At 37.5% G+C, this 72,089-nt stretch overlaps 1 protein-coding gene across 1 annotated transcript; it reads right to left on the bottom strand.

The window, feature by feature from the left end:
* Positions 1-12,099: 12,099 nt before the first annotated feature.
* Positions 12,100-61,648, bottom strand: gbe1 (glucan (1,4-alpha-), branching enzyme 1). Its single transcript, XM_012957959.3, has 16 exons — positions 61,427-61,648; positions 47,659-47,828; positions 46,263-46,378; positions 43,856-43,981; positions 42,195-42,330; positions 41,165-41,255; positions 39,973-40,182; positions 37,713-37,828; positions 36,907-37,034; positions 35,732-35,830; positions 32,498-32,608; positions 31,322-31,493; positions 23,196-23,380; positions 22,419-22,549; positions 12,612-12,729; positions 12,100-12,164 (listed from the first exon to the last, which is right to left on the bottom strand). The coding sequence occupies exons 1-16, from the start codon at positions 61,522-61,524 to the stop codon at positions 12,111-12,113; spliced, it is 2,061 nt and encodes a 686-aa protein (XP_012813413.2). The 5' UTR covers positions 61,525-61,648; the 3' UTR covers positions 12,100-12,110.
* Positions 61,649-72,089: the final 10,441 nt, after the last annotated feature.

Below are 72,089 nucleotides of genomic sequence, written 5' to 3'. Positions count from 1 at the left end.
TTGAAAACCCCAGGTCCCGAGCATTCTGGATAACAGGTCCCATACCTGTATATAAAACTATTATTTTGGGGATCCTGGATATATCAGCTTCTACAGTATTTCCAGTTAGGGAGCTGTTTATAGCAAACACTGAGCACCAGTGCATAAGGAAAGCCGCTACAACTGTGGGACCATAGCATGTTGCAATCTCATGATTTGTAAACAAACTTTTAATTAAACCAACTCTCGAGCACTCAGAAAATTAGATATGAAACAAATAAGCTTTTCTTGATAGGAATGCAGTATAAGCAAAATACATAATTACTTCCTATGGGAAAACTAAATTAGACAATCTCATAAGCTTGTCATGTCTTTCTATGGAAGAGTTGTGAGCATTGCCATCTTGATTAAAAAAATATATAGCATGAACACACACTGTACTATTAAAGCTTTTAAATATTTTAGGCTGCCATTATGTAGCTGAGTGTGGCAATCTTCTGCTTTTTAAGCTTATAAATAAAAATGAAGCACAACAGATTAGTGTTCCCTTGTTGGCACAGTAGGATATGTCTAACAAGAAGTTTTGAATATTTCATTTTCCATTCAAGGAAAAATACAGTTTTTGTTGTTTTAAACTTGATTTTTTTAGGGCGAGACGGCCTGATGTTAAAATTTAATTTTTAGTCTTAAGTCTATTCTAGTTTGTAGTTTTTATCAGTTCCAGAAAAAACATAAATATACTCAAATCTCAACTATTTGAGGTTCCAAATAATATTTTTATCAAAGAAAACATTGCATGAAAAATGACAATGAAGATTTTCATTCATCCAGGTCATGGTATATCTAGTATAAATAGTATAATCAACTGGACTTGCTAAGTAATCATTGAAGACGTTTCACTACTCATCCGAGCAGCTTCTTCAGTTCAACTGACTGGTATGGGAAGTCCTCAGCATATGAACTCTTCCACTAATCGAAAAATATCTTTACCCCAGCAGTTTCAGAACTCTTCACACATCCATTCATGCAACTCTAACAAGTAACACTATGGGGCACATTTATTAATGCACGATGTGTCCGAATCAGATTTTTTCTTACTGTGCGTATTTTCTGCGACAATTTTGTATCTTGCACAAAATTAGTATCTTGACAAAATTAGTGCGACAAAATCGTTTTGACGCGCCAAGTACGAATCATTCAAGCTTCGTTATCGTGACTTTCCTTGGGCCAGGTTGGACCTGCAGAGTGCCATTGAGCCCTATGGGAGACTTTCCTTGGGCCGGGTTGGAGCTGCAGAGTGCCATTGAGCCCTATGGGAGGCTTCCAAAAACATGCACAGAAGGATCAAAGTCGGAAAGGTTTTCCCGCCGTTTACGATCGTTCGATACGTTAATTTTGTGACTTTTGGATCACAAATACGATATTATTGTGACTATTCCGATTTTTTCGTAAGCATTTTCATGTTTTTTGTGATCCAGCCGTATCCAATCCGAATTTTACCCATTTCAGGATTCAAACTCGTGATTTGATGAATGTGGCCCTATGAGTTGCAAGATACTTTGGTAATCCTTTCAAAGTAACTCCACAGAATTCACACCTCTCTGAAGAGTTACAAAGTGCCATTGTGATTGGATTAGTGGAAGAGTATATATGCTGAGGACTTCCCATACCAGTCAGTTGAACTGAAGAAGCTGCTCGGATGTAGTGAAACGTCTTCAATGATTACTTAGCAAGTCCAGTTGCTTTAGATTTACTTATACTAGACATTTCATGAAAAGAGGTAGGAAGTAACAGCTAGCAAGTTTCTATAGAAATCAATTGGAATAGTCTGCAACAATTTTATTTCCTAGTTTATAAAAATATTTGAAATTTAATTTTTTTTAAATGACTGGAACAATGTGATTTTCACTTGTGTGTGAGTTTTCCTTTTAAACTAATTCTTAAGTTAAAAAAAAAAAAGTTTGTGAAGATTCTCATTCATCCAAGTCACGGTATATCTGTAGTAATAAGTCATATCAACTGGACTTGCTGTGTTATTTCTTGAAGACGTTTAGCCAGTCATCTAACTGGCTTTCTCAATTTGAACTGAGAAAACCAGTTAGATGACTGGCGAAACGTATTCGAGTAAAAACACAACAAGTCCAGTTGATTTGACTTATTACTACAGATTTTGTTTTTTAATACCCTGTACCAGTGCTGTCCAACTGGCGGCCCGCGGGCCCCTCTGTGTGGCCCCCCACCTGTCTGGCTGCTTTGATGGCTTACCTTTGAGTAAGCATTAAATGGTATCAGTACTGTGATTACCTGGCCCCCTGCATGGTTCTCACCTCAGATTCAGGCTGTAATCCCCCTGTATTGTTTAAAAATGTAATCCCCTGTGTTTTTCACACCTTTTAATACCTGCATTGTTCACCCCCTGCAGTGTTCACACCTCAGGCTCAGACTGTAATCACTCCCATTGTTCACTTCTTCACACCTCAGACATAGGTACTGTAGGCAGAGTATGGCACATACAGCCAGCATAGGGCAGGTAGAGTATGGCACACACAGGCAGCATAGGTCAGTATGGCACACACAGGAAGGGTAGGGCAGGCAGAGTATGGCACACGCAGGAAGGGTAGGGCAGGCAGAGTATGGCACACACAGTCAGGGTAGGGCAGGCAGAGTATGGCACACACAGGCAGGGTAGGGCAGGCAGAGTATGGCACACAGAGGCAGCATAGGGAAGGCAGAGTATGGCACACACAGACAGCATAGGACAGGCAGAGTGCTGCCTGCGTGTGCCATACTCTGCTTGCCCTATGCTGCTTGTGGGAGGTGAACCTGGCAGGGGTTTGTTGTGGGAGTTTGTTAGCAGTTGGAAATAGCCATTAAATGGTCCCTAAGGTGTGTAATTATGTACTGGGGGTTGCTCTGCTATCCACAGGGGAGGAGGAGGCATATGGAATTTAAGGGTATATCTTAATATGACATAATTCTTTCACATATGAATGATGGTTGATATCCCCACAGTAAGGACCAAGCATTTGGGATTTTGCTGTGCTACCACCATTGTGATAAAATAGGTGTGGTTTGAAGTGAGTGTGGTTTCAAAAAGGGGAGTGGTCAAACTGGCTTCCATTAGCGGCCCTCCACCATGTATGCTAGAGAAATTCCGGCCCTCGGCACCATAGAAGTTGGACAGCACTGCCCTGTACAATCCACAGCAAACTCGACAGCTAGGAGGTTATAGGACTTCTGGTTTAGCACTAGAATGTCAAAGGTTGGACATCCGTGATGTAGTGAATACTACAATTTCTAATAATTATGAAATGATATGTAATTTGTACATTTCCCAGGGCCATGCCGAGTGGGCCTCTGGGGCTGAGCGTCTAGAAAAAATGTACTTCCTGTCATGCTCTAAAACCTACTTTGATCTCTATAATTAATCATAATCAATGTTGAATAAACATTGAATACATCAATAGCCACTGTAAATGTTCAAGACTGCTTGTATTAGATTATATTCATTTATAGCATGAACCAGAGTTAAAGCATAAGCCTTTCCCCCCCAGATGTTTCTAGCTCCCAAGAGTAATTCAATTATAACAGAATCACTTATTAACTTGCTCATAAAAGTTCAAGATCCTCTTTAACCTCATCTCTCACTTAAACAAAAATCCCCAGTGGGTTCAACCAAGAACAAGAGCTTATTTATTTGTACTGTGTATGTGGAAGGTAAAATACATGGGGGATATTAAAGGGGGAAGTCACCCAAATACATCCCCAGCTTTTTAAAAAGTAAATATAATTTCAAGCAACTTTTCAATATACATTTAAAAATATGCAGGAAACCTCCTTTTCAGTTACCTAAGCCTAGACCCTTGTTCTTCTGCTGATCTGGCTGAATACTTTGAGACTCTAACCCCCCCCCCCCCCAAAAAAAAAAAAAAAAAAATTACTATCTTCAGCCTGCATCCTCCAAATCCCACAATTCCCTGCACACTTGGGGGCACATTCATCAAAGTACAAGTTCGAATGCCGAAATGGAAAAGATTCGGATTAGATACGATAATTTTTGATGATCACAAATATCACGAAAATGCTTACGAAAAAATTAGAATAGTCACAATAATATCGTATTTGTGATCCAAAAGTCACAAAATTTACGCATCGAACGATCGTAAACGGCGGGAAAACCTTTCCGACTTTGATCCTTCTGTGCATGTTTTTGGAAGCCTCCCATAGGGCTCAATGGCACTCTGCAGCTCCAACCCGGCCCAAGGAAAGTCTCCCATAGGGCTCAATGGCACTCTGCAGCTCCAACCCGGCCCAAGGAAAGTCTCCCATAGGGCTCAATGGCACTCTGCAGCTCCAACCCGGCCCAAGGAAAGTCTCCCATAGGGCTCAATGGCACTCGAAAGCTCCAACCTGGCCCAAGGAAAGTCTCCCATAGGGCTCAATGGCACTCTGCAGCTCCAACCCGGCCCAAGGAAAGTCTCCCATAGGGCTCAATGGCACTCTGCAGCTCCAACCTGGCCCAAGGAAAGTCTCCCATAGGGCTCAATGGCACTGTGCAGCTCATACCCGGCCCAAGGAAAGTCTCCCATAGGGCTCAATGGCACTCTGCAGCTCCAACCCGGCCCAAGGAAAGTCTCCCATAGGGCTCAATGGCACTGTGCAGCTCATACCCGGCCCAAGGAAAGTCTCCCATAGGGCTCAATGGCACTCTGCACCTCCAACCTGGCCCAAGGAAAGTCACGATACCGAAGCTTGAATGAATCCGAAACTTTCATAATCAGCGCGGCAATACGATTTTGTCACGTAATTTTTGACACACAGTACGTAAAAGTCACGCAAATTAGCAAAAAAAATACGTCGAAAATACACAAGGTACTTTAATAAATAGGCCCCTTGATGTCAATAAGGAAAGTAACATCATAGTGCAATTCATTGTGGGTTTTGTAATTCCTGCATGCTGTCTGTAAACTGTGGAGAAGTTGTTTCAATTTGTAACATCAGTGTTTTAGTCCCTCCTCCCCTTCCATGATTTCAAATGATGTAGAAAGAGAAGAACGGTTTTGCAGCTGGATTTCAGCATATAAAAATGGTATTTATTCATACTTTTTGAAGAAACAGATTACAGTGATAGGTATATTAGAGGTTTCTGTGTTGTGTGGGATCTTAAACAAATTTCATTTTGGAATGAAATGGATTCATGTAAGAACTGCAGTTAAATGCAAAAGGTAAGGGCATAAGATGTAAAATATGAATACAGGTATGGGACCGGTTATTCAGAATGCTCAGGACCTGGGATTTTCTGGATAAGGAATCTTTCCGTAATTTGAAGCTCCATACTGTAAGTCTACTAAAAAATTATTTAAACATTAAATAAATCCAATAGGATTGTTTTGCCTCAATAAGGAATGTTTATATCTTAGTCGGGATCAAGTACAAGGTACTGTCTTATTACAGAGAAAATCATTTTTAAAAATCAGAATTATTTGTTTATAATGGAGTCTATGGGAGATGGCCTTCCCGTAATGAAAAACCTTCTGGATAATGGGTTGCCAGATAACAGATCCCATACCTGTAGTAGCATAAATTAAATGGGATTAAATCATTATTCAAGATATAGACCTGCATTAGCTCAGAAATATGGTGATTCACAGTAGACATTAGAAGAACAAAATACCAGATTCTGGTAAAAATCGGTTCTCTTTATAATTATGGGACATTCCATAACATTTTGTGACATTTTATGAACGATACTGGATCAAAATGCAGCTTAATACAGACTATAACTCCCTTTAGAAAGGGTGAAACCTGTAAAAGTCCTTCACACAAAACCATCTTTCCTTTAAACGTTATCTTCCCTTAATATAAGTTCTATTTTGTAATGTGTGGGATTTTATCTGTCACAAAATAGAGGACAGCAGTTTTAATGAACTGAACAATGAACTCTAAACGGAGAGATTAAGTCGAGGAAGAAAATGACCTTGGACATATTTTTTTTTCAATATTTTGGAGGTAAATATTTACTCTGTATTTTCAGTTTTTTTTTTTTTTTAAACAATACCATTTCCAAGATTATAGATATCAAGCAGGTAAGCTTTATAAGTGCTTACTGACCTTTCGGAAAAGTAATGATTTTTTTTTTCTTGGGATTTAGATGGATGCTGCCTTAGTCTTGATCAATAAAATCATAGCAATTTCAAGCCCTCGTTGATTATTTTGTGTGAATAGCAATGAAGCTCTGCCGGGCGAAGACAACAACATTTGCATCTCAAAAGCAATCTGAAAAATTTGTAATATCAAAGAACGTACTTTAAATTGTTCTGCCCTGCATTTTCTCATACAAGAGAAATGTTTGTCGGAAAACAATGTGATCAGAAAACGGTCTAATCAGCCTCAAGAACACGATAGTTATTGGGAACTAGGGATTATATACCTAGGCTTTTCTAAACTGCCGAAAGAAACCAGTGCGCTCCGGCTCCACAAGCAAGGAGGAAAAATATATACAAATAGAGCAGTGAAGGAATGCTGTAGCTTGACAGTATATAGAAACTACTGATCCGCGTGTCACAGATGAATACTGAAGCTTCTGCAAGCAGCAGATAATACATAGTAAGCAATGCTTCCCAAGTGCAGCATGTGGGAAAGCTAATGGGAAAAATGAACATGGTGTTGAAGCACCATTTCAGAATGATTTGGGGTTGAATCATCTTATTCCTGTCAAAACCAACACTTGTGGATCTGTATTCTACACGGAATAGCCTCAGACTGCATGGTTTGTAAGCAGAATGTTGGGCATCTGAAGAATGATTTGGGGTTGACTGATCTTATTCTTGTTGTCAAAACCAACACTTGTGGATCAGTAACTGGCATGACAGATTTTTTTTTCATACCTTTTACTCCTTTTTAATATTTCTCTTTACAAACCTGTGTTCTATATTAGGATTTTTTTCATTTTTATTTTTTTTGCAGTTTTTACATAACCCACTCCACCTTGGTAAAGGTGCAGGAAATAGTGTACCTAGTATGTTGAACCCCAGTTAGTACTGAAACCTGAGCTATATGCCAACCATTAAATAATGCAGGACCATCCTAGCACCACTGTACTTCCTACTTGGTCAGTGGAGGACAGGGACTACATAATTACACTAAAACTTGCCATACTAGCAACATAATGAGGCATATCCCCTTGATTCAGATTCACATGAAGATGAGTGCTATAAAACACTCACAAGGACATTTTCAGTGCTCTCTTACAGAGTCAATCAGTATGTCAATATACAGTATGCTGTACGTATTTAAACTTTTCCTTCTGCCACTAGGAGGAGGTGAAACCATGGAAAAATAGAACTGAACGCAGTTGAAAAGAACCAAAATTCAGCATTGTAATCTAACATACTTCCCCCGAAGCAAAATGGAGAAGCTTGAAATAATGGCTAATAAGGAGGGATAGAAAAATAAACAAGGAGTAGTTGAATCTGTGTTTTTGGCAAAAATTGCTAAAAAAAAAAAAAAAAAAAGGCTGAAGACAAATAAAAGGAGCAATACTCTCAAAAGCTCACCATCTCCCATCATTTCATCGGATCTATATCATGGTGTTCAACTGAAATACAGTATATTGCAAGCTGTGCATCACAATGCCTGCTCCATCTGTACAGCTAGAAAATGCTAGTAAATCCGAGTGCTACACACTGGGTAATATTCAATAAGAGAGATAGGTTTAGTTCCTATTCCAAATAGAAATGTTCTCAGTCGAGGGAAAAGTTTAAATTGTGTGCGTGAGGGTTAAAATACCCGAGAAATTACTTGAGTGGAGTAACTGCCAACATATCAAAGATAAGTGTTTTTCAGCACCAGTTTTCCTTAATGAAAACAGTTAATACATAAAATGAACAAAATGAAATTGTTCTACAAATCTGGGATGCCTGCACTAAAAATACATCTCCATCTTATTTTAGAACTATTATTTGTAACTTAGAAATGTTAGGTGAATATAACAAAATGGCATACCTGCTGACTACAGAAACAGGATCTTCTATTATTAATGACAGTTCAACACAGTGCAAAGCTTTTTTTTCCTTTTTTAATTTGGAAAGAAAAATATTTGTAATTTGTATAATACATTTTCTGCAATAACAAATGAACCCCAAAATGATACAAGTACCTTCTATCCAGTACATTTTTACATGTGACAACAGCATTTCACAACAAAGACACAAAAATACAGCTATGAGAGAGGACTTTGGTATTAGCGTCTACAATATTGCAGCCTACTAATCTAAAATGTTTTGCTTGACATCGACTCACATATGAATACATTTTCATGGTTATTCAATTAGAAACATGTAGGAAAAGTGTGTGTTTGGAATACAATGCTTGTTGTAAATCTTCTCAGCAGGAAAACAAAATATTTGTGTAATTTTAATGATAAGAATACTTTTTGTTGTTATACATAGATAATAGAAGTAACTAAAACATGATAAAAACTAAACAGCACAGTATCTAAGCACATCACTAAGGCTGATGCCACACGGGGCCCATTCTCATCCTTCAGAAAAATGCAGGCCGTAAATCAGCCTGTACTTTGTCTATACCTGGAACCACTGTCTGCTAATATCCACCACGTGTGGCTGGACCTGAGCTAAGAAACACAAAACTTCGCATTTCAGAGCCGATATCTGCCGACACAATGGTTCTGGGTGCAGGCAAAGTAGAAGGTTGTGGACAGCATAGGGGCTAATTCTCAGGTAATGTTATACTGGGTGAATTTCCAATGTCAACATCAATGTGTCCTTCATGGTAAAAGCAGAAGTGCTTCTGAAAGCCTCTGAAGAAACTCAAAATAATATTAGCAGTGGAACAGGCTATCTTTTGGGGAGGTGTTCCAAACTAAACAACTACACTAACCACAAGGCAAAAGGGATTATAATGGGCACACAATAATGATAGGATAGGGGATATTAATTTAATGCAAATTATTTGAAAATTACTCTATAACAATTACCACATCCAGAAATACAACTAAATCCTGCATTAAAGTGTTATGGAGTCCTCAAAGGAGTCACTTTATTACCATGGCCAATAAAAACAATGCATGATAGAACTAGAATTAGTTCCTAAAATGTCCAGAACATCTTTGAAGGAAATCTTAATTCAATTCCTCTAAGTACACACATCATGTAAGGTGGAATGCCATGTTTTACTACAGATTTTTAATAGTGGAGAGGAAGACACCCATCTTAGGGATGTGGTAATTGCAAGATAAGGATTTACGCTCCTCTACAGATGTGTGCGCGAGTACTTCACTTGCTTCTTCCAAACTCTCCACTTTGCTATATGAGTAATAGTAATAAACCATTGTGCTGCCCTGCTTGGATAATAAAAGCAAAACTGATAAAATAAAACAGGAATTCGTGAAAAGAAAATCTTTATTTCTTCTCCAACGTGTGTTCTGAAATGATTTATCTTTGTCTCATTTTTGTACAACACAGGAACCTGACATTTTACCAGGGGTGTGTAGACTTTTTATATCGTGTGTGTGTGTATATTATATAATATATACATACACCCATACAGTTGAGACACAGGATGGAGGGCACTCGAGTATTCTTGTATCAGCCCAAATGCCAAATCAATACGTAATTCAAAAGGATGATGAGATAAGAGAATCTCTAGATGAAAAGTCCTTGAATTATTAAAAATAAACACTATTTAGTAACATTAAAGAGTGTCAAAACATAAAATAGACTTCTGCGGTACATGAGCAATAAGCCAATATAATAACTCTTGCTTTGGAATAGGGACCGAACCGCTCCATAACAAAGAACACAAATGGTTTCCCTGGAGACTTTAGTGTGGCCCAGTGGAGACAAGAGTGAATTGAAAAAAAAAAAAAAAAAAAGTAAAAAAGTCTAGAGTGCTTCTGACTGCTTTGTTCGGCAGTCTCATTAGAAAGAGTGAAATATAGGGCTGAGCATTTTATTGATTTCTTGTCAAAGTATGATAAACTGTTTAATTGGGACAATTTTAAATTAACACCCCAACATTGATCACTCTTGCAGCATATTTTGTGTGTCCTGGTTAAGCAGATGTTATGGCAACCCTACAACAATCTAAAATTTTATTCAAATAAAAGCAACCAAAAATATTAAGTGACCGATTTATAAACAAAAAAAAATATTGATTGTGTTTTTCACAACTTTGAGATTTATAAAAAAAAAATAAAAACGAAAAAAAACTCCCAAAAACACACTTTCAATTTTCAAGAACTTGTTGAAATGCCGCAAATGTAAATGTATATTTGTAAAGCCAATTGGGAATTATTTAGAATATAAACATGTTAATGAGTGCCCTAGTTTCTATGCTTCTAATATGCCTAGGATGAATTATCAGCTAATTAGCCATATGTAGAGGTGCCACTATTTACCTTTAATCTGATTTATGAAATATGTATATTTGGTTGCATATAATTCAAAACTGCTCTCTAAGAATCTCTTGCCCTCTGCATTGGGCACCCATGAGCTGTATGTTGACTAACTTGTAATCCAGCTAGAAGACAAGCCTGATGCAGAATATTCTATATACTCCATACTAACAGGTCTCATGTAATGACAACCCTGATTTCCCAGCTTTAATATAGAATGATATGCTGTTATAGCTACTATTTGTGCATCTGCAGAAAAAAAATATATATATTAAATGTAATTTACAAGATCCTTTCAATAGGCAACACATTGTGACACTATAACAGGTTCCGCTTATAATAGCCCTACTAACAGTGTTATATCTTCATAAGTCCATAAATTGATTAAGGTGTGCTACACAATGGACAAACCAGCTAATTGTAGCCCCAGGTGCAAGCTGAACCCTCAGCCAGGGTAAAACAATATCCAGGATAAAATGAAAAAACAGCAGCACTCCGGAAATGTTGTAGAAAAAAGTGACTTTACTCAAGTGCACACAGCAACGTTTCGGGCATAAAGCCTTATCAAGGCTTGATAAAGGGCTGGTTTATGCCCGAAACGTTGCTGTGTGCACTTGAGTAAAGTCACTTTTTTCTACAACATTTCCGGAGTGCTGCTGTTTTTTCATTTTATCCTGGATATCTTCATAAGTCCATGTTACTGATTATTTTTCTCCTTTATAACTCATTTAGGAAACCCAGACTAATGGCAGTGGCATCATCATTGGAAAACTACTTCCAATAATAAATACAGGTATGGGATTCCTTATCCGGAAACCCGTTATCCAGAAAGTTCCGAATTACGGAAAGGTCATCTCCCATAGACTCCATTATAAGCAAATAATTCTAATTTTTAAAAATTATTTCCTTTTTCTCTGTAATAATAAAACAGTACCTTGTACTTGATCCCAACTACGATAAAATTAATCCTTATTGGAGGCAAAACAATCCTATTGGGTTTATTCAGTATTTTAATAATTTTTAGCAGACTTAAGGTCCATTCTAAATTAAGGAAAGATTCATTATCCGGAAAACCCCAGGTCCCAAGCATTCTGGATAACAGGTCCCATACTTGTAGTGGGAATTATGGTTGTTGCAGAAAACATGTGCAAAGATTGCCCAAAACTGTAGCATTTTGAAGGAAAAACTATGTCTGGCCAACAAGTGTATATAATACACAATTTATAGTTTAAGCCTGAGGGCCTCCAGTATAAAATACTTTTGGAGAGGGGTTTAAGACGTGTAGGATTCAGTTTCATTGAACAAATAAAGATATACATCAGTATTACTTGTGACAATGAAGACAAATTCACAATAACATTCCAGTTAAAAAGGGCAAAGAGCCATTACAATCCCTTACATGTATTATCTATGTACTTTTCTTACAGTAACACACAGCGCTATTGTAATCTTCATTTAGAGAAGAACAAAGGAATAACTGAAAATACTTTCAATTTTAGTAAAAAGGCTTACAACAAGCAAACATATGTTTTCATTTTTCAATTTGTTTCTTTGTAATTGCATTTAGTTAGTGGGATGATGGCATTCAAGTTTTTTTTTTTATAGACTGGAGGGCTTTGAATAACCTTTGAGATATCGTAAAACAACATATTGCGTATAAAATACTGTATCTCTTTTCTTCATTAAATAAAGAAGCAGCTTCATTTTTTTTTTTTTAGGAGTTGTCAACGTTGGAAAGAACAAGAGCAACCCTGCATGGAATGTAGACCTGAAAAACAAAATAGAGAAAGGAAAAAGTAGTTTTTAGATAACCTGGCCAACTAATCAGAATACATGATTTATGGTTTCTGCAAATGTATAAATGTAGGTTATGGTACCCACTTATCAGAACTATCAGTATATTTTTGGCAATCTCTATAGTGACATGGCCTGCATACATCCTGGGAATTAACATTAAACAATTCAAATGTACAATATTCAAGTTTGTACTGTATATTATGTATGCTATATTTGTATGTATATTACAATTTTTCAATGGCATATCTGTACATGTTATTTCTCTTGAAAGCAGTATCTGTCTGGCTGTTTACTCTCTCTGCACTGCTATTTCTATAGCACATGCGTATGCCATAAAAACACACAGAAAAATTACATTAGATTCAAATAAAGAACTTTTCCATTGTATTCACCAAAATAACTTTCCTACTGTACTTACCAAAAGTGAATGTGAACAACCATTGTAAGGTGAATGCTCTGTGAAAAATTCTGTTTTATGGTTTATTCTTTCATGCCCACCATATTCCGAAGCATCAGTATCCAGAGCGATCATAAACTTAAGAATCTATTAATTAAGGAGCATATCAATTTGACACAGAATTCTAAAAAAAAAATGAAGCCGTCTAAAGTTTAAAGATTACACATGCCCTTTCAATTCAGTTGTGTCCCCATTTAAAGCTTTCTACCTAAAAAATGTAAGCTCCATCATACTGAAATAAGACATTTTCTAAACATAAACAATAAGAAATACTCTACCATTTGTGAAATAAATCAAGTTACTCTTCGCTTTTCTCCTCTCAGCATCTTTCTCTCTTCATGTGGGTGTAAGGAAACTAATTTGGTTAGGCAGGTCTAAAACAGTCTTTGGGAGGGGTGCTTCTTTTAGCTAGAATGAGGGTCCCCAACAATTTTTTTACCTATAAGCCACCTTTAAAAACATAAAAAAAAGATGGAGAGCAACACAATCACGCAAAAAGCTCCTATGGATGCCAAATACTAGCTGTAATTGGCTATTGGTAGCCCCTATGTGAACTGGCAGCTAACAGGAGGCTCTGTTTGGCAATACATATGGTTTTTATGCAACCAAAACTTGCCAGCAATTAAAAAATAAGTACCTGCTTTGAAGCCACTGGGAGCAACATCTAAGGGGTTGGGAAGCTCTCTTTCAAAATCACCAGAAATCTCATCTCTCTATATGCAGGATTTGCCAGTTAATTTTGTTAGATTTTGTTTGTGCTGGAATCAGTTATTCAAGTTAGCTCTTATACATCTGCTAGAAAAGCAAACCCACCACCAAAAGATATATTAGGTCTAACTGTAAATAAAAATCATACTCCTAACAAAAGACAGATTGCTGTGAGAGGGATAGTGACAAATAACTTGGTTATTTCAGAAATGCTACAGAATTTGTAATTGATTGTACAGGTATGGGATCCTTTATCCGGAACCCAGTTATCCAGAAAGCTCATCTCCCATAGACTCCATCAAATAATTCAGAATTTTAAAACTGATTTCCTTTATCTATGTAGAAATAAAACAGTACCTAGTAATTGATCCCAACTAAGATATAAATAATCCTTATTGGATGCAAAACAATCCTGTTGGGTTTAATTAATGTTTTATTACGGAAAGACCCCTTATCCGGAATAAACTTGGTCCCGAGCATTTCGGAGGATAACGGGTCCTATACCTGTATTTAGAAATGTCTTTTTTCCCATATAGTGAAGCTTGTATTAAAATTTCATTTTCACAAGTTTCCTTGTAAGAATGCAAACAAAATAAATAAAATCACATGTGAATGAATTAAAAAGGGAAAAAAAGCCAAACAACAAAAAAAGCTCAAAAACTAAAAGCACAGAGCTTCCAGTCAAAAGCAGGCATATATATTTTAATTGCTGGCAATAGCAGCTTGCAGCCCTGAAGCACATTAATTTTATTCCAATTTAGAAATATCGCCCATCTGCTGTTCTCTGTTTTTATAATTGTCAATATAATATAACGGTTATGATCCTCCTGCTTTGTTCTAAAATCTATCTAGTCTCAAAATATTACTGGTCACAGATTACGTATACAGTTACATACCCTGGTTTTACGTTTTCCCACATTTTAATTTTTTTGGGACTCCCACCAATTTATAATGCATTTCAATGTGAATTCTTAATGATAATTTTACATAGTTTCCCTGGATTTTTCATAAAATTGTCCTTATGTTCCCAAAAATGGCTGTTTGCCCTCTATGATTGTTATTTGTCAGTAAGTTTCACTTCTAATTAGTCTGCACCTCATACATTCATGCAGATATCTTATTGCTATAGCTTTTTTAAACCACAAAAAAATCATATCAACTAAAACCACAAATGCCACGTAATGTATTAAAACAGCTTAATATAAAAAGCATGAAAAAAAAAAAAAAACCCCCACAAAAAAATAAATAATCGGAATATGTAAAAACCTTGAAATGCTTGTAAGAATTTTCTTGCTCATACAACCCGCCCCCCCCCCCCCCAACCTCTAAGGGCGAAGACACATGGGGCGATTAGTTGCCGCAACTTACTTAAAAGTAACAAACTGAATAAAGATTGTTCCAATTTGCCTAGGACAGCTCCCACTAACTTATACATCACCTCAACAGCTTTAAGGCTGATGCCACACGTGGCGTTTTTACTCTGCATATTTTCTAATTCTCTCAGCGGCTGAAAAACGCACTAAATCATCATCCATAGAAATAACTTGAAAAGACTCGAAGGAAACCACACAATGCGTAAATACGCTAGAAAACGCCTTACAACGGATTTTTCAAGTGTTTGCCGAAATACGCCGTTATTTGCATAGCAACCTATTCCTAGGTATACACAAAGGCAGCTGCCAGACCTAGCGGAAATACGTGGCGTTTTTTACTATTTCGCACTATTAGCACCATGGAAACGGGATTTGCTACGTCACCAGTACTAGGCTGAAAAACACCATAGTGAGGGGCTGTGTGGCTTGTGCAGCGTTTTTAGGCTGAGAAAATACGCAGCGTAAAAACGCCACGTGTGGCATCAGCCTAAGATGCTGAACCTTGTTTTATTTCCACTTCATAAATTACACACATTTCCCTATTTTCAAGTAATTTGCATAATAAGCAATTTTGATATTAAAAATACGATTCGTGAAAACAAACAAAATACAAAAGTTAGTAAATGAGCCCCATAGTGTCAAAGCATGCGTTCAGTTTTGCGTCTAATCTTTTTTTTGCCGGGTAACAGCACATTATGGTTGTAACGGCAAACATGCTGTAGTCTAAAATGAAGAAGCACCAAGAAGTACTGCATGCAGTTTTTGTTTTAAACGTTTGTAAAATAATGTGCGACTTTGACTAGTAGGAATAAATATTACATCTTAATTTCTCTCTCTACTTTGTAGTAATATGCATTAACAGATGGGAAGGTTGAAAGTATAGGTGAGGTGCACCGGCCTTCCCCACTGATTATATTGTAAAAAGTACAGTTTTGCAGACAGCCAAAGCTACATAGCTGTCTTGGCTAGGTCCACCCTTGCTAAATGCTGCCAACCTGATACAGCAGCTATGCTCCCTCTTCCTATAGGGCAAACAATTATTTAAATCCTAACTTGTTATACCAGATCTGCCCCCAATTGAACATTATACACTGTACATTTACAATTAGTACAAAAAGCATATCAGTTATCCATACGTCTGCATATCATTGACTCGTATATGGGGTGGCTGGTAGAATGTTATAGATAATGGCATAAATTATTGCTAAGGATTGAGGATTTATAATTTGCATTTCAATCATCTATTATTAATAGCATGAGATTTTCATTCTACTAATTTTAAAGGGATTGCTAATGAAGATGCCTCTTTCGTTGGCATTTGTAAATAATTGAAGTAATTGTACATCTTAGGAATAAGAGGGGGAAAAAATGATGTCAAGTGCCTGTGAACAGCTTTCAGGATATTAATAAAATATAGATTTCAAGGTCAGAAGATAGTCCTTTAACCAAAGCAACATCCCAATTCAAAGATATACCTGTACAGACAGCTTCTTCTTAAAAGTTTATATTTAGTTGTAACCACTGAAATTGTGCAGTGATGTTAATTTCTTTAATATACAGCCAGTTAAAGATATACAGTCATGGCCAAAATTGTTGGCACCCCAGAAGTTTTTCCAGAAATTCAAGTATTGCAAAAAGTATTGCAGTAACACATGTTTTCATACACATGTTTTTTCCCTTGTGTGTATTGGAACAGAATATTTGGTTGCACACCCTTTGCAAAAAATAACTGAAATCAGTCGCTTCCTATAACCATCAATAAGCTTCTTACACCTCTTACCGGGAATATTGGACCACTCTTCCTTTGCAAACTGCTCCAGGTCTCTCTTATTGGAAGGGTGCCTTTTCCCAACAGCAATTCTAAAATCTCTCCACAGATGCTCAATGGGATTTAGATCTGGACTCATTGCTGGCCACTTCAGAACTCTCCAGCGCTTTGTTGCCATCCATTTCTGGGTGCTTTTTGACGTATGTTTGGGGTCATTGTCCTGCTGAAGAGCCAAAATCTCGGATGCAAACCCAGCTTTGACACTGGGCTCTACAGTGCGACCCAAAATCCTTTGGTAATCCTCAGATTTCATGATGCCTTGCACACTCAAGGCACCCAGTGCCAGAGGCAGAATGATGTGTTTTACCATCTTGGTCTCATCTGTCCACAAGACGTTTTCCCAGAAGGATTGTGGCTTACTCAAGTACATTTTGGCAAACTGTAGTCTTGCTTTATGTCTGTGTGTCAGCAGTGGGGTCCTCCTGGGTCTCCTGCCATAGCGTTTCATTTAATTTAAATGTCGACGGATAGTTCTCGCTGACACTGATGCTCCCTGAGCCTGCAGGACAGCTTGAATTTCTTTGGAACTTGTTTGGGGCTGCTTATCCACCATCCTGACTATCCTGCGTTGCAACCTTTCCGCCCAGGAAGATTAGCTACAGTGCCATGCAAACTTCTTGATAATATTGCGCACTGTTGACAAAAGGCAAATCTAGATCTCTGGAGATGGACTTGTAACATTGAGATTGTTGATCCACAGTTTTGGTTCTCAAGTCCTCAGACCGTTATCTTCTCCTCTTTCTGTTGTCCATGCTTAGTGTGGCACACACAGACACACAATGCAAAGAATAAGTGAACTTCTCTCCTTTTTATCTGCTTTCAGGTGCGATATATATATTGCCCACACCTGTTACTTGCCCCATATTTGAAACAATCTTATTTATCCGCAATTTTGAAAGGGTGCCAATAATTTTGTCCAGCCCATTTTTGGAGTTTTGTGTGACATTATGTCCAATTTGCTTTTTTGTTCTGTTCCAATACACACAAAGGGAATAAACATGTGTATTGCAAAACATGTGTTACTGCAATACTTTTCTGTGAGAAATACTTGATTTTCTGGAAAAATTTCTGGGGTGCCAACAATTTTGGCCATGACTGTATGTCTAGGTATCTATTATTCAGAAGGCTTGGAATCTGGGGGTTTCCAGTTAAGGGGTCTTTTAGAAATTCCACTCTTCATTTGCAACTGGAACTTGGCTGCAACAACAAGAATCTGCACTAATGTTTTAAAACAAATTTATATGGTTACCTTCTTGACAAAGCCTATTATAGAATCTCTCCGTACAAATGGTCTAAGAGAACAATGCACTGTATACCATTCTTGCTTAATGAAACAGAAAACATCACTTTAACAGAATGCAATGATAGTTAGCAGATCAATTTGCTTTTTAACTCAATTAAAAAAAAGAACCATTGAATATTTAGAAGAGTCTTTATGTTCGTTATTAACGGACATACTTAAAATGCTATTTGCTTCTTTGCTAACAAAGTCTGCAATGTAATGCAGAAAGATGCATCATGGTTCTACCCCACAATAATAGGATGACCTTGCCGGCTAATGACAGACTTTGCGTACGTTTTCTAAAACAGGACAAAATTGCCTTTGCAAACGTTAAACCTTGCCTGACCTGTAATCCAATCTGTCCATAAATTATATATTTTAACTTTAGTTAAGCATATATCAAACATTTCTCTATATAGCGGGTGAATGCAGTTTAACCCCACATATTCTACCCTTTTTGTTTTTATTTTCTCTGTTTCAAAAGAAAAAAAAATATGCCCTGTGAGATTTTTTCAAAGCTTTAGATAAAAGAACTCTGGAAAATCAAACCTTGTAAAACAAGCATCAAATCGAATCTTCGAACCAGTTCATTTGCAAAATATATATAAAATCAGAACTCTGCTCATGAATATATGAAGTAATGTGTGCACATATTACAAAGGCAATTATGCATTTTGTGGTAAGTGAATTTGCCTACTTTATTTAATTTAGATTAAATGCTGCATTCCTGTACACCGACAGCTTGCCAGATAAGGGGTTCTCCAAAAATTCAGAGCACTAAGCTAAGATATATTTGAGAGCAAAACAGATCCATTGGCATGAGTTTAAGGGTTGGTACTCACTAGCAACACAGGTGGAACACAGCATGTTGCATTCCACACTTACATGCGCCCGAGTTAGTACAGCCCCATTAGAAAGAATGGGATAAGTTTCTTCCTGCGCTCCCCTGTTGTGGAATGCAGGAGAATGCCACCACAGGGAAGTACAGGAAGAAAGACTTGTGAGTACAAGCTCTAAAAGTTAAAGCTCCCACCTCTTTTCATTATTTCTGGACTAGGGAGAAAGCCTATAAACATTGGAGAAAAAAAATACAGTACATGCGCCGATACTTTCTACTATTACATATAATTAGATTGCATTTTAGACAAAAAAAAAAAAAAAAAGAAGTTTGTATTATTTCAAATATAAATAATCCAGTTCTAGGCTTTTAAAAATGTATAGGAAAGGTACATGTAAGAATGTTGCCTTGGTGATCTTTTTGCAACAATGCACAAATCCTGATGTGGAAGGCAACTTTCTTTTCCATGAATATATATACACATTTCAACAGTAAGTCAACAAATTTACAGTTGCATGTCTTTGTCACAAAATAATAATAATTTAGAGTCTGCTTTGTGCACGCCGACATTGCAGCATTATTATATAAAAGCTGCTGTAAAAATAGTTAAGTTGTCTACATTATTAACCATTGATTAAAACCATGGAAAACACAAGTTTTTGCAAAACCATTGGTGTCGAATTGGGTCCTTATCTACCCTTTATTTAAATACCGTCAACTAAAAAGATAACATTCATTCAGAAATGAGAATCCAGGGCTGTAAAAATATAGTTCAGTGCCTTCCCAATAAATAAAACATGCTAATAACTTTTTAATGCCGTCCTGTGCTTTCAGGCTATAGTCTACATGTCTGTCAGGAAATCCCTGGTCTAGAACCAGTGACGAGCTGTACTGGCTGCTGTCCCTTCAGTTTTAGCCAAAAAAGGCAGTGTTTGTGCTTGGCAGGTTATTTGAATTACTTTTTCCTCTTGTCTGTATTCCCTAGCACCACCTATGATCCAGCTGTAGGCAATAGTCTAATAAAGGGACTATTTAAGCCTGATTTCTTCCGTTACCTGCGCTGTCATTAGCCTTTCTGCTGTGACTAAGCCTCTAGTTCCTGCATCCTGAAGCCATTGACCCAGTTTCCTGCCCAAACCCACTATATTCCGACTCCCCAGTTTTGATCCTTGGCCTGATATTTATATTCTGCCACCTACCCTGACTTTCTGCCTGTCACGAACTGTGTTTTGCTTCCCGTCTGGCCAGACCACTTCCTGTACTTTGTTTTGCAGTCTTTTTTTTTTTAATTTACACTTTCTGCTAAGGTTCAGTTTTTTGGTTTATTAATTTCTTCGTTTAAATATGCAGTTTGTGCCAAGCCTCAAAATGTTTGCTAGTAGATACATTGGCTTGTCACAGTCATTTTCTGTCATTCTGACAACGTCTATACAACATAACCTGCCATCATATATTGCCTAAACTGCAAAGTGGGTAAAAGATGTCATTCTAAAGGGTTAGTTCCTAAAATATACTGCAAGCTAATCCCTCCATTATATAGAAAACCGGACATATTATTAACAGTAAGGTGGGCCAACTCCTTACCAACGCTATAGGTTATTACAGCTACAGATGTACAGTAAAACAAAATCACCCTTAATATGTTTATATATAATATCAACTTTTTTGTAATTTCAAAAACAAAAGTAAAACATTGCCTGGGAACACTCCCAACATGATACCTATATAGAGAGAACCCAAGTGAGTAAGTCGACTACTCAAAACAGCAACAAATAGGTGGATTAAGATACTAAAGGGCAGATTCTCAGGCATAGAGTTTTAAACTACCACCAGAGATACAACCAAATGGATTTAATCAATTTGATTAGCTCAGAATAGTCTGAGCAGAACATGAAATACAAGGGGAAGGGAAGAGACAAAAACAAACATGAGTGGAGCTGGAAGAACAGAAAATGGAGGAGGGCATACAAAAAAAAAAAAAAAAAAAAAAAAAAAAAGGTATGGTCAGGACACTGCAATGAGGTGCAGTGGAGGTACAGCCCAGCCTGTGTGTCTGTGTATCTACTAGTTTAGCAAGAGTAAATTTACTTAGCTTAATACAAGACTGATATGGTAAAAAAGTAAAATGCATGCACCACATCAGAGTTTTACAATATAAATGATATGCATTGATTGAATATGGCATGTTAATAGATGTAAGTTTTTTTGTCCTGTCGCGTTGAAAATAAAAAAATAAGAGAGTCTATAATGGGCTAAGGCAGTTACATAACTGCACTTCAAAGCCATCCACAAGTCTAGCCACTACAAAGCAACATCTATGCCTTCAGCAATCATGCTCGGGTGACTCGCTCAGATAACCTTATTTGCTCATTAGAAGAGCTTGGGCCAATTTGAAAATGTCAAAGAGACCAAATCTACATTTAAAATGCACATTTTACAACTTTATTAACATGTTTAAAATACCAGGTTGCACCATTCTAATTATGAAAATGTGTGTTTATATTTTTGATATATGGGCCAAGCAAATTCATGAAAAATATATATGCAAATAACTTCTATTTAGAAAATGTCTACTTTAACATATTTACTGCTAACTTGTACATGCTTGGGGTATTCCAGTTTATGCCACACTCTACCCCTAGCTTACATTCCTTTAAATCCCAGTGTGGTCATGGGTTTATTGCCAAGGGCATCCAACATAAGGAAGATTTTATAAAGGTCCCTCTTTTAGCCTCAAGAGCTCCCAAAACTCTTAAAATAGATCACCAAGTTACTACTAATCTTAGAGAGCCTAAAATACATACCTTATTTATTTTATACTTCCCCATTTATTCTCTTTTTTAACACAATATGTTATTTATATAAAATGACTCCATTGCATAGGATGCATTTACTAAAAAAAAAAAAGTTTTCAATCTACGTGGGAAATGTAGTGTACTTTTGTACACTGTGCAGCTGTTCATGTACATTCCAGATTATATTAAGATGTATAACTGTACCCTAAATACCCCCTTGTAACTGCCCAATATGCATCACATACAGTACATCAACAAATGTATTTCCAAACATAAGCCGAAAAGACCCATTTATTGCTGAAATGATCTAACACCGTCCCACTCTCTATTATGTATTTGAGAGGCCTTAAAAAGGTTACACAAGATCAGAAAGAGAAATCTCCAAAACATGGTTCAATGTCTGTATCACAAACCACACTTTCCTGCAGGATTCTTCTCCTAAATTCAACTTTATACATCCATGCTGAAATAGACCCTTGCTGTGGTTGGTTCAACCATACCTTCATCAAAATCCCCCCCAATGGTTAAGGTTGTAGAAACATTTAATGAATGACTAAAGACTTTTCCTTTCCTTTATAAGGAACATGCTTGAATGTTCCACGTGCATTCGATACAGTAGCATTAACAAATGATCCTGCTAAATAACATCAACAAAAACTTCAGAGAACTTGGCCATCATGTTTTGGATGACATTTTCTGCATACCAGAATGACTAATCAATATACACTATATATCAGCTGTGAGCAGGGCCCTCTTACTTACTGTATCAATTGATTTTTGTACATAATCTGTTTGATGTATACATGCACCTACTTTACAGCTCAGTGGAATATGTTGCCTTTATAAGAGTACTAAAAATATATATATCAATAAAAACAACGATAAAATCCCATATAAAAATCCATTAAAATATATATATAAAATTGATATTTAGAAAAGGATATTTCCCATGTGTGTTCACACCAACTCTGTAACCAGTAAAGCTTTTGTATGGATGGAAATTAAAAATGAAAAGAAGATTTGCCCTTTCAAATGCAATGATCTTATCATCCTCATGCTTTGCACTGATATAGGCCTAAAAAGAAAATAAAACAATTGTTAGCAAAACTTATTTTCTTTGTTACAACCAGAATTATATAAAAAAAAAGCTATTTTCAGCCTTTTCAACTAAAGCAATGTTGATATCGAGATAATGTACAATTCAGAAGAACAGGTAACCAATACATATTTTTTGTAACACATTTTATTAAAGAAATAATTGGGTAATAACAGGCACTAAGTTTGCCCAGGAACAGTAACCCATAGCAACCAATCAGTAGGCATTTACTGGTCACCTGTTTGAAACCAAAACATCTTATTGTTTGCTATGGGTTACAGCACCTAGGCAAACTTAGAGCAGGTAACTGTTTATCTGTAATCCATTGAAGGGTTATACTTATAATCAAACTGAACAGGAGTTCGATTTATACGTTTTTTTTTTTTTTTTTTTTTAGATTTACTTTCCCTACAGTTTAATTTCCAGCATTCACGTCCTTTCCTATAACGCAATATAACGTAATACAGTATATAGGCCAACATGCAGTTATTGAGTACCTTGTTAAGTATATTTCTTTGAATAAGATGGCCTTTCACACAATGTCTCATAATATCAACAGGTACCATTTGTGATTTTAAAAGATAAATGTGCAGTAAAAACCTTGTCAATAATATCTGTATCGTACCTGTGGTGCAGCAAGCCATCCAAACTTTTCTTCTAGTTTATTCATATCTCTATCAAAAGCATAGAGGAATCTATAGCGTAGCTGATTATCATCAATTAGATGAAACTGCCTCCTGGCATAATGGTAGCTTTCCCCATTTCCTTTCCTTGGGAAATCTAGCCATTCTGGATGCCCAAATTCATTACCTAAATGTGAACAGAAACACTGCTTAGCCTTTATTTTTTACAAAGCTAATGAAAACAAAAGCAGACTGAAACAATTGATGGCTTACAAGAATGACATAGAAGTTCTACACTAAAGGTGGCCATTTACCAAAGATTCAGATCTTTAGTGCTAAAAGTCATAGAAAAAAAGGTTGAGATTAACTATGCAACAAAAAGGCAAAAAATCCGAATCAGACAATTCACCAGCTAAAACTTGCTGAGATCATGTAGAAGTCAATGGCAGATTCCCTTCCCTGGATGCTTCAAAACTAGAGGTTTCAGATTTGACGCTTTTTGTTTTGTGCAACAATTTGAAAAAGTAGGGTTTTAGGTACAATAAGTCAAAAAAAGTCAGTTTCGCAAATTTTTTTCGTGAATGTTAGAGAAATGTTAGTTTGCCACAAATTATGCTTTTTTTTTTATTCCAATAGAGTATTAGTATATCTGCCCCTAAGGAATAGATTTACCAATGATCGTATGTTTTAATCAAAATGATGATGAATGGGCCTCGCCATAACTACAATTACCACGCATACAATTGAGATTAATGAAGCCCGCTTTATCGGTAGTTTCTATATATTTAGGTTGTGTTTAGTTGACACGCCGGTGGAGTTAGTAAACTACTTAAACCTTTGATTGGCAAGTCTACTACTATGGCAAGATTTTAAATAAATTCAAACTGTATCTACTTAAAAAAAAAAAAAAAAGTTTTGCGGTCAACAAGCTCATAAAAATACTTAAGTTTCCGGACAAGGGTTCCTATACAGACACTGGATATCAAGAAAGCTCTTGTGGGAAGGCCTTCTTCAAAAAAGACCATTTTAAATAAATCCAGTATCTTTTATGTTGGTAACTAAGCTGCATGAATCCATATTGGAGGTCTATTTATAGTTTAAATAATTTTTAAGAAGGCATAGTACGAAGACCGGAATTTCATTAAGATCCCTTATCTGGGAAGTCCCAAGCATTTTGGATAATATATTCTATACAAAACAATTTTAATACAATGTTACAAAATATCCTAAAATGGCAAATTTGCATTGAATCCAAATCTGCTTGATCTTAAGTCTAAGCACAGCTCTATCAGGCTGCTCCGATCCAAGGTGGGGAAAGGGAATGTGGACATCAGACTGTTGGTAGTGGTGTTGGGAAATACACTAACATGCTGGACTATTTTCAAATAACAAATGGAACAAAAAAAACAAAACAAAAACCATTGTCCAGATGTAGCAGCTTTTTATAGTACATCTAGCGCCCATGGCACAGTAGTCATTTCAGTGCAATATAGAGCATACTGTATCTACATATTTGTGTATTTGCTTTATTAATTAATCATGTTACAGGTCACATTCTCTGTTCTTTTAGATAATATCTAATACCATGTGTGTAAGCCTCTGTTTCTTTAAATCCTATATAATATCAGCATAAATATCAGAGGCTGGAAGCAATGCTTAAGATAAGCGAGTTAGGAACTCCATGGAGAAATGAGTATGTTTTAGCCTTACATTTCCTCAATAAATAGCAACAGTGAAGCATGGATAATTGAGGAAATATCTAAGCAGACACACCACTGAGATTTTCTTTCCTGTAATTAATTTTAAGTTGCTTTTTGTAAAACTCTAAGCTATATAATGATAAAGAAACTCGATTGAACAAGTGATGCAAGGTAAAACAATAGGGTGCTAATAGGAAAAAGAACAATGTTATTACCAGAACATTTGCTCATCTGAAGACCACAGATAAGTTTGCCTGACACTTTAAAAGGGGTTGTTAATATTAAGTATGGCGTATTCAGCAGAATTCTTAAGGGCATATTTACTAAAACTAAATTTGTATATATTTTTTAAAAATTTTTATTTTATTTTAAAATCCGAATAAACTCATTTCCACAAATGTCGTACATTTACTAAAATGAAAGTCTGTGCAGGAAAAGTCGTGAAAATTCCAAATCCAAAAATCCAGTGACAAAAAAAAAAAAAAAATTCAAAGCAAAAGGATCCTTCAGGGAAGGGATGGGGCATCTGCTATTGACTTGGCTTTAGCTGGCGAATTGTCGGATTCGGATTTTTAGCAGTTTTGATGCACAGTAAATCTCAGAAAAAGCCGCAACATCTAAATATCTTTAAATACTCTTTTTTACAGTATTTTCACTACAATCAGCTGTAATTTTCATGATTTGAATAAAATGAAACCGTAAAGGCTAACTCCATCTCAAAAGGTTCTGCCAATCATTTAAGCTGGGGGAGGATTTAGGAGAAGCGTTGACATAGGTATAATTTTTTTTACAAGAACAAAACTGAATGGAGATGTACTTACTGAATAATTTACGTTAAAAATAATAGAGCAAAAGTAACAAAAAATCTAGGGGCAGATTTATAAATTTTTGCCATTATTCTTTTTTTTCTCTTCATTGCATAAAAATCTGTCCATCAAATCCCACATTAATCCTGGAAATGGAGTTTCCCAGTGTTGGTAAATGAGCACCATTTAACTCCGTGTGATCATGTGTCACCAAAGAATGGGGGACATGTACAAGCTGTAGGCTTAAAACAAAAACATATGCAAAACCTTGGGCATATTCATAGGGCAAGATCCGGAAAGAGCCGAAGCCACCCTAGTTAAGAAGATAAAACGTGCACCAATTAAAGAGGTCTAGAAAAGGAGCAGAACAATATAAGTGTGTGGTTTTGGGGATACAAGTAAAGGCTCTTATGGAGAACAACTATGAGTAGACTTTCAGGGCAAGCACTTCTTGTGCAAAAAGCAAATTAAAGCAATCACTGGATGATGCTTATTTTTAGCCATTATGTAGGATAGTCTAATTATTTATATTATGTGCCAAGTGAACTTAAAGATCCACAACATTTTCACTTTTTCTTTGTCCCTTTGTATGGTAGAATGGAAATACTAATAGTGTAAAAGAATTACAATCCCTTTCCGATTCCCTCCAAACCTGCTGGCTCATCTTGCAAATTTAGCCACACCGCAATTTACACTCACTAATAAAATCATAAAAGGTTTTACGTGTGCTTCAAATTGTTGGGTGTGCATAGCTTAAAGGAACAAAGGGGATGGGGGTGATGATGTGATGGTGACCCATTACATTGGGTGTGGAAATGTGATGTCAATGGGTCTGAGAGGGCAGACCTATGACATTGACTGAGCGATGAGGTCACATTCACATGAATGATTTTTTAATTATATATACACATTCTTTTCAAAATGGTACTTTTAAAGCAGAAAAAATTCCTATTCCTAAAGCTTTCAACCAAAACTCAAGCACTATGAACAGTGTAATCAGCAGTACTCTTTTAAATTGATGCTGTAGTGACATTGGTCTGAAATGCAGAACTGTATATGAATATTACAAAAGGTCACTATGCTCAGAAAAACAATAATTACCCTTAGAAATATTATTTTATCATCGGACAAACAAAGAAAATGTAAAGCACCAAAAAAAAAACAAACAATTGTAACACGCTTTTTCCTTTGTAGATTGTCACCTTTACACTCAATTTTAGGCTTGAAAAGAGACTGTATTGCAAGAACATACAGACATAAATCATTCGAGACCAGGCTAAAAACCCCTGCCACAGCTATGAGCTTGTATGTTAAGCAAGCAACAGTCTTTGACAACTCATGCATTTCCTTCGATATGCACTTACATAACCATACTTCATTGTAGGTATGTTTTCTATGTTGTGAGACTTGCACCAAGTGTTATATTGTTAACTTTGCAATAAAAAACATGACAAGGTATTGTGGTCAGATTAGGCCAATGTCCAGACTGGTTTTCATATGGATCTTGTTGAATATGGGCTTTATTTTTGTTGCCCACCCATACAGGCTAGTGATAGACTTCATAAGAACTTGCAGTGAAGTTTGAGGGTGGTAGCACCATACTGTGAATCAGCAGACATATGGCACATGAATAGATCAGAAAGAGTTTTGTACCTGCAATTATGAGTAGAATTTTGAGGAGCTAAACATGCGCTAATTTACCAGCAACACACTTTACAAGCTTACTTGCAATTGACTGCCATACAAGTGAATCATGAGATGGTTATTCAAGTCACCTGCCCACTTTAGCAACTAATTCCTGTAGGGACACAATATTTGGCATTGTTTCACATGCCATTACCCTACCAGGGCAAGTGCAGAATGGGTCTACATATAGTATTACCAAAACAACTTTTACAAATATAAATAAGTGCAATGTTCAGTGTATGCTCCTCACTTCAGATACCTTGTGTCCCAGGTCAAATAAAGTTCAATAAATTACTCCAAAGTGGTCGCTCAGGAGGAAGCCGGAAGTGGCGAAACGCGTCAGCGGTGAGAGAGGACACAGAGGAGGAGCACTATACAGGGCAGGACTGCTGAACCCAGGAACGACACTGCAGGTCGTGGACAGGGAAAGAAAAAGGAGCAGCCACCTGATCCATACCAGTGACTCCTGACACGCGCATCCTATACTCTGTGAGTGTATTGGGAAGTTTTATTTCTATTAAAAGTATTTACGTTTTTACACATATGGCGTATGCATTTATCCCACAGTAAATGCACAGAAGAGGAGGGGAAACGGAAAGGTCGTGGAATTAACCTAAAGTTGCTAAAGTTGGAAATTTACCTATGTGAAGTGGTTCCTAACACTGCCTGAAATTAAGAGGTGGGAAAGCAGAGAGTTGTGAGCTACAAGCGAACCAATTGGATGCCATATAAACCCAAGGGGGCCTGTAAGTAGATTGGCAATCGGAAAGGGATATCACAACTGGGCACAAATAAGTAAAAGTCATCACTGGTGTTAAAAAGCACATGAGAGTGCACATTGTGAAGTAATAACAGTATTATACTATATTTGTATATATATATATATATATATATATATATATATATATATATATATATATATTTGTATATATATATATATATATATATATATATATATATATATATATATATATATATATATATTATATATATATATATATATATTTTTTTTTTTTTTTTTTATATTTATTGAACTCTACCTATAGTATACCTATACAATGTCACAACTGGAGCCCATATTGCACCACAAATTAACATCTTCCAGCAAATTTATAACAAAAACACACATGGGTAGCGTCACTCTGTCACCCACTCTTATTGTTCCGGCAAGGGAAGAGAATTGGCAAAAATCACTTTTTGCCAATATATAGCATTAAATATGTGTGCACAGTTTACATCCTGGGAAGGCAGGGATGTAAAGGTCTTAAAGGTGCAGTAACAGTTATTTTTTTTTTATACAATTCATAAATACATCTGTCCATCCGTTGATCACAGAGATCAATACCGTTTCCCAAGAGACAGTGGAAGTAATTTATCATTTCACTTCTAATTTTCTTGTCAGTGGGAACTATACCAGAATAATAGGAAGTGTTGAGGACATATTAAATTGCTTTCTTCCAGGCTACGGAATCAGTTAACATTTCCTCTGTTCACATTTGTGTTATCCTTGGTAAACTGGGGATTACTGCTTTTGATTACACGTTAGATACATATTTTATTTTATTAAAAAAAAAATGTTTCGTGGCTTCACAATCTAAGAGTTTACAAGGGTCTACTTGCATAATAAAGATCCACTCTAGAAGACAAGACAATGTTAGATTTACTGGATTCAGGATCAGAAGAAATATGAAACAAAGCCTATAAAAATCCTGGGAAGCATATAAATGTTGAGTTTAAGATGAAAAAATGGGTACATTGCTCTAAAAATATTTGAATTGTATTTTGTTGTCCTAAAATTTGGCAGGAAATGTACCAATATTCAGCAACTGACACTAGCCATTTTTAAATGGACTTCCTTTATCACCCCAGTGCTTTAAACTATTGTCTACAAGGCTCTCTTATAGCTTACACAAGTGTACAATTACTGTATTTCTTTAAAGGGTATCACAGATGCATTTGCTCAAAGATTATTTTGACTTACAGATATATCTCAGCACCATGGCATAAATATGCTAATACAGATATGGGTTTTATTATCTAGAATGTTTTTTTCACAACACAGAACACCATGCCTTAAAGCTGCTAAAAAAGTAAACTGTAAAAGAAAAAAAAAAAAATCTTAATAGGATTATTTTGCTATCAACATGGATCCATGTCAGTTAACACCAAGTCAAAGGGGGGCATTTACAAATGCACAATTTTTTTTTAGGTTCTGGTTTTGTGTTGCCGAAAATCCGATTTTGTTGCAGGGAAAAAAAAAAAAAAAAACCATCCCACAAAACCATGCAAAAATTATGCCAGCTAAAACTTGTTGAGATCACGTAGAAGTCAATGGCAGATCTCCCGCAAACAATTGGAATGCCTTTCTATGTTTTGTGGTTTCAGGTTCTTTTGACAATGGCTTTTATTCATCAATACAAAAAAATTGCAGTTTGTGTGACTTTTGTTCGTGCTTTTTTAATTCAGATTTTTTGTGGAAATGAGTCTAGGCATGGTTTTAAAGCAATATAAAAAAAAAAAAAAAAAAAGCAATGAAAAAATCTGAATGTTAACAAATTCCCACTAAATAACAAATAACAAAAAAGCAAGTCAGTCAAAAACAAAATTGTTTATTTAAATTGAACCATATAGGAAATATAGAGACTAATGGCCACAAATTTTGGCACTGTCGGCTATACCTTACAGAGCAGGGGTAGGATACCTGTACCTTATGGAGCAAGGAATGCAAGCCTTACTGTATGTATAAAATGGCCACTAATCAAAGAAGGGTTAGGTTATCAGGGCTGACAGATTTAGACACTTCTTGAATCTTTTAAAGAAATCCATACTTGAGCTCTGGCCACACTTCATTTCTCAATTTAATTAAGCAGACAAGCACCAGAATTCCAAAATTGTCTCTTCTTAGAAGTAGATATATATATAAAAAAAAAAAATTATTAAAAAAACTAAACTTCACATACCTGACATCTTGTTAGGAGCTAGACATGTTTAAGGGAAACTTATTATAGAAAGGACTACCCAAAATGTTAAACTTTTGTCAGTTCTAATTAACATTTTTGTAGTACTGTTCCTACCTACGTCCTTCTGAGCATTTTATATGGAGCATCTATATTAGACAGATTTTGCTGATGGATTTAACTCATGGAGGCATCTGCTGTGTACATATTTATTTGAAAATGGCAGATATGAATTACATTTAAGAAATAGTTCAGAGACCCCTATGAAAAAGAATTAGGACCAACGCTTATGAATAAATAAAAACATTTGCTTTTGTGAAGGTCTGATGTTAAAGTGTGTTTTATCCCAAATACTGAATATCATTTAGATTTAAGAGTTGTCCACCTTTGAGACAATTTGCAATTAGTCCTCATTTTTTATTATTTGTTTTCCACATGGACATGAAAATCATTCAAGCTCAGAAAAAAAAGTCTGAATCCTTATTCCTTGCAATTTACAGGAGGGATTCATGATTTTCAGAACTTCTGGTAAGCTCTAACACCCCAGAATGCAAAATAGCATTTGACTGCTCAAAAAATGTTATGTAGCAGAAGCCCTCTGATTAAAAGACCTGTTAAAAAAAGTATGCAAGGCATTGTAGAAAAGGGAGTATTAGCTGAAGAAGAGTAAATTTCAAGTCAGAACTAGCAGCACAGCCAGCTGCAGGAAAAATAATGAATGCAACAATTTGATTGGTTGCCATGGGTTACTGCCCATGGGCAAATTTGCCCAGTGTTGATCTATGACCCCCAATGGTTTTTTTTGTAAATTACAGTTACAAATACAGTAACTTGAAACTTTTGAAAATGGGTTATAAAAATATTGAAAAGTTGTGTAGAAATGCATTTTATTCACTATGCAGAAACCAATTTTGCGTGCATTTCAACAAATATGGCTATCGTAACTGAAATGGCCAATCTTGCTTAGAACAGTACCCACCTATGAAATTGAGATAGCCTTCACCTCCAAGACCATGAGTAATCAGGCGTAGCATTTTATGGAGCTGAATTCCACGATCAATAACAGGAGTTAAGGGCGACATTACACTCATGTTTGTGTACATCTCTGCATCCATTAACCAAAATGCTAAAGTCTTATCTCCAACAAGTGCCTACAAATATAAATGTTTGAGAAAATATCTGCTGCAACATTTGTAAACAAAAATCAATCACACACATACATCAGATAAAGACTGAACATTTTTCTTCTTGTCCCTAATAAATAAACCTGTTTCTGGTTTGAATCCAGTCTTTAATGTGAGTTGAAACTAACGGGACAAAAAAATGTTGGCAAATTTTAACCCACAATAACCAGAAACTCTAGAGGAAACCTAGGGCTATAAGCTACTTCCTCCTAAATATAAGTTCCTACCAGTTTACTACAAGGTAGAAAATAAAAGCGATAATATGACTGGTTGCTATAAGCAATCAAACTAGTGTAATTTAGTATGACTACCTCTTGTGTGCTCTATTTAAAAGAATCATGCTTTATTAGCCTGTTATGAACTATACACTGTTCATTACATTTGAATGGTCACCTACAAGTCAGAAAACAAAACGCAAAAATCTGATTGGTTGCTATGGGCAACATCAATGGTGATGTTTGTCTCCTAAGTTAATAAATAAACCTCTGTATGTACTGTTTGTGTGTGTCTGGGTCCGCCTATGTGTCTATGTCTGTCTGAGAGGACGTACAGTATATAAACAGCAAATAGTTACAGAATGTATCTCTACAGTTCTGATAAGTATCTAATGGTCCCATAAAGCAAATTTGTCCCTGCATTCTACACCTCACAACAAAAGATTCTCTATTAGAGGAAAAGGTGGAATTAAGCAATTTGCTGAAGGTTATAAGAAATTGACACAACAATGAACTCTAGGGGAGCTGTGCCTCTTCTGACATTACAAAGCCGAGTTACAATACCAATTTTGTACAAAATGACTAATGATCAACAATTCGGTAAACTAGGTTCACTGAATTACAAAGGGTATACTAATTCATAAGAAATACAAGGAAAAATAGTTAAATAAAACACTTTTATTTAACCTAAAACATAGCAAAATGAAGTCTAACGCTGTGCTACTAAGAAAGGAAGAGCAACAACAATAGCTTTACCTGATCATGGCTTTCTGCATAGGCAATACATTTCTCATTATATCGTCTGTTGGTTAGGGTGTGCACTATATTACCCATGTCCCATTCTTCATCCTTCAGCTCTTTTAAGATCTGAGATAATAGAAATAAATATCAGTCATTGGCCTGAACAAAAAATAAATAAATACATTTATAATATATATATTATAGATACAAACCGGATTTAAAAAAAGTTGGGACACTAAACAAATTGTGAATAAAAACTGAACGCAATGATGTGGAGGTGCCAACTTCTAATATTTTCTTCAGAATAGAACATAAATCACGGAACAAAAGTTTAAACTGAGAAAATGTACCATTTTAAGGGAAAAATATGTTGATTCAGAATTTCATGGTGTCAACAAATCCCAAAAAAGTTGGGACAAGTAGCAATAAGAGGCTGGAAAAAGTAAATTTGAGCATAACGAAGAGCTGGAAGACCAAATAACACTAATTAGGTCAATTGGCAACATGATTGGGTATAAAAAGAGCTTCTCAGAGTGGCAGTGTCTCTCAGAAGCCAAGATGGGTAGAGGATCACCAATTCCCACAATGTTGCGCAGAAAGATAGTGGAGCAATATCAGAAAGGTGTAACCCAGCGAAAAATTGCAAAGATTTTGCATCTATCATCATCAACTGTGCATAACATCATCCGAAAATTCAGAGAATCTGGAACAATCTCTGTGCGTAAGGGTCAAGGCCGTAAAACTATACTGGATGCCTGTGATCTCCGGGCCCTTAAACGACACTGCACCACAAACAGGAATGCTACTGTAAAGGAAATCACAGAATGGGCTCAGGAATACTTCCAGAATCCATTGTCAGTGAACACAATCCACCGTGCCATCCGCCGTTGCCAGCTGAAACTCTACAGTGCAAAGAAGAAGCCATTTCTAAGCAAGATCCACAAGCTCAAGCCAGGGATCATTTAAAATGGAGTGTGGCAAAATGGAAGACTGTTCTGTGGTCAGACGAGTCACGATTTGAAGTTCTTTTTGGAAATCTGAGACGCCATGTCATCCGGACCAAAGAGGACTAGGACAACCAAAGTTGTTATCAACGCTCAGTTCAGAAGCCTGCATCTCTGATGGTATGGGGTTGCATGAGTGCGTGTGTCATGGGCAGCTTGCATGTCTGGAAAGGCAGCATCAATGCAGAAAAATATATTCAGGTTCTAGAACAACATATGCTCCCATCCAGACGTCATCTCTTTCAGGGAAGACCCTGTATTTTTCAACAAGATAATGCCAGACCACATTCTGCATCAATCACAACATCATGGCTGCGTAGGAGAAGGATCCGGGTACTGAAATGGCTAGTCTGCAGTCCAGATCTTTCACCTATAGAGAACATTTGGCGCATCATAAAGAGGAAGGTGCGACAAAGAAGGCCCAAGACGATTGAACAGTTAGAGGCCTGTATTAGACAAGAATGGGAGAGCATTCCTATTCCTAAACTTGAGAAACTGGTCTTCTCGGTCCCCAGACGTCTGTTGAGTGTTGTAAGAAGGGGAGATGCCACACAGTGGTGAAAATGGCCTTGTCCCAACTTTTTGGGGATTTGTTGACACCATGAAATTCTGAATATTTTCCCCTTAAAATGGTACATTTTCTCAGTTATATATATATATATATATATATCTGCTCCACTGACGGCACTCACCAATCGCAGGCCACGCGCCGGGTGCTCACCAAAAATATTCACATAGCTGCAGTAGAAAGCACTCACGGCTTCAATTGTTCAAAAGTATCAAAAAAGTTTTATTGCTCCACACTCACATCGACGCGTTTCCATCCACAAAGGGCCGTCCTTTGTGGATCGTCGTCAGGATATATATAGTCTTGCAAAGAATCGGCACTCACCAGTATCGGGCACAGGCTGGGTGCTGACAAAAATTATACATCAAACTCAACAGTAGAAAGCACTCACAGCTACAGCATCAATCAGGTCAGTGATTTATTTCAGCATACCATCTACGCGTTTCGATCACCACAGGATCGTCATCAGGATGCTGAAATAAATCACTGACCTGATTGATGCTGTAGCTGTGAGTGCTTTCTACTGTTGAGTTTGAGATAGATATATATATATCTATATATCTATATATCTATAGATCTATAGATCTATATATCTATAGATCTATCTATATATATATCTATATATCTATTATATATAATATAGGATATTTTTTGAAGATTAAAACGTTACTTTTATTTAAGCATACGGTTAAAACAGGCCAATGTTTCGGTCTCCTCCTAAGACCATTATCAAGACCATATATTAATATATATAGTATATGTATGAATATTTTGAACCAGCTGTATCTAAATACTGTGTAAACTTGAAATTCATCCACTTATGTTTTGTTTGTTTCTATACAAATATACTTAATAACAGAAAAAAATTATCCCAGTCTTAGGGCTCCAAGCTTGCCAGTCTTTGCAGAAATATTTAGGCCTAAGTGATCATTTAAGGCAGCATTCACTGGTTCTCTTCCCTAGCTGTGCTGCCGTGTGTCTTGGGGGTGGACAGGGAAAGTGCACTTACTTATTAGGGCTCATTAAAAATGCAAAGTGTAAAAAGCCACAATTGATCTTTTTTTTTCTACTTTGAAAACGGTGTGGGGCAATGCGCAAATAGCTGCAGGCCTCTGCACTCCACTTTGAAATACAGAGACCTGCCTCTCCCTTCCCTAATACTGCTCTGACTGTTAGTCAGCAATATATATTAGTGAGGGGCAGGCAGGGGGAGGCACCTAGGCATCACATACCTTAACACATCGTTCAAAGGGGATATTAGGACAAGGCTTGGCTGCACCTTTGAAGGGGAAATTAGGACAGGGCTTGGCTGCACCTCCTGATGCTGCTCTCTGCAGATAGCACTGGATTTTTGATACAGTGCTTAAAGAGAAATAGCAGCATAACAAGTTTCCGATAACGGATCTCATACCCGTAATAAGATAACACGTCTACATTTTGGTGTCATTGTCCATTAAAAGTTTTCGATAATCAGAAGAAAAGTCTGCAATCTACCTTACTATCTATCACATAATACTCAGGGGTTAATGAAATTGCTATCTTAATCTTTCTGGATTGTGTATCAGAATCCTTTTGTGCGGATTTGTGCCAATAGTGAATTTTACTTGAATGTTTTTTAAATTTAGAATATTGATATGCATGGTCACGTTTGATTACATGCTAGGTAACATGACTTACCTGAATCCATTTGTCAGGCACAGCCATCGCCAGTCGATAATCAAATCCAGTACCACCTTGAGATATAGGGCAGCAAAGTGCTGGCATTCCCGACACATCCTAGACAAAGAATAAAAATAAATAAAATGTGCATATGTCCTTCTAAAACAAAGGCCGCTACCATTATATTAGAAACACTTTGCTGTTGTCACTTATAAGGCTATCCATTTTCTTGAAATATGTTTATTATTTGCATGGGCTATATAAAATCCATACAATGTATAAGTTACAATGAGCTGCAAAGTACTACAGCATATTTAACCTATTATGCCACTCTTATAAGAACAGGCATATTAAAATCTAGCCCTGCCATAAAATTATTCAATATCATTACACGTTAAAGGTCTAAAAAAAAAAAAAAAAAATCCAAGGGGACATTTATGAACGTTTGAACCTTCGTATACCAAAACCATGCTAGAGATCCCAAACTCGTTTGATTTCTTCATCTGAATAGCCTGTTTTGTGCGAATCTGGTTTTTTTTCCCTCCGACCAAAAAATAAAAAGCTTGGCACCATAAATATGCCCCTTACTGTTTATACCAAATATTATTAATATATATATATACCCCATAAAGATGACACAGCATGCATTTGAGGTATGACGACGCCTTACCATTTGCCTCAGGCTGTAATGCAGAGTTAGAGGAACGTGTTAAGTAGCACTATAAAATATGTTCAAAAGCATTCATACCGACATTACATCAAAGTAAATTTCTAATATGTGCGGACTTGTGCTTGGGGTTATACATGAAATAGACAACAGAAAAAAAAAAAAATCCACTACTGAAATTTTAGAATGCCTCAGCATTTCTTCCCATCATCTATATACCTAAGCATTTATCCTTCATCTAAGGCATTGCTGGGAAGACTTGATGACCATTGAGTATTCTTAGACTGATCGTCTTTAAGCAAAAATGCATCAGAATTCTTATCAGTATTATGCAGTTCACTTTTTAAAGATGCCTAGGCATTCCGGTTCACACAGTGTCCATATTCACTTTTTCCGGGGGGGGAAGATAGACTTCTGGATATTGCAGTGCTGAGCAGGCCAATGACAGTACTATGAGCATGTAATTATAATAATGTAATCATAATTTAAGATGTAAACCCTTTTACATCTTTCAAAATCACCATACCTCAGCTATTGTAATGCTATCTGGATAAAGTGTATGTGTCATGTGATTTGCCAACATAAGATACACCAGAGAGTCTTCATCCACTTGGAGTCCAAAATATTCATTATAATCACCAGAAAAGCCACAACCTAAAAAAAAGGTTAAAAATATATAAGTTTATATAAGTAATGTACTATTACAAGTGATTTTAAAATCCTTGCTGAATGTAAAATGTCCAGACAAGGAAAGTATGGGGGCAGTACCATGCAACTTCTTTTAACAACAAACACAGATTTAAAAAGCATATTATAGGTACATGGGCAAGATGGAGGCAGAGTCAGACTGGGGTACCTGACTCGAGCTCACAATCCAGCCACCGAGGGGCCCACCACCCAGCCACTGCAACTCTGCCCCCAGCCATATGCTCCTGCCCACAACTTACTTTGCTGTTAAAGATGGTTATGCATTCCATAATGAAAGACACTGCAGCAGAGCGGGGAGTGGTGGTGGCTGGGGGCAGCTGGCAGGGCCCAACAGGACTTCATTATCCTGGTAGACCAGTTCAACCCTGTAAGTACTTAAAAGGAAAGGCTAATCTCAATTCCTTTGCAAAGCCAGGCCCCTCTACAGTGCTAGTCTTTACCAAGAAAAGCAGATGGGTGGTATTATCCATTTTCCTGGGAAAATAACATGGCCATCCCAAGCTAAAGCCTGTTAATTGAAGCAAAAGGCATATTCACTGAACTAATGTTCACAAAGGGGGTACTGTATACTACCCCTGTAACACAGTGAGGCTGTATCCATGTTTTAAAAAAAAAAAACATTACCTATTCCATGGTGGTGATACAACATGGATGTAACACCATCAAACCGAAAACCATCAAATCCATATTCCTCAAGCCACCACCGCAAATTTGATAGGAGGAATCTCAAAACTTCCCAGCTGTTGAAAAAACACAAGCTTTATTTTCACAAAATGTTTTTCTTCTCAGGCTACAGCGCTACATAGGTCAGTTCACAAAACACAACACTTCTGTAACGATAAAGCAAGCATATTCCTAAACACGAAATTTAAAAATTGGCAAATAATGACCTAAACAAATCCCAGTAAACAAAAAAAAAAAAAAAGTAAATCCCAGTAAGCCCCCTGACCAAAATATTGTTTAATGGGGACCTGTTACCCTAATAAATAATTCCAAATCCTTTTGTATTGTGTTAATCAAGCAAAATAAGCTTGGACTTAAGTTACACAAATTATTTAAATCTTGTTTCATTGAGTCTTGGAATTGGCAATCACAGCAAGCAGGCAGGTGCCATTTTTGAGACACTGATATGGAGGACAGTTTTGTATAACCACAAAATAGTTTGTATGCCCTATATAGGCGACATCTAGGAAGTGCTACATTGAAATTTACAGTAATTAAAAATTTGATTATATTGCTTGCCCCACCCATATTGCTTACATATAAAAATTGATAAGACACAGGAGGTGCAGAATAACTTATTCCAGTAAGTTAACATGTATAGAAAATGTAAGTGTATGGATATATATGAATGTTCACAGTGTAGTAAATTAACTTGCAAAGCAAATGAAAGAACCTGCTGCATGTAAAATATTAATTACTAAAATAAATAACGTTACAAATAAACAGTAGCACAGAGTCAAATATTTCTTTATGAACCAGCTCCCTTCTTATTTATGCCTGTTTTTTGTTAAATTAATGTTCATACTGGCATTTCAGACCTTGACAGATCCTCTGAAGTTTTCTCTTTCATTTCCCAAATGTCATTGTACTTTGTAAGGTGTACTGTGAAAAATGCGGGCATACTGTTGCTTGGAAGATACTTTCTAGAACACAATTATGAAGTTTATGCCAAGTGCTTAGCCAATCAACACTAAGCAGCATTCTGCCTTGGGCTTTATATTAAAGATAATCATTTAAAGTGGGCCAGTTAAAAGCCAGGTTCTTTAACAGGCATGATGTTGTTGAGAGAAAAGGAATATTCATTTTTATGTGGCATTAATCTACTTGCAAAATCTTTTCCCTACCAGCGATTAGGTATTCTTTTCTGGAATAATAATTAATAGTTAACATGCAAGGTGACATTGAGAATGACAGAAGTTTTATTTTTCAGTGAAACTTGGTCGTTTTAATCGTCCCTGCATAAAAAGATTGGTTACCAGAGTTTTGCCTTGTATTCCCATGTATCCCCTATTTTATAAGTGCTGCCCTACTTTTTCCTTTTGGAAGGCAAGTGGTCAGTTCAAACCAGATGTTCACAAATTGGGATCCTTTTCATAATGATAAAAAAAAGTTGTCTATGGAATGACCATAAGGATTTAAAAAAAAAATAAGGTATTTGTTGCTCTGCGAGGTTTAATAGGTAAAAAGTTAATCCTTCTAGGAAAACTTCTGAAATGCATAAATGATGATAAGAAAGCAGTTGCTGATAAAAGATGGATACTATAAGGGCCGTGACAGAAGGGGAGATTAGTCGCCCGCGACAAATCTCCTTTGTCGCGGGCAACAAATCTCCCCGAAATGCCATCCCACCGGCTAGAATGTATATCGCAGGTGGGATGGCATACGTGGCGCGGCGATTTGCCGAAATCGCAGAAGTTTCCTTGAAAGGAAGATGAGTGAGATGGCTTTTCCGTAATTTGGAACTTTGTGGATAGCAGGTTTCCGGATAAGGGATCCCATACCTGTACTGTAAATTAAGTCTTCAGCATCAAGAAGAAAAGGCTTACACACATTACACAAAAATGTTTTTCTTTGGGGAAAGTCTTGTAGTGAAGGCTAACTCAAATATGCATAACTGGTGTAATAAGCATCCTTTTGTACCACTGGGAGACATAGGTACAACAAAAGTGCCTTATTATACTTTGCATCTGGGGTCAATGTGTATTGAGAAATAAAAAGACTGCCAGTTACGGACAATGAGGCATTATGATTTATTACTGATGCACATCCCATAGGGTTAACTCTCCCTCTAGATGTACAATTTATATAACATATTTGTTCAATTTTTTCCAAAAAAGTTGATGCGGTTTTAAGTGAAAAGAAAAGCCTAACATAAACCTACTTTGAGTAGTCAAAAAGTCTGCTATCCCAAAGATCATGGTTTCCTCGAGCCCCATCATGAAAAAAGCAGGCGTTTGTGCCATCAAATTTATTGAGGCCATCTTCAGAATTTTTCGATGCATGGCTGTGTACAACATCAAGAAGAACTTGGATTCCCATTGAGTGAGCAACATCAATCAGTTCTTTCAGCTCATCTGGTGTGCCAAAGCGACTTGAGAGCAATGAAACAAATATTATGATATTGTTATGAAATCCACCCAACAGTAAGGTAAAAAAAAAAAAATGGAATAACCACAACAAAGTCTACTGCATAAAGAAAAGAGTAACTAAACATTTAATCTCCAAAAGTGATAATTTTTTCTTCCCAACTCCTTTAGCAAACTTATCCCATGGTGGCTATTAAATCCACTAAAAACAATTGAATATATCCCGGAACCCTCAAGGTACCAAGGTGTACCCTATGCATGTTTGCATACTATTTACACAGTGAAAACAAGATTGAATGACAGTATGCAAAAACATTTATCTATATATACAATAGTATACTAGCTATAGATGATAAAGTGGTTTAGGGCAGTGAAAAAAAAATACAACTAAAATTGTCCGTAACAAAGGAATTTTCTATTTACTTCTGGTAAAAACATGTAAGCATAATAGCTAGCAATATTTAACAGAAAGGGACTATTAAAATGTTTTCGGCAATGGGAAGAGCAGAGAAGACAAGCTTGAGGATAGTAAGTGAGCAGGTTGGTATATAAGGAGGGGGTAATATGAGGAGACTCTGGGGTATTTTGTTAGCTTGTCCTTGCAATTTGATTAAAACTTAATCTATATAAACACTAATGCAGTGAAGAGAATATACAGGTAGATAAACAAGGGCTGAATTATCAAGCTGATCAGTAGTGGGCACAAATGGACCACTGCAGTTACATATAGCAAACTTAATATCATGGTTTTCATTTCCTAGAATTTAGTAGCCCAGTTAAATCGTATTGCTGATTGGTCGATATGGTCCTTGTAACTGCACAGGTGAAAATATTCACCATGTAAACAAATCTGAAGTGAACAAAGTGCCAACTCTCATGATAGAATACATACAGGGAGAAGAACAGAAAATAAAAAAAAGGTAGAAGGAACAATGAAAAACACTGATCCAAGAAAATAATATACATTTGCATATTTAATGTTTTTACCTTGAAGCTGCAAAGAAGCTGGTGACTTGATAACCGAAGCTTGCATAATATGCATGCTCCATAATAGCCATCATTTGGATGCAGTTATAACCTGTTCCAAAAGATATCAAACATTACCAAATACATAATATTAAGAATTAAAAAAAATAAATGAATAAAAACCACACACACCTCCCAACCTGCCCAGTTTCACTACTAGTGAAAATGTTATCTACATTTCTTTTATGTTATCCATAATTTATCACCCATTAATTAATGCACTAGTTTGGGATTAAACCAAATCAGAGATTTTTAGCAGGATTCGGCTGAAGTGCCGGCCAAACTGAAGCTGAACCCTTAATGTCACAAATTTAGGAAAAATCACAAATTTCTTCAATGCATTTCGGTCCTACACAGAGGACCTTTATCAAGACATCTGTCCTCTGTGTAGGACCGAACCGTTGACTTACACCATTAGATTTTTGCACATAAATTAAGTCCCATGAGTGCTGTGTGTTCTACAAGCTGATATTTTTTGTGGCAACACCTGGGTGATTATTCCGTAGAACTTGGAACAAATCAGTATTTAAAATAAAGCATTTAAACTACTTTGAAACAGCATCCCCTAGATCAGGGCTGTATGTTTTCGATGTAATGGGAGGATTATATAGTATTTGACTGAGGGTTACATTACAAGATATCATACAAAAAAGTATTACAGGTATGGGATCAGTTATCTGGAAACCTGTTATCCAGAAAGCTCAAAATTACAGTTAGCCCATCTCCCATAGACTTAATTTTAATCAAATAATTCACGTTTTTGAAAATAATTTCCTTTGTCTTTGTCAGTTCCTTGTATTTGATCCCAACTAAGATATAATTAATCCTTATTGGAGGTAAAACAATTCTGTTGGGTTTAATTACTATTTAAATGATTATTTAGTAGACTTGAGGCATAGAGATTACGGAAATACCACTTATTCGGGAAACCCAAGGTCCCAGGTATTCTGGATAACAGGTTCTATACCTGTAATGTTACACTACAACTCACCAAGATCTTTTATTTTGGGCAGAACATTGTATGTAAAGTTTTTATATGAAGCAATTCTTCCTTCTGATGATGCAATTCCAACATGAGATTCATATATGCGCACACTCTTTAGCTTCTTGGGGCTAGCGTGTTTGCGCTATAAAAATGTTAGAAAAAGAAAGAAAATGATTAAAGCAAAAACTTCAGTGACAGAATACATTGGAGTACTATAATGACACATTTACCCCCACAGCCACCCATAGCTATAATCAAAGCTAACCTAGAATTTCAGATTTGTAAATAACCGTAAATTCTAACTTGACCTACTTTAATCTTACATGTTTAAGGTAGGTCAAAACATGAAAGAAAGTCACCTGACGCAACATTATTTTATTTAGTTTTTATTATTGTTTGCCAGCAATGCAAAATGGAACTCCTCAGGGTACAGGGTAGATCTAGCACCTGTTTAATTTTACCAATTATTTCCATAATATAACATGAAAGCTCAACAGTGTAAGCTTCTAATCGCTTGTCTCTGTACAATAATCCCACTAAATTTCTCTTTGGCACTCTTCCTATCAATAACTTTCTCTCAGACAAACTCAATAGCATAGTGGTTTTGGGAATTTTTAAATCCAAGCACCTAGCGAGGTAAACTGATTGTCAGGACCCCCGCTAACAATAAGGTCACAGGTATAAGAAAGCATTGTTATATTAGTAACTCAGCGATATGCTAAAAAAAAAATATAGGACAGCAAATTAGAGGAAGATTTAGCAAAGTGTGAAATGAGTGCTCACCACAGTAAAATTCCATCTCTGTAGAGTTATATTGGACTTTTAGAGCCGTATTTATCAATGGGTAAAAGTTAGAGTTCACTATTTGATAAATGCTTTTAAAAAGATCATAGAAATGAACAGCGTGGTGGAATTTTACAGCGGTGAGCTGTAATTTCACACTTCGTAAATCTGCCCCTAAGTATTCATCCCCCCTAAGATCATTCTAATGGACCTTCCAGATGTATGTATGAAAGTGTACATCCAGTACTTTAAACGGACTATAGCCAGAAAAACAAGACAGATGGTAGATATTCAAACTTGTTTTTTTTCCTTAAATTGTTATAATTTTTTTTTTTTTTTAATATAATTATTCACAATAACAATTTTTGAAATACATTTCAATTTTAAAATTGCCATTGGGCTCAGCCATGTGACTTGTCCTCTGATACACTTCAGTCACTCTTTACTGCAAGTTGGAGCAATCTTACTAGCAGGCTATCAGCAGAAAAGTGGGAAGGTAATGGAATAAAAATGCTCCCATGCCCCACCTAGTGGTAGATATCATAATAGCACTCAATAGTAAAAATCCTAGTCCAGCTCACGACTCCCCCAGTTAAACTAATGTTTCTCCTACTCCAACTGGATAGGTTCAAACATAGAATTTTAAATGGTAAAGTGAATTATTTGAAATGTAAACAGTGTAATTTAGAAATACAAACTACACCATAAAAACCATGACAATCTCTTTAATTAATCCGATTGTTCAATAAAGGCTAATGTCATGGATTAAAACTACTATTGCAGCATTTCAGGCCTTATACCGACATTTATCCACATGCATGTATGTATGTTAAATACTGAGATTTCAGTTAACAATACTTTTCAGAATAAAAGTATCATCTTACTTTATAAGGCTGTGGAGGTTCCCAATGTATCCAGTCATACACGGCTTTATTATCTTCCCGAATCACATATTTTGCCCAAGGAGATATGCGGTACAGAGTCTCTCCAGATTTGCTAGTGATTACAACCTAAAATAAGGGATAAAAAACAAAATGAATACAGACTTCTCAGGCGTAAAAACAGAAAGACACTTTAAATATATGGTTTAATAGCAAACATTAATTGAATGTGTGTACATTGTTTTAAGGTTAGTCCTTTCCACTGGAGGGAAATCTACCATATATACTGTAAAGACTGAACTAATTATTGCTGAATCAATAATAAAAATAGTTATTCGAATACAATTATCAATGCACAAAAGAGATGGAAACAAACAAAAAAAAAAAAAACCTATTAAATCTTTATCTGTTTGAAAAACCTACACAAATTCAGTAACAAGAAACATAGGATGAAGGAATATATATGTTATAAATACACACACACTTTTTTTTTTGGTTTTGAATGTAGAGTAGAAATGTGCTGATCAGTAAAGATTTATATTTAAAAAACAAACAAACTGATGCATTAAGAAATGCATCTTTAAAAGAAAGGCTTAATACATATTGGCAACAATTAAGTAACTACTGTAGTAACTGTAGTGTCTATTAGGTGCAAGTATGGGACCTGTTTAAGTAAGTGTTTCCGTAATTTGGATTGCCATATTTTAAGTCTACTAAAAAAATACATTTAAATATTAAAACAATATTTATTGGAGACAAAACAATTCTAATTATATTTTAGTTGGGATCAAGTATGAAGTAGTTTTATTATTACAGAGAAAAAGAAGGTTATTGTAAAAAATGTGAATAATTTGTTCAAAACGGAATCTATGGGAGATGGCCTTTCAGTAATTTAAAGCTTTCTGGATAAAAGATACCATACCTGTAAAAGGAAAGTAAGGGAAAAAAAATGTTTGTTTTTTTTCTTATCCACAAATGCAGCTGGACTCCGCAGATTTTTAAAAAATATTGCATAATGCTCCTATGCATGAACGTCTGAACAGAACCATGACCTTAATCCATGCAGCACCTGTGGGATGAACATTAATGCTGACTGCAAATCAGGCTTAATTGCCCAACCTCATTAATAATGCTCTTGTGCCTTAATGGAAGAAAATTCCAGCAAAAAAAGGTTCACCTTGTAAAAAGCCAGAATTATAGAAGGCATTGCAGCTAATAGAGCACCAACTTTATATTAATACGCAGACAGATACAAACTACTGAAAAAAGGTAAAATGCAGAAGTTGTGCAAAACATGCTGCAGGTAGCAGTATGCAGGTTTCAAAATTCTTCTCAACATACGAGGCCAGATTTAGGATTGCTTGAGCCTTATAAAGAAAAAATACAGAGAATACGCTCCCCTACTGTACATTTACCCTACCTTGTGCCTGTACCCGAATGAATGAAATACACTCGGGTGCAGGCCCATGTAGCCGATATCCGCCAAAAACGCAAGACTTCGTATCTTCGGTGGATATTGGCTACATGTGCCTGCACCCAAGCATATTCCATTCAATCGGGTGCAGCGTATGGAGCTATTTTCAGCTTGCCGAAAATATACGCCATACACTAAGGGGCTGATTTACTAATCCACGAATCCGAATGAGAAAAATTCGGATTGGAAAAACTAACATTTTGTGTCTTTTTCGAATTTTTTGCGATTTTTTTCGTCGCCGTTACGACTTTTTCGTAAATTGGCCCGACTTTTTTGTAACCGGTATGACTTGCGCGAATTGTCGCGACTTTTTCGTATTGAGCGCTCAAAAAATTTGCGGATTAGTAAATGTGCCCCTAAGTGTGGCATCAGCCTTAGGCTTTTTTTCCACCCCAAGCACCTAAAAATCTGCTTTTACTTATTAAGAAAACCTACTCGAGGGAGGAAACCTCAACTAAAATAACAAGGTATTCCCCCCCAAGACCCTGCATAAGTTAAGAAAAGATTTGAGCAATCATAAACGTACCCCATAGTACATATAAACAGTATTCTTATTCATTAGAAAAACATCAAATTTGTCAGTGAATGAGAAGTTTGTTTTGTTTTTTTAATATGCCGGTTTGAATAAAAAATCAGAGTAATTTTCCAGGGATTCACTACTAACACCCCCAAAAAATGATGGTTCGAATGATCAAAAATAAAGCTTTCCTAGCAAATCAAATCAGAAACGGTTGTTATAATTTGATTGGATTCAATATTTGGCATGATAATTCCAAAACTGTAACGGAGCAATCACTGTATCTCCATAACAATTTTTACAGCAATGAATAGCAGCAAGTGTAAAGTGAGAGTAAAGTTTAATCCTTTTTATTACCATTTAAAGCATGTTAAGACAAGAATGTGTAAATAGTAAATGAACATTCCAATGGCACCAACCTTCAGCTTTGAACCATGAGGAATTATCGCAGATTTATCTTCACGGGGTGGAATATGTAGTTCCCATTTCCCATAATCCATTTTTTTGTATGGATGTGAAAAAGGGTTCCAACCATCTGAAATACAGATAATCCGTTTAGTGTATATTCCTTAAAAACAAATTAGTTCTAGTATTGTCCTTCAAGGGGGTTGCAAGTATGTTGCGTATACCTCTAGGTTATCAGAAGAAGCATTTAATCGTTTAGCCAAAGAGACATACTTTAAAATGGAAGCAACATGTTAGTCTAATGGACACTTATTAGAGGTACTTGTGTCCAAAGATGTTCCTTGTGCATCCGTCCAACCTCCCCTTCTGAATTGCATGCAAATGCACCAATTGATGCACTCTAGTGTTACCTCTGCAGAACAGAAACAGCAGACTTGCCCAGCGAATCACATGCAAACATTATAAATAGGCACTGAAATACATAACCCTCACTATGACAAATTAGGATGCAATTGTGTGCAATTGAGACACAACCAGAATGCGCTTTCGATTTCATTACACCAGATGCAACTCAGCCACAATGATGCTGTCATTGTAGGTAGAAACCATGGTAAATTGTGTCTGAAATAGCACTTTGAATACTATGTTCATAAATGAGCCCTGCAGAATATGCACACAGGCCACTGCAGGCAAGAGAGTCCAGTGGTCAAGGTCATTTAAAGGAGAAGGAAAGGTAAAAACTGAGTAAGCTTTATCAGAAAGGTCTATATAAATACAGCCATAAGCACTCACAGAAATGCTGCACTGAGCTCTCCATCAAAAGATTTGTTGTCGCTTTGTTTTCCTGTGCCAGAGACCGGCAACTCTCTCCCCTCTCCTGCTCACCCTCCCTCAAGAATGCCAAGAACTCACTCCCACCCCCTAGGAATGTGGATCTGAGCTAATCAGCAGAAAGCTTCCTTATGGTCTTACAAACTGAGCATGTACACCGATCTTGGTGCAGGAGTGAGGCATTATGGGAACTTTCTTTACAGTGCTCAGCATTTTTTTTCCTAAACATCTGAACGGGAGAAATATGGGGAGACCTAAGGGCACTATTGAGACAACTGAAGGTATGCCTGAAGCTTGAGATTAACTCTTTATTAGTCTTTCCTTCTCCTTTAAAACCAGTTGTCTTACTGACACTGTAAAACTTTGGAGTGGAGGGTAACCTCTGTAAGCCCTTTCACTCTAATCCGAATGCATACACAAAGTATGTAACACATTCATCTAGTCCAAGCATTGCAAATAACATTTTTCTCATGGGGAAAGCCACCAATGCACTTGGAAACTACAACATGGAAAAGATGCCCATCACATTGGCAGAAACATTCAGCACTAAAAAAGGTTATTTGAAAATGTAACACTTACTAAAATCGCCAGTAAGGAACACGGCTTCTGCTCCAGGAGCCCATTCTTTACAACAAATACCACCATTTTCAAGTAAATGGATGCCAAATGATTGGTAACTTCTGGAGAACTTTTCCAAACCTCCTTCATTTCCTTCAATGCTTTTTAAGAGCCGGCAAAATAAACCGTACCTTAAAAAAAAAAAAGAAATAAATAATTTTACTTAATTTATACATAGATTTATTAAATCTATACCATCTTAATGTGCTTAGTAAAAATTGCTGTGTTTCCCTGCATAAGTGCAAATTCACAATCCATTAACAAAATACATGTATGCCACCTACCACACTTTTTGTTTAGTAATCTTTAATTCTTAGTGACATGAAAGATTCTGCAACCTAGTGCAGAGGTGGATGAGAAACCCATTTCTGTTGCAAGATGACAACTTGACCTGGAATGAGCAACCTTCTGAAACTGACGTAAGATTGCAATCAGCAGCTTGCTACTTGGCTTCCACCCAGAGTCTCGTTCTCTTTCATGGCCTTCAGAGGCAGGCTACATGCACCAGGCTCTCAGGACAGGTTGGGACCAGGACAGTAGCGGGCAGTAGCAGTCAGGCTCTTCTACACTGCACTAGGTGCAGCTCAGTGTCAGAGGCCTCCTTATACCCTGTTTTTAAAACCCCAATTCTGTTCCCCCGTCTATGGCAATGTCTCTTGTCTACTGTGACTAGTCTCTGGGGATGTTTCTTTAATCTTTTGGTAATTACGGTTTTGGCTCCGTTCCGGTTTATTGACCTTTTTAGAGTGCTGCTCTGTTTTGACCAAAACCTTGTTTAAAGGGAACCTGTCACCCTAAGAAATTATTCCAAATTTTTTTATTGTGTTACTTGAGCAAAATAAACTTTACTTACACTGTATAAACTATTTAATTTTTTTTTCCATTTAGTCTTGAAATTTACAGTCACAGCCAGCCAGCAGCCACCATTTTGAGTACATGGATATTAAGGCAAGCTTTAATATCTTGCATTTGCCATCTAGGCGATATCTAGGATGCTCTGAATGGAAAGTGAAAGTAATTGTTATTAAAAATCTGAGCGGTCAGTCATTTGATTTTAGAGCCTGCAGCATAGAGGCGGGACAACTCAGATTTTGAAATACATTTATAACAGGTATGAACGATTTAATTAAAAAAAAAATAATTTGGGTTTCAGGTTAAAATTTTTAAAGGACTTTTATTATACAGCTTTTTTGTGTGGGTGACAGGTCCCCTTTAAATATTGTGCATAGCTGTTAATGCGATTTGACCTGATCTATCCACTATCAGCCTACCCAATGGCCATGCAGTCAACGTAATGCTCTAAAGTCTTGGCAGCACGAGGACAGCAGATAGGTGTCTAGCTAATATATGCAAAATTGCATTTTCAGATCGACTTTACTCTGTGGATGATGGGTGACCCAACTACTCATAGGGATCCCCTGGATCAAAGCCAAAATCAGAAGATCACAGGGAAAGTCTACCTATGGGAGACTGTGCAACAATTAAATTTCTCATTAACGTAAAATGCTTTCAGCAGACTATATGTGGTGCTTCCCATCAACACTGGCCTATCAGCTCTCCACATGTTTTGCCAACATTATGAATTTACCTGATTCAATTGTATTATAAATTTAATAACTATCAAAATGGTTTCTGCCAGTTTCCAACATTTATCCGTGTTATGCACTGTGGTGGCAAACTTCAAATTAACTGGGCATATCCAAACATACTAATTTTTTGCATTAAATGGCTATAAAAAATAGTTTATTCTACAGCCAAAGGCCTGAATTGTCAATGGATGAACACACAGACACCACTCTGGCAAAAGCAATAGAACATGTATACGAACATCCTTAATCATGCAGAAGATTTTGTTACTAAGAATTAGTTATGTGTATATATATATTTTTTTTATATATTATATAGCACTTGGATGAACTACACAGAAATGCAGAACAAGCAAATATCAAAACAGTAAGTGAGGCCAAATAATATAGTGGGTGACATGACACAACAACCTTGAAAACGGATCCTGCAGTAGCGAGGCTGCATCTTCTGGGACGGCTGGAAGAGTTTATAAAAGCTGTATGCCACACTATATGCTTCAAACTGCATAGAAGCTTATATTATATAACGCCTATATTATATTGTTTCAATGTACATTATACTGGCAAAACCCGTCACTCCAACTTCACCATTTCTGACAAACTCCGGTTACATTTCTTCAGTGCCTTAGACATCTGTGCATCCAGATATCGCTACTAAGAGCTTACTGAAGGAGACACACTATCAGTATTCCACGATAATAACCATGCCTGTGAAGGGTGTCATCCATAGTTGGTGTAAGTCCGACTCAATGACAATATTTTCATATTATGCTCACCGTTTCCTGCTTGCCTGACCCCTTGCTCTGTCCAGTCACCCTCTGGCTATACTTGTGCCGATGCCTGTCACTAGCTTCTCTGACCTCTCAGACGTGTGGTGTCAGCAGCATCTGCTAAAGCTCCTCTATTCTCTCTGGTGGGATTTGGCTAAATACTACAGGGCAACAAGGCAACCTGAATTTAAAGTATACTGTTTTGCTCTATCCTTTTAAAAAGTATTATGCCAATTCAAGTTCTTAAATTTGCTTAAATACCCTCTGTTATACTGTACACCTGGATGATATAATTTTGTGTCAGAGCATCCTCACCTTCGCTAAGACAGGATCTGCACAGTACCCATTATAACAGGTTGTGTGCCAGTCTAGAAATGAACCTTGAATCTGGCCAGTGTCAGCACAAGGGCAAGACATGGTTCTGGCAAATTAGATACAGATGCCCTGCTTCAGTGGATATCAAGGGAGTAAATCAGTCCTTAACATGTGCTATAATTAACAGTTTTTTCCTCCAACATTCATATGGAGTACTATTAACTGCTTATCCCAGGATTCCCAATGGCCCAGTTTAAGTCCAATGAGTGATAAAAATTTCCATTGTTTTCACAGACTCCGTCTTCATTTTTAATTTTGACTTATTGCTATGAGGATTTATTTAAAAAAAAAAAAAAAAAAAATATAGACATTGTGGTGCACTAAAGAGAATACACCCCTTTAGTGCAAGGTCATAGTAAGAATCTAGGGTCCATTTACTAATGATGGGGCAGGATATGCGCTGCGGAATATGTTGGTGCTTCATAAATAAAGGTTAATAACAATAATATGCAAACCAGTGTGGTTTACCAAGCCCACCTACCTATCTGAACAAAGACACTGCAGCATTTGATAAGTTTATAACCATAATTATTTTTTCATACATTTCTTGGCAATGCAGAGTACATCACAAACTTTGTTGCATATTTCTAAAGCCAGTGATACACACACAGTATAATCCATGCCAGAGGAGCAAAGGTCAATTTGCCCTTAGACCCCAGTCTTGTTTGCACACTGACAGGCCTGGCATCAGCCACACTCACGGGGCAGATTTCATAACAAGGGGATAGTTTAGTTTAGTGTCTCTGTGCCACAATACGCCCAGTGTTTATGCCGATAGTCCTATGCCACGCTAGCTTAGCAGAACATCACTTCACACAAGACTTAATGAATCATAGCAACAATGTATATATCCTACAGTAAATAGACCAGTCCTGTTTGCCTACATTTTAAACAGGCATTTTTTAATTTCACTTCCTTCCAGATTAGATATAGGTAGAAATTAGCCCTTTACAAAATGTAGTTCTTTGCAGATTGATTTCTGTTTTCTGCAATTTCACCAATTTAGTTTAAGTTTATATAAAAGTGGAGCAGTGCCTTTGTGTATGTAAAAATCAATCATGTGCAAAATTACTTCTTGTTGTTAATTTGGCTCCACGGTTTTAGCAGTTTGTGTTTTACAGAGAGCGCAATCTATTTGCAAGGAGACCATCTTTCAACAAAACATCTGGCTGCTGCATTTTGTATGAGAATGGAATGCCCCTGCCAGCAACAACTTTTGTCCAACAAAGCTACACAATAAACTCCATAGTGAAACATTATTGTGGCCATCACTGAAAAACTACAAACTTAATAAACCATTTCACACAGAATATACTGCAGTGGAGTGAAAATCCTCCCTGTATGCTACATGCTCTGTCCTACTTAGTCCAAGGGCCCCAGGTCAGTCTCTCTAATCAGTTTGAGCACAATGATAAAGTCCTTAGAGGCTGGAGGTTCCCTGGGTCAGTACCAACCGACAAAGACCGTGACCGTTGTGTCCCTTGTGATTGCACATTCTGCTCATTAAGTGCTGTGTTCTTTACAAGACTCTACAGCCTACACATTGTAGCTTACACTCCGTGGGTCATGTCTCTGCTGACTACATTGTTTAATGGTTCCAAAACCCACAACAGACCATCATGCAGTTATCAGTTTTGATTTGATCATATGATATATGCCAGCGCATATATGGATTCTAACACTACTATGTAATTCAACTTATGGTAAAAATACATAGATCTGTCCTTTTGTAAGTTATACACACACAAGAAAAGTCAGCCAAGATGATATTTACCAATATATAATAGACTCAATTAAAAACACCTTACTGCATACTTTAAAGTAGAAGGAAATGCTAATAAAGAGTTAATCTCAAGCTGCAGGCATATCTTCATTTCTCTCAATAGTGCCCTTAAGTCTCCCCATATTTCTCCCATTCAGATGATCAGAAGCCTGCTGAATGGTGAATGGCTCAGGCCACACATTCCTATGGGGTGGGGAGGGGGAGCAGGAGAGAAGAGAGCTGTGCAGACTCTGGCACAGGATGGAAAAAAACAAAAAAAAAAGGACAAGAAACCCTCTTTCCTTTGATAGAGGACTCAGTGCAGCGTTTCTGCGAGTGCTTATGGCTGTATTTACATAGACCTTTCCGTTAAAGCTTACTTAGTTTTTACCTTTCCTTCTCCTTTAAAAAAAATCCTCCTAAATGTGTTTCTTCCTAGAGTCTTGTCAACAGAATTTTACAGTAAAAACAGCTACATTCAACAATAGCCAAACAAGGCTGTCAAAAGGCGTGCCTTTTTTTCTAAATATATTTACCCAAGGGTCTGTGCCTAGGGAGGCAGCCAATGGATACCCCCTCCTATTCGATTAGAACAGTGCACAGACTGTAAAGCGGATTGACATGCTGGATAGGAGAGGGGCTTGTCTAAGGCAGTACTGATTATTCAAATAACTACTTTACACAAGGCAATAGCAGCCACAGCACTTATGTTATAATTAAAATTAGAGGACTGCAGTGGGTCACAAAGTTATGGGCCACTAGTACTGTATGGCACTTAACTTTTATAAAATAAATTTGCCCAAAAGCAAGGAGGATTCCTTAATGCAATGGGGCATACTGCAACATACTATTGCCCTTTAAAACAAAAGGCTAAAGAATCTCCAGTACACTAGATTCCATCAAAACATTAAACTGAAAAGTCCTGTTGTAAGTTGCCACCCCAAAAACTGTCAACATAAAAAACAAACAGTCATAAATTAAAGAAAACAAAGCACCGGGCAATGAACATACATTTAAAATTTCATTCTTTCAAGCAAAGAAATTATATAGACCTTCTAGACATTTTACAGTAATACAGATCTTAATTTGAGAGGAAAAAGTGGGAATATTAAGGCGAGCAGCAGACGAGGGCTGTTAGCTCATGTTTCATATTACACAAGAGAAAATAAACTGAAAGGTCAGTTGAACAGTTACAGCATTGCCCTTTTCCAAGGTAATCAGAAGAGCATGTAGCAGAGACATGGACAGAAACGTGACTGGAAAAAACGCTGATAAAGTGCCGCACTGATTAACAAGAGAGAAAGGAAGAATAAAATATTGCATGGTGTATCATTTTAAAACAATGCCCCATATTATTGCCAACTGCCGTACTCAGTATAAGCCATTTTATATGCACTCAGTACAAATTACAGGTATTCCCTTTATGCCATCTTACAAGAATAAAGAATCTGAATAAGAAGATTATAATTACAAAGGTTCATGTACAGGAGCAGCTTAATACAGAGCTAAAAGTAAGGGGTCCGTTTACTAAGGAAGAATCAGCTCCTAATACAAAGATATGCTATAAGGACATCCATTTATGGACCTCCTCCATATAGTGTACAATTCCAAGGGTTAGCTTTCAGACATGGCCCCTACCTCTCAGATTCAGAAGGCCCCTAAACATTGTTGTTCACCTTTAAATTAACTTTTAGTATGGCGCAGTCATTGATATGCCGAGACAATTTGCAACTGGTTGTCATCTTGTGTCTTTTCAGTTATTTGCTTTTTGGTCACTATCTCTCCAGTTTGGAATTTCAGCAGCTCTGGTTGCTAGAGTCTTGTTTATCTTAGCAACCAGCCAGTTAAGGAATAAAAAGTAACACAAATACATTTGGATCTAGTTCTAGTTTGCCAGCTCTAATGATATTTGCTCATGGTCACTGCTAATATGATAGTTCTTTATAGTCTATATACTTGCAGGCATGCAAACAAGTTGGTATTATATCGATATTAAACCAGTAAAAGTACATTGCAACATCGCCGACCTTACCCATAACTAATTAAACATTTCATAATGTCACAGGTTCCTGTATAGCCTTTAAAAGTGCTAATGGCCTTTAAACATCATGGCTAGTTAAACTCCACAGCAAATCAGTGGGTCTAAGTGTCAAATGCCTTGCAAGCTGCTTTGTATCTAATTTTAAGCAACAAACTTACTGCTGCTTGCAAGGTCATTTATAAATGGAATATGTTAAGTTGTTTGTCTTGACAGGGGTCAATAATAATTATTAGGGTTGGGAAACATGAAAGAAGACAATAATTGTGGAACCGTTACAAACCTATTTTGTCATCCAACATTCTCGCAAGGAGACTAACATGTTACAGCCAAGACTATGACCTTTGTCAAATGGCAATTCTTATTGACTGCCTAAGAGCAAACATAGCATTAAAAAGTTAGAGCAGAGATACTTCTATATGTATGGCACGGCCTAACAAAATGATAAATGCTTAAGCTCTGCAACACTATTTGCTGCCATGCAAAAGGTCACATTGTTAGATTCCAAAAAGCCAATATATATATGTATATGTCATTTAAATCAGAATTCTTAAATTGAGCTCTTTGCAACCTATACTGTCAAATGTGTGAACATGTACAGTAATAACAGTAAACATCCACATCAAGTTGTTATAATAACTAAAGCAATGATATGTTTGCCGTTTTACAAAAAAACAAATATATGAAATAGACAGATGATATTTTCCTACATTACCCAACATTAATACCATGAGAATCTCCATTTACAATAAATTAGCCTGCTCTAACTTTCAAAACATATTTAGGAAATAATTTTCTCTCCTCTATTTCTCATTTTCAGACATAGAGAAATTTAAAGAGGTTGTTCACCTTTAGTATGATGCAGAGAGTAATATTTTGAGACAATTTGCAATTGGTCTTTTTTTTTTTCTGAAACTCTCTAGTTTGGAATTTCAGCACTTATATGGTTGCTAGGGCTCAAATGACTTCAGCAACCAGGAAGTGGTTTAAATGAGAAACTGATACATTTATAGGAGAACCAGAATAGAAAAACAATAATAAAATGGTATCCTTAAAAAAACAATAGTTTTTTTTGGCTGCTGGGGTCAGTGACCCCCATCTTAAAGTTGGAAAGTCAGAATAAAAAAATCATTCAAAAACTATAAAAAAATAAATAAATGAAGACCAGTTGAAAAGTTGCTTACAACGGACTATTTTATAACATACTAAAAGTTAACTTAAAGGCAAACTACCCCTTTAATAGGACAGTTTCGGTCACAAAACAAATACTACACAGTTCTTTAAAAAATAATTTTATTCTTTTGCCTCTCAGTAAACCAGAATGCTGACCTTTATAAACTGTTAAAATCTTATACATTAGTTGATACATTTTACACGACCTAACCTATCAATTGTTCCAGTTGCCAGTTGCTCTGCAACTTTGTAACGCTTAGGAAGCTTTCCCAACATGGGCTAAGCAAATTTATCACATTTGCACAACTAAGACAGACAATGATCTGGCTTTACTGGGCTGCTACTTGAAAACAAATAAAAACTGATTTTGAAACTTTTTATTTAGAAAATAATCGTCCAACTATCCGAGTAAGGTAATCAAACCACAGAGTGGTTACTTCCAAGCAATGAAGCAAAAAAAGCAAGATTAATTTACGCTCTCCATGGCTCTAGTCCTTTCCCACCCTATGTTGTTAGGCATTGATCAGCTAGGAAGGACGGCTTCATAGCAAGGAACAGCCATTGCAGGGGGTCCTTGTAGCACAGAGGGCACAATAATTTGGACTTCTGGCACAGACTTTCACTTTCCAACTGATTTTCACTCTCCCACTCTTAGTATGCACATGCCCAGGTATTGCCCCTCTCTATCAAACACAAATACAATATTTATGACTGGTGGAACAGGTGCGTATGTGGGAAAACCCACAAAGGCCTCATGACTATGGCTGGGGTAAGATATAAGGCTGTGTTGTGCCCATAGCACTAACCCTTGTACTGGATTCGGGTTGCATTCAACTCCTCTGCTTTAAGTGCTCCGTAAATAAGGGACGCAATTTTGTTCCCCTTAGTGCTCTTTTACTTGATATTTGATAATGTGTTATTTGATAAATAACTAATAATCACTTATGATTTAAGATCATTCTTAAATGTTATATAAGAAGATCTACTTTGGCCACACAAGCAAGCAGTGCAAGTCTTGAGTAACTAACCCCATGAAATGCAGATATGGCATCAAATTTATGCAAAAAATCCCAAAATAATATCTATTTCTGGGCTGCACAGCCAAGAGTAAGAGTGAGATGAGTCATGATAAAAGGACTTCTTTTGGAAAAATAAGAATTAGAGTATAATATAGACATCTATATTCGGAGGGAATTTGCAATTGGCTGCAGGGCTGGTGATAAAAGGGTACATATTTTTTTTTTTTTATTAATCTCCATTACCATCAAATACTCTACTGTTCTTTTTCTGGTCTGTCATTTAAACCAGGGGTCCCCAACCGCCGGGCCGCGGACGGTTAGCTACCGGGTCACCGCGGTTCCCACTTGGCACACAAAAAGGCACAAACTGGCGCACCACACACACACACGAAGGCGCGACTAAATGCACGCAGAGGCGCGGAGAAACGTGACATGCGCACTAGATAACCGTTATGCCAAACTGAAAATAGGCACAACAAAGTGTTAAATTGAAAAAAAAAAAAACAATAAAATTGTGGTATGTTTTAAGCCCGTAATGTTGTAATGAGAGTAACAGGAGATAGCTTTGTGTGCTGCACAGAGAAATGCCATCTAATTCATTTCTCCAATTCAACTTCTTAAATCTACAGATTAAAAACCGAGGGGTTAGACATAACCTAGGGAAAAAAAAATACATCTACCGTTCAGGTCATATTTATGTTTACGGAAGGTATACTGCTGCCCCTAATGCTATGCTCAACAACTGCTGTAGCTTAGTGGTGCCAATACATGAGCCATGGTAATTCGGACATCAAAGCCATGACTTATTCTTCTCCTTTGCATTCACAGTTTAGATATAAGGGAGCACCAACATAAACTGATGTGTGGTGGACAATACCAATCTAGGGGGAGACTTGATCGGCTTACCTAAAAATAATTCTTTGTTGCAGGAATATATTTTACACCGATATAATAATAAGTAGGTGTATAAAGATTCCAGGCTGTGAGTTCTCACCATCCACTATATGGTGTGCCACTAAATATAAAATGACTGATCTCTGAACGAAGAGAACGCTGAATGCTCATATTTTACTATTATTTTTACCAACACTGGATAGCAAAAAACAGACTGTTACAACACTATAGTTTATAATTAACACAAAGGTAAACTTATGAATGTAGGAAAAACATGTCTGAGCTATTACATAAGAAATTAGTAGGAGGACAGAATTATCGAATATCAAGATGCAAATCTCCCTAGGATATCCAACAGTTCGATATTTTCTCAACCAATTATTAAGCACTTTTCTGACTGACTTAGAAAAGTGTTAAGTCAATTCTGCATATGGCAGCTCTGCTCAATTCAATACCATTCTGCTCTGTAGGGGTTCTATAGTTCAGCAGAAGCAGAGCTGGACCCTTTGTATTGTTTATCCCTGCTGCAAATTGCAAGTAGTGATTAATAATGCTATATTCCAGCACAGAAATTAATATTTTTAAAAAGCAACTAAACCTCCACCCCAAGTTTTTAAATGGTCGGCTAATAGCATAGACCCCACTCTTTCTCCACCTGAATTACATCAAAACCAAGCTGGTTCTGGCTTTTCAGCCAGCAGCCACAGTCTGGACCTTACACACGCAATGAAGGGTGCTGTCAACCCCAATGTGTAGCTCTGCAATTAAAGTGCAAATACCCAGGGAGGGTAACCTTATTCCACGGACTGCTGGAAAAAAAAAAATTGTGCTGTTTTGGAAGTCTTCACCTAAACTTTTAAGTTTTACTATACTGCACATTAACAAGCCTAGAATAAAACCATATCTTGTGCTTGACGGTGTAAAACCTATATTGGGTATTCAAATGTTTCAATGTCTTTTAGAAACCGTAAGGCATGGTGCTCCAAATTACACACGAAAAAAAAAAAAAAGAGAAACTCAACTGGAAAAACCACAGCCCCAAGTTTTTCCAAATAATAGCCGACGTATGTAAAATAGTATACAGGTATGGGACCCATTATCCAGAATGCTCGGGACCTGGGGTTTTTCGGATAAGGGGTCTTTCCATAATTCGGATCTCCTACCTTAAGTCTACTAAAACAATTTAAGTAGTAATTAAACCCAAAGAGGGTTTTGGCTCCAAAAAGGATTTCTCTTATTTGGGATACAAAAAGTACAAGGTACCAGGTATGGTTTTATTATTACAGAGAAAAATTAAAAACGTGAATTGTTTGATTTAAATGGAGTCTATGGGAGATTGTCTTTCCGTAATTCAGAACTTTCTGGATAATGGGTTTCTGGATGAGGGGTCCATACCTGTACAAGAATAGCTCCTGAAAATAGACTCTCCAGAAAATTGTTACTCAAGAAACTATGTTCAAAACTCTTGAGGATAATTCGTTTTGGTGCTAAAATTTACATCCAGATTTCTATAGATTTACAAGAGAAACAGAGGAAGGCAGATGACCAGTCACTGCATGCATTTGCTGTCTTGGGGAAAGTCTGCCAGAGGTTGCCTATGATAGGGAATGGGTAACCTTTATAAAGAAAGAAATTTGCTTAAGGGGAAAGAAAAACACAGAGGCACATCATTAGAGGGGAGAGCAGAGCTGGATAAGCCAAATAGAAAGACGGGTGAGGTGCTGTCCAAATTGTAACCTTACTGAGATCAGTGTCTGCTCCGACTTGCTGGTTTTGACTCCTGAAACAAAGTAACAGAAACCAGCTGATTAGCAGACCTGGAGTCTTCTGCTAATCTGATTCCAGAGTCAGAACCAGAGAACAGAATGGGACAAACAAGTACCATTTTCAAATAATTTTAGAAAAATTTACTTTAATATTGCAACGTTGCTTAGATTAAGCTTTCTTTCTTTATACCTTGCTGTGACGATAGTAGTCAAGCTAATATACAGCATAATGCTCATGTGTGGTTGTGTGCCCAGAAGTTTGTGCTACTCCCGTGCCCCTTAGTTATGCAGCCCCAAGAACTAAAACGCAAAAAACGGCACAACAACAATACACCTTGTGTTAGTAAATGTGCTCTAAATGTCTAATGTATCATAACGTTTTTATTACTCAACTAAAAGGGGGAAGGGGGCTGCTGTGAGTTAGTGACCGAAATGCCATGCTTTTGCAATCAAACGTTCAAAATCGACACAACTCACTTGAATGAATAAGCATTTTCCTTTATAAAAAAAAAAAAAAAATTGCTTAATGATTGCTCTACTCTGAATCTGATTCAATATTCAACACGAGGCAATGTAAGATTTTTTGTGCCCTCTGAATCTGTGCTTTGGGGGCAGACACTGCAAAAATTAGTTTAAAACACCACTGGGGCGGATTCACAAAAGGTGAAAAAAATGTGTTATTTTTAGCATGCATTAAAAATATTATCACTTCAAGTATTTGGAGAATTAACTATCGATTCACAAAAAGGACACTTGTCTGAATTAAGAAGCAATTTTATTGTCGTTATTTATGTTGCGATGACATTTTTAAGAGATATTTTAAACCAAGCAATAAATGTATACGTCATTTCGTAGAACGCTATATTAGCGCACGCTATTACGCACGTAACAGTTACTTTCTGAAAACAACAGGTTCCCTGAAAACTCGAGGATGCATCACTCTAGGGCGGGCACACACTTGATTCTCTTCTTCCCAATCCAACAAAAATCCGACTGCAAACTCCATCTTGTCTTCACAAACGCTCACGAACTGCAATGGTTTTTTTTTTTAGTAATGCCCACTCTCAGTACATGTCAATATTAGCACTAATTATCACAATATTTCACGCTTTTAACGCTTAAAATGTCTGTGAATTATGCATTAGTATTATTTCCATTAGATAATTATTGCAATGCGATGGACATAACGCTTTGCGATAATTGAGATTTTTGCAAATGCGATATGAGTAGCAACGCATGCAAAATGACTTTGATGAATCCTTACGTAATTAACGATCATTTTTTAACGCATAAAACTATGCGTTAATTGTCAACGACCTTTTGTGAATCGGGCCCCATAGTTTCCTTAGTGCTGGTGTCCACCTCAATGGGTGGATACCTGCAGGGCAGAACAAAATCAACTTACTATTGTGTTTCCAAGCAGTGGATCACATTAAACCTGCACCTTATGCAAGTTATTAACCCTGCAGATACAGAATCTTTAAGCAAATAGTTTCTATTTCTCCTTCAGCACAGACCCCTATTCCTTATAGCCTGCTGGCTGCATTTTGGCCCCACAAAGAATGCAGGTTTCAGACAGGCAGCGAGTAGAAAGGTCAGCCAAAATGTAGCACTGGGCAGCTGTGTTTGTGCGACAATTTTTAAAGTCAAAGTGCTCTCCTGGTCATGCCTGAAATAACATATAATAGTATTTTAGCATAGAGCAAGGGAAACTACTACTCCTACATCAGGAACTTCCAAACTGCAGCTTCTGTTAAACTACAACTCACACCAGGAGTGTAGTAGTGCAGCTGAAAGTCACAAATATTCTGTAAATTATATCCCATAAACAGCACTTAGTGATGTCATCAATTCTAATCAAGGCTTAGTGATGTCATGTCTGTCACAGGACTCACTAAATCTTGTATATCAGATTAAATAAGGCACCCCCTGCTGTAAGGATATTACAAGTCACCTGGGAGTTCTATGGTTTGGCCTTTAGTACTTTAATATAATCAGGTAACGGCTCAGTACATCCTGATATACTTTTATTCTAAAATAGGGGCACATTATTCACTATATTACGCTGCAATCAGCCAATAAGACGTCCTTTATGCTTGTATCTATTCTCCTCAATGAGCCCATGTGACCCCAGGGGTTCCCGGGCCAGTACCCTGCATGCCGCGTCTCATCCCCCTGGGAATAGATCTAAACGTCACGGAAACACCGGGCTGGAGCTTCTCTCCCACTAATCCGCTAGTCTCTACTGAATGAATGAAGGACCAGGGAAGAGTGAGAGGCGGAGCCACAGCGCAGCACAAACGTCACAGTTGCACAAACCCTGCGCACCTGTGCTATAGCCCTTACCTTCTGCGGAAGTCTTTCTCGTACGGCTTAAGGTACGAGTCCTGACCCAACAGCACCTTCAGCTCCGGTACCTCCACCTCCTCCACTTCCGTAGCCATCTTCCTCAGCAGCCCAAACCAATCGACACCGGTTCTAGGCTTTCCGTCACACCAGAGGATTCTGTCTGACAAGTTAGCCAACTTCAGCGCTTGTATAATAGGCCGGCGCGGTCACGTGTCCAGCTGCAGCGATACGTTGTACTTGGCAGGGTGATTGACGTTCGCTTCCGCCTATCAGTCAGCTCAGTGTCCTATTCGGCTGTGCGATCACTATATGGCTATATTTATAGCGTCTCCTGTCTGCCCCAGGCTATTCTTCTTCTTGTCGGGGTTCTGCTGAGTCACAGCTCATGATTAAATTGGCAGCCGTTAGGGGAAAATATGTGCAACAGTTGTTATTATAATCATTATTTATTTATATAGTTCAAGCGAGTTACACAGCAGTTTATATTAATTTATTACGGACAAAGGTATTTAGAATAATTTAACAAATAGCGGTTACAGAATACAAATAAGACTATAAGAGATTTTGAACTAAGTTGCCTAATAACCCATAGCAACATATCGCCGGGTACTATTGATTGGCCAGCTATTATCAACCAATCAGATTTTTTTTAAATGTGTTACTAAGAGGCACATTTACTAACCCACAAATCCAAATCCGAATTGGAAAAATTCCGATTGGAAAACGAACATTTTGCGACTTTTTCGTATTTTTTGCGATTTTTTTGGCGCCTTTACGACTTTTCGGAAATTGTCGGGACTTTTTCCTTACCAATACGATTTGCGCGAAAAAACGTAAGTTTTTCGTAGCCATTACGACTTGCGCGAAAAAACGCGACTTTTTCGTTGCCATTCCGAAAGTTGCGCAAAATCTGGCGATTTTTTTCGTAGCGTTAAAAGTTTTAACGCTACGGAAAAATCGGCAGATTTTGCGCAACTTTCGGAATGGCTACGAAAAAGTCCCGACAATTTTCCGAAAAATCGCAAAATACCGATCATTACGAAAAAAACGCAATTGGACGCATTCAGCCCGTTCGTGGGTTAGTAAATGTGCCCCTAAATGTAGGTAAATGTAAGACTTATTGCATTTCCTTGTTAAAGACTTATGATTTGAAGGGTACAGAATAGTTATGAGTGAATCTGTCCCCTTTTGCTTCGCCAAAAAAATCATAAATATTTCAAAAGATTTCCGCAACGGCAAAAAAATTGCGAAATGGGGACAATATACACACAGCAATACGTTTGACGTGCGACAATACATCTGACGCGCGACAATTCTTTTTGACGTAAGACAATTGTTTTGATGAGAGAGACAATTCTTTCGATGCGCGACAATACGTTTGACGAGCAAGGCAATTCTTTTTGACGCGCAGGAAATTTTTCTGCGGCGAATTTTGTCGCCCGTTTCCTGAAAAAAATCCAGCAGTGGCAAAACGTGCAAATTTGCCACAAATCCATGCCTGAACAAATCAGATTTTCTGATCTTTCAAAATGTGCCTTGAATTTAGTCGGATCCTGAGCCAAATGCTGGAGGGTTGCAAACTGGGCCCTCTTACAGTAATCAAGGTCCCTTTATTGCCTGCGATTAGCTATACACACTGGGGTACATTCATTAAAGTACGACATTTTCGTTAACTTTCGCAACTTTTTCGTACTTTGCGACAATTTGTGCGTATTTGTCACAACGAGTACGAAAATTTTGGATTCATTCAAGCTTCGGTATCGTGACTTTCCTTGGGCCAGGTTGGAGCTGCAGAGTGCCATTGAGTCCTATGGGAGACTTTCCTTGGGCCGGGTTGGAGCTGCAGAGTGCCATTGAGCCCTATGGGAGACTTTCCTTGGGCCAGGTTGGAGCTGCAGAGTGCCATTGAGCCCTATGGGAGACTTTCCTTGGGCCGGGTTGGAGCTGCAGAGTGCCATTGAGCCCTATGGGAGACTTTCCTTGGGCCGGGTTGGAGCTGCAGAGTGCCATTGAGCCCTATGGGAGACTTTCCTTGGGCCAGGTTGGAGCTGCAGAGTGCCATTGAGCCCTATAGGAGGCTTTCCTTGGGCCGGGTTGGAGCTGCAGAGTGCCATTGAGCCCTATGGGAGACTTTCCTTGGGCCGGGTTGGAGCTGCAGAGTGCCATTGAGCCCTATGGGAGACTTTCCTTGGGCCAGGTTGGAGCTGCAGAGTGCCATTGAGCCCTATAGGAGGCTTTCCTTGGGCCGGGTTGGAGCTGCAGAGTGCCATTGAGCCCTATGGGAGACTTTCCTTGGGCCGGGTTGGAGCTGCAGAGTGCCATTGAGCCCTATGGGAGACTTTCCTTGGGCCGGGTTGGAGCTGCAGAGTGCCATTGAGCCCTATGGGAGACTTTCCTTGGGCCAGGTTGGAGCTGCAGAGTGCCATTGAGCCCTATGGGAGACTTTCCTTGGGCCAGGTTGGAGCTGCAGAGTGCCATTGATTCCTATGGGAGGCTTCCAAAATCATGCACAAAAGGATCAAAGTCAGAAAGATTTCCCCTGTTCTCTTCCCTTCTTTTCCTATTTCACTTCCTTCCCTCTTTATGCTCTCTTCCTGTGACTGTATGTCTCAATACATACAGACACATTCAATATTTGAGATACATCTAGATATAATGAAAAACATTGTTAATAAGAAAAAAAATTTGAATATAAATGTGATAAAAAAAAAAAGTCAGAAAGGTTTTCGCGCCGTTTACAATAGTTCGGATATGAAAATTGTGTAACTTTCGTATCGTACCACAAAATGTTGTCCAAGTATGACGCAACTTTTTGCAAAATTAACGCACATCAGAAACTTTCGTATTTAATGTGAATTTTCACAAATCTTACTCGGAATTCGTACTTTAATGAATCTGGCCCACTGTGTACACTCCTTTTTTTATTGATAATTTCATTATCTGTTACATGACAGAACTAAAATGATTATTCCATTTGTCCAGTTTATTCAAACCTTGAGATGCAAATTTGGCTGAAACTGATTTTTTGCCCTTTGTCAGTCACAGCACTGACAGCTGAGGTCAGACCACATCTTTTTATAGACAGACTGGGATTACTAGTTTCACAGTAACTTAAGTGCCAAAGACTTGATGACAAACACTATTTTGTGATATTACTGGTCTGAAAAAAGCTATTATATTATTATTATATATTATTAAAATTCTGTCAATATTTGGACTTGTTGTTTTGCAACATTTAATACATTAGAGGTTCTTTGTAATTGTCCAGCTATACCTATCCAATAAATTCTTTTGGGTATGAGGTATTGATGTATACCCTCTGCCCCTTATTCACATCATAGCCCTTCCCAGAGGCTATTATACCCACTACTATTATAGGCACCATCTCTCCCTACTATACCTGCTATCCCACAGCCCCAGTCCCTTCCCAGAGGCTATTATCCCACTGCTACTATAGGCACCATCTCTCCCTACTATACCTGCTATCCCACAGCCCCAGTCCCTTCCCAGAGGCTATTATCCCCCCACTGCTACTATAGGCACCATCTCTCCCTACTATACCTGCTATCCCACAGCCCCAGTCCCTTCCCAGAAGCTATTATCCTACTGCTACTATAGGCACCATCTCTCCCTACTATAACCTGCTATCCCACAGCCCCAGTCCCTTCCCAGAGGCTATTATCCCCCCACTGCTACTATAGGCCACCATCTCTCCCTACTATACCTGCTATCCCACAGCCACAGTCCCTTCCCAGAGGCTATTATCCCCCCACTGCTACTATAGGCACCATCTCTCCCTACTATACCTGCTATCACACAGCCACAGTCTCTCCCAGAGGCTATTATCCCCCCACTGCTACTATAGGCACCATCTTTCCCTACTCTGCCTACTATTCCACAGCCACGGTCCGTTCCCAGAGGCTATTATCCCACCACTGTTACCATAGGCACCACCTCTCCCTACTATTCCTTCTATCCCACAGCCATCGTCCCTTCCCAGAGGCTATTATCCCCACTGTTACATTAGGCACCATCTCTTTCTACTATACCTGCTATCCCACAGCCCCAGTCCCTTCCCAGAGGATATTGTCCCCCCACTGCTACTATAAGTACCATCTCTCCCTACTATACCTGCTATGCGGCAGCCACAGTCCCTTCCCAGAGGCTATTATCCCCACTGCTACTATAGGCACCATCTCTCCCTACTATACCTGCTATCCCACAGCCACAGTCCCTTCCCAGAGGCTATTATCCCCACTGCTACTATAGGCACCATCTCTCCCTACTATACCTGCTATCCCACAGCCACAGTCCCTTCCCAGAGGCTATTATCCCCACTGCTACTATAGGCACCATCTCTCCCTACTATACCTGCTATCCCACAGCCACAGTCCCTTCCCAGAGGCTATTATCCCCACTGCTACTATAGGCACCATCTCTCCCTACTATACCTGCTATCCCACAGCCCCAGTCCCTTCCCAGAGGCTATTATCCCACTGCTACTATAGGCACCATCTCTCCCTACTATACCTGCTATCCCACAGCCACAGTCCCTTCCCAGAGGCTATTATCCCACCGCTACTATAGGCACCATCTCTCCCTACTATACCTGCTATCCCACAGCCACAGTCCCTTCCCAGAGGCTATTATCCCCCCACTGCTACTATAGGTACCATCTCTCCCTGCTATACCTGCTATCCCACAGCCACAGTCCCTTCCCAGAGGCTATTATCCCCACTGCTACTATAGGCACCATCTCTCCCTACTATACCTGCTATCCCACAGCCACAGTCCCTTCCCAGAGGCTATTATCCCCCCACTGCTACTATAGGCACTATCTCTCCCTACTATATCTGCTATCCCACAGCCTTTCCAGAGGCTGTTATCCCACTGCTGCTACAAACTGTTGGAATATATGTGTTACCCAGTGCAGTTGCCCTGTCTGAACCTTTTTTGATTTGCTGGTGTCATTTGGTGTCATTTCCCTAAATACGCAGGCTTAACGACCCCCAAAACTTGTGTTAAGTGCAATATAAGATTGTTAATGGAATAGACTTAGCTTTGTAAACTTATTTAAATTTATACACATTTTCTGGATTAGTAAATTACACATGTAATTCTCCAAAAATTACTTTCATGATAGAATATCTGTGCTCAGGATTACAAGAAAACAAAGGAAGCTCTTCAGGCATCACTTGGCCTAACTATGTTTTACTGAAAACCTTTGCTTGTGTACATGGTGTTATAGATTTTTTTTAGGCAGTGGGTTGCCCATGGCTAAATTCGTTGTGCTCATTAAACCATACTAAATTTATGGCTGCTTTTTAACACCGGCAGTGACTCATTTGAATTTCTATTAAATACATGCACTTGAACATTAATGTATATTATAGTTAAAATGTATCTCTCAGCACATTAATAGGTTCTGTACATACATCACTGCCATCGAAATATACCTCCCCCCACATTGAGAAGGCCTTGGCCTCCAAGGACGGACACAGTGATGCTTGATGCAAATATACAGAAGTGAAAGGGGTGTGTTTGGGCACAAGTACCTTAAATAAAGGGGTTTCAGTAAGCCTAAATTGTGGAGTTTTCTCCCTGAATCAGTTGTACTGGCAGATAATTTAGAACTTTAATAAGGGGTTGGATGGCTTTTTAGCAAATGAGAAAATACAGGGACACTCCTTTGAAAATAGCAACGTCCAAATTTTGGACAAAGAAGACCGCTGGTTTGAAAGAGGTGTAAAAGAGGCCATTCAGGTCAAAGTGGAGAAACCATCCGTAAACAGAGGCGGGGGACTTCGACACCATCTGTCTGCTACATACAATGCTGTTCTAACATCTGTACCCCGGCAGTTTCAGAACTCTTCACACATCCATTCATGCAACTCTAACAAGTAACACCTGTTTGAAGAGTTGCATGATACTTTGGTAATCCTTTCAAAGTAACTCCACAGCATTCACACCTCTGTGAGTTTCAGATGTCACCTTTCTGAAGAGTTACATAGTGACATTATGATTGGATTAGTGGAAGAGTATATATGCTGAGGACTTCCCATACCAGTCAGTTGAACTGAAGAAGCTGCTCGGATGAGTAGTGAAACGTCTTCAATGATTACCAAACAAGTCCAGTTGCTTTAAATTTATTTATACTAGATATGAGAAAATACAGGGTTTTTGATAATAGCTCTTAGTACAATATTGATCCAGGGACTAGTCCAATTGCCATCTTCAAGTCAGGAAAAAAATATTTTTGCCCTCTGAGGCATTTGTCTTTTTTTAATTACTATGTTACTATTTGCATCCTCCTTAGTTCAACCACTCTTGCAGCTACATTCATAACTGACTACTATACTGTTCCTTTAACGCTGTGAGAAATATCCCCTAATATTGCCCTAGGTGTCCTCTTTTAATACACATTTTTCCCCCAACATATATTGCTTAAAAAGCTATTTTTATAATGTAAATGGAATTAAATAGTTTGTCCTCCTAAAGGCCTAAAACAATTCAGAAATGTGACTAGATAAACTTGTTTCCATTGACTGCCTTCAGGGTTACCCCATCTATGAGTGGCAATGCCCTTTGCTAACAATAATATGGGTCTCACAGAATCACAGTCAGTTTGGTGTAGAACTAGCAGAAGGCAACAGGAGGCTAGTCAGACTTTTTGGGTAGATCTTAAAACATGCAGTTTAATGCACTTTGGAACAGTGACATATGGTATATAACATGGGACATAGTGATCTATGTAATAAATTTTGAGGTACCCTGAGGTACCGTAATCCAGACACTTTGGGATTGTAATAATAATAATAATGGCTCTGTTTACAAAAATAGAATGTAAGTAAATTCCCTAGTCATAATAAAATAATTACTCAAACAGGAGAACAATGCAGAAACAATTATTAAAAATTAGGCAATACAAAAAAAAATTTCATTTTATCAAAATGCAGTTTATAGCGTATCTCTGGCATAGAGTAAATTAAAACCTAACAATGCATTGACCTGTTCAGATCATGACTAGGTGACACAGACCTCCATCACAGTTATTGATGCTTCAGAAGACTTTAATAGAAATATTTAAATACATCTCAGTATTGCTTAGGTTTGCCATTACACTGCCCTGATATTTTATGTAGATTATTCTGAGCTTTTGTGAAAGTTAAATGTGAAATGTGCATTTGTGTAATCTTCCTGCGCCCTTAAAGTATCATCAGGGGACCTTGATGATACTGGTGATCTCATTGACATTACAGCTTCTCCCAGCTAGCATATGTAAAACCATATTGATCAAGTTGTCATCAAAATGGCAGCCAAATTTGCTCTACATAATTTGTTTGGCTCTGGCATTGAGGTTTATCAACCTCACAGGGAAATTTTGGATTACGAACCATTGCTCTATTGCCTGTATCATTTTAAAATTAAGTACCTTTTGCTGAGTTTTATATTTTTACTCTAGTTATACGCCATGTAGTATTTACCTTTCTGTAACCCTGTGTTGTAATTATACTCTTCAAAGTTAGAAGACAAAGTGAAACCAATCATCTGTTGCAAAGAACTAAGGGCATTTCGAAAGTTCAAGAAGCTTCTCAAAAGGTAAAATGAATGTACTCTTTATATGAAATGTCATTTTATCCTGTGGAATAGCATTCAAAACATAAGCGTTTTTTGCCAAGACTGCTTAAGGATCTTTGACTTTAAACGTTGAAACAAAGGTAACAATAATTCAGAGAAAAGGTTAACATCTTGACTTAATATTATAGCCTTCATAAAACATGTTCTAGCTTCATAACAGTTCTCCATTTACTAGTTTGGCAGATAATAAAGTAATAAAGAATAAGGCTTGAATTATCCATCTTGATTTGAAGTGGGAGAATCAAAGGCTTCTGCCTCCTTATATGTAGAACCCCTATCTCCAGAGCTAATCAGATCAGTTCTAAATGAACACCAGGCAAATGTGAATGCAAATGTTTCCACAGAATGTGGAATTTTCTGTCTAAATTTAAAATTACTTCAACATGGGATAGACATAATCTATCTAGAGTTTATCTAAAATGCAGTACTTATTGCTTAGACTGTTTATCCTCCCAGCCAACTTGTAGTCCTCCTGTTTGAATACAGACTCTTGTATCAAGCTTTCCCAAAGTTCACAGTCTCTCTGCTGCAAAGAACTTACATTTCTGAGAACTCTGTTACAAATTCAGTTTATTAAAAGAGACAGCTTAAGTTGCCTTCTATTCACCTGAGCATTGCTAACACAACAGACAAGATGCATCTGTATGAAGAGGTTCTTCTAATGATGGATGTCTAAGTATATTCCCACTCAGACCATTGATTTCAGATAACTAGAAAGTCTGTTGCACACTAGATTGATTTGCACAAGTCTTCTTCTATAAGGATCTCAAGCCTTGTGTTTGGTGTGGTATAAAAATACAGAGGGTTTCTTTTACAAATGGATCCCAAAATAGTATGTGTGTATACAACTCGTGTCAAGTTTCATTTTGTTTTCTGACCTTCTAAACAATTTACCCAGTTGTTTACAGAAGCCTGTGGATAAGGGCATATGTGAGCCGTGCCTTGCTTATTGTGTATCCTCTGCTGCCCTTTCCAGTCTATGCTTTTCCAAGTATTAAAATTTAAAAATATAAGTAGTCTTTAGGGGCAAATTTATTACAATTATAGATTGAATTTCTATTTCCATTTCGAGAGAAAATCACTTTTAAAAACCAGATCTCTAATTTTTTTTAATCTTTTTCTAATATTCAAGTTTTTCTAACTCAAATTTTTTATTATAAATAGAATTATAAATTGAAAATAGAACTTAAACATGTAAAAAATGGCAATATTTGCAACATTCAAGCTATATTGTTTATAATGTTCTTAAAACAGTCCAGTTTGTAAAAGTGAATGAAACAATTGATTTTCATCACAACTTTATGGGTTAAACAAAAAAGTAAAATCCATAAATGGGGATATGGAGGCATTTTCTAAAAGAGTTAAAAGTACGAGTTTGTAGAAATGTAGGAGAACTTGTGAGGTCAAGATAGATAGATAGATAGATAGACAGATAGACAGTCAGACAGACAGACAGACAGACAGACAGACAGACAGACAGATAGACAGACAGACATATAGACAGACAGACAGACAGACAGATAGACAGATAGACAGACAGACAGATAATGAGCAAAGTCTAAAGGCAAATTTTTCCAGTCCTAAATTGGAAGGCAAGCCATAATGTAAGTGGGGGACGTTGAATGGTGGAACCCAAAATTGCTGTCCTGGATATTGTTGGAATCCTAGTAAATACAACAATTTTATTACATGTCTGTAACTATAAGTTAAATGAATTCAAAACAAGTGATATACCACAACTGGTGGCTTAAAGGAACAGTTATGTGTTATTCTTCCCCTTTACTGAATGCTGGTAAGGCCCCATCTAGAATATGCCATTCAGTCTTGGTCTCCAGTGCTAAAACGGGACATTATTGAATTAGAAAGGGTCCAGAGTAGGGCAACTAAGCTGGTAAAGGGTATGGAAAGTCTCAGTTATGAAGAAAGACTGGCCAAGTTGGGTTTGTTTACACTGGAGAAGAGGCGCTTAAGAGGTGACATGATAACTATGTATAAATATATAAAGGGATCATATAATAACCTCTCTAATGCTTAATTTACAAGTAGGTCTTTCCAACTGACACGAGGGCACCCACTCCATTTAGAAGAAGGGAGGTTCCGTTTAAATATTTGGAAAGGATTTTTTACTGTGAGAGCTGTGAAGTTGTGGAATTCCCTCCCTTAAAAGTCAAAGTCACTTGGGGGTGCCAAAATGTTAGGCACCCCCAAGTGACTTTGACCACCTACCTTTTACCCCGGGCTGGTGCCCCTGTGAGGAGGGAACAGCACCAGCCCGGGGTAGCTGCCGGCGCTTGCTTCTTCCTGATTCGCTGCGCGCGCATGCCGAACTTAAACATTAAAGTCGGCTTTTCACTCTACTGCGCATGTGCCCACCACTGGCATTCCAGCAACGGAAGCCGGAAGAAGGAAGCGCTCCGCTCCAGGTGCCCCGGGCTGGTGCTGTTTTCTCCTAACAGGGGCACCAGCCCGGGGTACGAGGTAAGCGGTTAAAGTCACTTGGGGGTGCCTAACATTTTGGCACCCCCAAGTGATTTTGCCTTTCGTTTCCCTTTAACCAGTCGTACTGGCTGATACATTATATAGCTTCAAGCAGAGGTTGGATGTCTTTTTAGCAAGTGAGGGAATACAGGGTTATGGGAGATAGCTCTCAGTACAAGTGAGGGAATACAGGGGTATGGGAGATAGCTCTCAGTACAAGTGAGGGAATACAGGGGTATGGGAGATAGCTCTCAGTACAAGTGAGGGAATACAGGGGTATGGGAGATAGCTCTCAGTACAAGTGAGGGAATACAGGGGTATGGGAGATAGCTCTCAGTACAAGTGAGGGAATACAGGGTTATGGGAGATAGCTCTCAGTACAAGTGAGGGAATACAGGGGTATGGGAGATAGCTCTCAGTACAAGTGAGGGAATACAGGGGTAGGGGAGATAGCTCTCAGTACAAGTGAGGGAATACAGGGGTAGGGGGATAGCTCTCAGTACAAGTGAGGGAATACAGGGGTAGGGGAGATAGCTCTCAGTAC

The sequence above is a fragment of the Xenopus tropicalis genome, chromosome 2, assembly GCF_000004195.4.
Source record: "Xenopus tropicalis strain Nigerian chromosome 2, UCB_Xtro_10.0, whole genome shotgun sequence".
Taxonomy (NCBI): Eukaryota; Metazoa; Chordata; class Amphibia; order Anura; family Pipidae; genus Xenopus; species Xenopus tropicalis.
The sequence above is the reverse complement of the archived record's forward strand: the minus strand, read 5'-3'. Positions and strand labels throughout refer to the sequence as shown.

Coding starts and splice junctions, on each gene's coding strand:
- gbe1 (XM_012957959.3), bottom strand. CDS start 61,524: ATGGCTACGGAAGTGGAGGAGGTGGAGGTACCGGAGCTGAAGGTGCTG. Junction 37,829..39,972: donor AGACTTTTTGACTACTCAAA/GTAGGTTTATGT, acceptor TTTTTTCAACAG/CTGGGAAGTTTTGAGATTCC. Junction 32,609..35,731: donor TGCCTGACAAATGGATTCAG/GTAAGTCATGTT, acceptor CTATTATCTCAG/ATCTTAAAAGAGCTGAAGGA.